At 39.3% G+C, this 72,089-nt stretch overlaps 1 protein-coding gene across 2 annotated transcripts; it reads left to right on the forward strand.

Moving 5' to 3' along the window:
• Positions 1–502: 502 nt before the first annotated feature.
• On the forward strand, positions 503–43,405 carry TDRD5 (tudor domain containing 5). Of its 2 annotated transcripts, XM_023754029.1 has the most exons (17): positions 503–732; positions 1,351–1,760; positions 3,279–3,469; positions 6,302–6,385; positions 8,603–8,659; positions 11,629–11,782; positions 15,886–16,058; positions 17,137–17,357; positions 21,374–21,586; positions 22,115–22,181; positions 28,911–29,111; positions 29,594–29,749; positions 32,107–32,268; positions 34,187–34,366; positions 35,170–35,310; positions 36,861–37,071; positions 43,158–43,405. In XM_023754029.1, exons 1-17 carry the CDS (start codon positions 503–505, stop codon positions 43,403–43,405), a joined length of 3,099 nt encoding a protein of 1,032 aa, XP_023609797.1. The 2 variants fall into 2 exon arrangements, with proteins under 2 accessions (XP_023609797.1, XP_023609798.1); XM_023754030.1 differs by lacking the exon at positions 32,107–32,268.
• Positions 43,406–72,089: the final 28,684 nt, after the last annotated feature.

Consider the following 72,089-nt stretch of genomic DNA (forward strand, 5'->3'; position numbering starts at 1 on the left):
ACCTCGCACACAAGGAGCCACTGGCAGGGATCCCTGGAGACACACGTGGCTGAAATCAACCCTGGTGGGAGGTTTATTGAGACTTTGAGTTAGAGTTGCGGGTGGGGGAGGGGGGGGTCTGGGCTTGGTGAAGCCCAAGTTTCAGAGGCGTCCCATGATGTTGCTTCTGCCTTCGACACTTTTTTAAAAAATATATATATTTTATTGATTTTTTTACAGAGAGGAAGGGAGAGGGATAGAGAGTTCGAAATATCGATGAGAGAGAAACATCGATCAGCTGCCTCCTGCACACCCCCTACTGGGGATGTGCCCGCAACCAAGGTACATGCCCTTGACCGGAATCGAACCTGGGACCCTTGAGTCCGCAGGCTGACGCTCTAGCCACCGAGCCAAACCGGTCAGGGCTGCCTTCGACACTTTTAAAACTCCCTTGTTTGTATTTCGCTTATAGGTCGTTTTAAGCTTAAGGGCCGTGTTTCTGGCTTAAATCCCGAAGGGTGCCATGTCTGAGCAGGAGCGCATCCTGGAATGCCTGAGGAAAGAGATAAGGTCGCTTCTCATTTCCACCAAAGACGGTTTGACCCCACAGCAGCTGGAAAAGGAGTACCTGCTGATGGTTGGCAACCACTTGCCCCTCCGAGTCCTTGGGTACCGGTCCACGATGGAGCTGGTGTTGGACATGCCTGATGTTGTCAGTGTCTGCCCCTGCGGGGATGGGACTGTCATACTGAAAAGGTAAACTTTGTGATCAGTAACCACGTCGTAAAGTTTTAGCCGTTATCCTGCACCTTAGGCAGGGTGTTTTCATTTGGGGGGGCGGGCAGGGAGGAGGTGATCATAGGCAGCTACCTTTGAGGTTGTGGGCTAAGTTAGAGCTTTCACAAAATTAAGAAACCTACCCCCCCCCCCAAAAAAATGTACATTGACAAAAACTGCATTTTTGCATATGATTTCAGATGATGGCACCTTTTGTTGGGAGATCATAGCAATGGGACTTTTTTATTGTTATAAAATCATATTTTTTAATTCCACATGGCACACACACACACACACACAAAGTCGAGGGGAAGTTTGTTGTTCATCTCAAGATGTTCAAACCTTTCAAGGAGTCAGTTAGCAGTAATAATGACATACTGAATTTTACCTTTCTCTCTTCATCCTCTGGTAGAGGAACTAATAAGCTGTTGTCCAAAATGCAAAAAAATAAAAGAACCAGGGGTTCATATTTATCATGGTATCCAGAGACACATCTACATGGAGAGTTTAAAAAATGACTACACAACCACAGATACAAAGGGTAACGAAGGGAGTAAGTTTTCACCTACATATGATTTCTTTGTTCATCTCTTCAGCCATTCCAGATGAATCCACCAGAGGAATCGCAAGTTTAGTTGCAAAACAGAGGAGCAATCATAAGGTCCGAAACTCCATGCAGAAGGGAAGGGCCAGCGTTTGCTCTGGGCCAAGCTTTCACCGGCGAGTGCCTTACCGAGGAAGGGTGCCCCCTATCCTTCCAGCTGTTGTGAAGAGTGAGTTGAAGGACCTCCTGGCGTTATCTCCTGTTCTCCTGTCTGATTTCGAAAAGGCATTTGCCAAGCGATTTGGACGATCATTCCAGTACATGCAATATGGGTTCCTGTCCATGTTTGAAGTGCTGAATGCGGCTTCGGATGTTATTTCTGTAGAGCAGACCAGAGCAGGTTCTTTGTTGACGTTAAAGAAGAGCATATCAGAAGAAAAGCAGAGAGGGTGGCCAGCAGGTAAGCACGTTAGCATTGGTAACTATTGTGGGTGAACAAATTTCGGAGCACTCGTGACACAAAGAGAGGCATGTAATGGCTAAGGTCCGCCAATGTGTTGAAGTTAAATGTTGGCTCTGTCATTCACTAGCTGGGTGATGTCAAGCATGTTACTTAAAACATCGAAGCATTAGTTTCCTCATCTCTAGAAGTAATAATACTTGCACCTTGGAGTTGTGCTGAGGATGAAATGAGATGATATCTGTAAAGTGCCTGGCATTTAGTAAGGTCATAAGAAGTAGTATCTATAATAATAAAAGGGTAATATGCTAATTAGACCGGACATCCTTCCGGATGAAGCCAGGGCCAGAGGAAAGCCCAGGTCCTGGGTGCCTGCAGGTGGCCAGAGGGAAGCTCGGGTCCCGGGTGCCAGAGAGAAGCCAGTGCTAGCAGCCAGGGGAAGGAAGGCCTACTCTTGCACAGATTTCATGCATTGGGCCTCTAGTCTATTTTAAAAACACAAAATTAGCTCTCTCACTGTAAATGAACATTAGTTCTATGTGTTCACGTAAAGAAGATGGAACATGGAAAATGAAGTTTTAAAAATCATACTAGTTAGTAGTATTTGCCAACTGATCTTTGCCGTCATTGATCTTTGATGTCATAGCAGGCACTGCATTAATTTATGTAGTGTAATGATAACCACCTTATTTGTATAGGATTTGACCTTGGGTTGTCATTGCCATACCATAGACAAGTAGTGTGAATATCCCTGTCTTATAGATAAGGATAACAAAGCTCAGGAAAGCCAAATGACTTTTCCAAAGTCACATGGTTGGAAAAGTGGTAGAGCCAGGTTAGACACCCAGTTCTTATTACTGCTCCTTCATTGTTTTTCCTTCCCAATCACTGTCATTCTCAAAGGCTCAGAAACCAGTATAATCATTTGTATAGTGTTTCTCTAGACCAGTGGTTCTCAACCTTCTTAATGCCGCGATCCTTTAATATAGTTCCTCATGTTGTGGTGACCCCCAACCATAAAATTATTTTTATTGCTACTTCATAACTGTAATTTTGCTACTGTTATGAATCGTAATGTAAATATCTGATATGCAGGATGTATTTTCATTGTTACAAGTTGAAAATAATTAAAGCATAGTGATTAATCACAAAACAATATGTAATTATATATGTGTTTTCCGATGGTCTTAGGCGACCCCTGTGAAAGGGTCGTTCGACCCCCAAAGGGGTCTCGACTCACAGGTTGGCAACCCACAGGTTGAGAGCCGCTGCCTTAAGTGGAGTTTTAGATGTCCCTTTTTTCAGTAACACACTTAGGATCTCTTGGATTTCTTCTATTGATGACTAATCACTTCCATTACATGTACATTTTATTGACTTAATGTTTAAATGTAAGCTTACTTGCATTAATTTTTAGTTCTAAATTGAGGCATTTAGCTCACGGTAGCCTCGTATTATACCACCAGAGATAACTAGAAATTTCTAGTGACAATTTTTCTCTCCTTTTATTCACAAAAGGTAAAATTTTTACTCAGCCTTTTAGAATGAAACAAGAAGGATCATACTCTCCAAGTTTCCCAATAGCAAAGACACGCTTTACACGACCCACTTCAAACATGGAGCCATTGAAGCAAATATGGAACATGGAAAAGACTAAGTCAAATGTAGTGGAGACTTCAAGGCTGAATCACACTGAAAAATTAAACCAGGTGAGATACTGGAGTTTGGAGATATAAATACACTGAAAATGTGTTTAAATTTAGTGGTTATTACTTATATCTGATGGAAAAGCTGGTCTTTTAAAATTCAAGTCATTCACTAATTTCAGATGTAACTTAAGCATTTTCTATGGTTCGCTGGATTATAAGAAATGAGAAGTGACAGTGAGAAAAGAGTACAATTTTGTCAACTCCAGGGTTTCTACTATTTTCTGCAGATGGTTCCCAGATCTGTATCTCTAGTTCCAGCTTTTCACCAAAGTTATAGAAGCATATTTACAACTTACCTCAGGAATATTTTCACCTGAATGGCTGGCCCCTGAGCACTACAATCCTGGTATTTTTGTGTGACTATAATGCTGAAGGACTTTGAATAAAAACTATTAAAATATAATCAACAAAGGCCTGGTTGCCAAAACCGGTTTGGCTCAGTGGATAGAGCGTCGGCCTGCGGACTCAAGGGTCCCGGGTTCGATTCCGGTCAAGGGCATGTACCTGGGTTGTGGGCACATCCCCAGTGGGAGATGTGCAGGAGGCAGCTGATCGATGTTTCTCTCTCATCGATGTTTCTAACTCTCTATCTCTCTCACTTCCTCTCTGTGAAAAATCAATAAAATATATTTTAAAAAAAAAAAAAAAAAGGCCTGGTTAAGTTAGCAAGATAACAAGTTGAGCTCAGAATAAGCACATGGAAATTAAATTTGAAACATAAAAGTGCCTTATTTCTATAACTTAAAATACTAGCTTTAGTAACATAAATAATAAAATTTACACATTTTAAATGGACAGTTTGAGTTTTGACAACGTATCTAGTCATGTAAGAACCATAAAAATCAAGAAACAGAACATTTCCATCATTCCCCCAAAGTTCCCTCATGCCACTTTGTAGTTAATCTCTTTCTCCGCCTGCAGCTACAGACAATTACTGCTTTCTATAACTGTAATTTTGACTTCCCAGGAGTTTCATATAAATGGAATTAAATAACAGCTAGCCTTTAGTGTTTATCTTCTTTAACTTAGCATGATGCTTTTGAAATTCATCCAGCATATATTAGTCGTTCCTTTCTCTTGCTGAATATCATTCCACTGTATTGATATACTTCAATTAGATGTTATTTCCTGTTTGGGGGTATTATGAATAAATCTGCTATGAACATTTACATACACTTTGTATGAATATAGACTTCATTTCTCTTGAGTAAATAACTGGGAGTAGGATTGTTGGGTCATACACTAAGTGTGTGTTTAAGAACTTTGTAAGAAATTGCCAAACTGTTTTCTAAATTGTCTGTACAATTTTACTTTCTCATGAGCTACATTGCAGCTTTGTTAACATTTGATATTGTCAGTTTTTAAAAAGCCATTTCAGTGGGTGTATGATGGGATCTCATTAGTTTTAATTGAAATTTCTCTAATGATGAATAATGTTGGGCATATTTTTATACGAGTATTTTCCATTTGTATATCCTCTTTGAAGTGTCTATTCATATTTTTGCTCATTCTTAAAAATTAAGTAGTCTTTGTATTGAGTTGGAAGAATTATTTATATAATCTAGACATAGTCCTTTATCAGAGAAATATTTTCTTTGGTCTATGCTTATCTCTTCATTTCTTTAATCTGATTTTTGTGGAAAAGTCTGTATTTTTGAAAAACTTCATTTGGCATATTCTGTAATATGACTTGAGTCTACCCTTTTCAGTTTCCTCTTCTACTATGTTCCTAATGCCTTCAGGAAAACTATTCTTTTTTCTTTGTTCATGAAGTTCCTTCTACCTTCATTGCCTTCTCTACCACTTCTCTGCAATAGTCTCTTCATTTTTTTTTACTTTATTGGGGTCTCCCTTTGCCATTGGCTTCTCTGCTAAAATCCTCAGATCCCTGCTGTCTTAACTTGGGCCGCTCCTGTCTTTACTCTCTATCTGTTGAGTTCAGATAATCATCCGTTATTTCCTTAACATTATTTTTCCACTTGCTCAACTTTGTGAACTTCCTCCCCTTTCCCTCTTTCCTTAGGGAGCCTTGCTTCTAAACTCAGGATACACTAGATAGTAACTCTATTTTCTGACCCCACATTCCCAGATCTTTCTGCATCCCTATTGGTTCTTTCCTCCTTCATTTCTATTTCAGCAGAAGAGCTTTTCCTTCTGCCCTTTATGGCCAGTCATTCCACCAGTGCCCTGGCTCACACTGAATCCTGCCTCCCAGGGACCTTTCACCATCCCATCTCTTCCCTGCATTAGGCAAACACTAAGTGTGTGTTTAATAAACATTGAATACTTTTATAAAGAGAAGAAAATTGGTAACAAAATTTTTTTCTGGATAAGAGTATGGGATTGAGTAATTGAAGACTCTACAACAGGGGTGGGCAAACTTTTTGACTCAAGGGCCACAATGGGTTCTTAAACTGGACCGGAGGGCCGGAACAAAAGCATGGATGGAGTGTTTGTGTGAACTAATATAAATTCAAAGTAAACATCATTACATAAAAGGGTACGGTCTTTTTTTTTTTTTAGTTTTATTCATTTCAAACGGGCTGGATCCGGCCCGCGGGCCATAGTTTGCCCACGGCTGCTCTAGAATCTAATTGTTATAGAGAATGTTAATTCTCTGGAAAGTTTAAGAATATTTAATTTTAATAAATATTTTACCTACTATAAATGTATTTTGTATGTATGAAATGTTACAGTGACTCTTGAGAACAGTTTTTTATCCATTTGATTGAAATACATTTCCTTTGATAGATACTTCCTTTGCATATTATTCAGATTTATCTTTGACTTTTTTTTTTTACTATAACTTGAACTTTTATTTCTTTTTCATAGTTGGAGAACACCTTCAAGTCAGTTATTGCACAGATTGGACCTGGTGGGACTATTAATCCAGAACTAAAGCATAAAATAAAATTTGTAAGTATTTTCTGTTTCTGGAAAATGGATAAGAATACTTGATTATACAATTAGATATCATTTGTGGCCAAGTTAATTTTCTTAAGAGTATTTATTAGTTTTATATTTATATTTATGCCTGATCTTTTCAAATATATTGCAAATGGAGTGGCTATTCATTTAAGGTCAGAAAAAAACTAAATAAATTACAGAGTCTTAAAATTTTTTAAAAAATTCTTTAGAAAATGTTAAGTTCCTTCATAAATGTGCTCTCTTCTCAGTTTTCTTCCCATTACCCCAATGAATCATTGTCAAGTTCTTTCCAATACCAGTTTTCTATATATTTATGTCAAATATTATTCTAAATTGTGTATGGTATCCCATCGTGTTGGTATACAATATTTCACTTAATGAGATTTATTATTGATTAACATTTGGGTTATTTCTAGCCTTGGCTATTAAAAAATGCTGTAGTTAATGTCTGAACATTTATCTAGAAGTGGAATTGACAGAGGTATTGATTAAGTTTGATAAATATTACTACTTTTCCCTCTAAAAGGTTTGAACAGATTTTCATTCCTACTGACAGTGAAATGTTACTGTCTAATTATGTTGTTATAACTTATATCTCTTGATTTTTACATTGAGCATGTTTTCATATGCTTAGTAGTCATTTATATTTCCTTTGGCCTAATTTACTGTTTCTCCTTATTAACTCGTAAAAGTTCTTTGTGCACTTAAAATTTTGGTGGTAGCTGTTAAATGTAATTTGAATAATCAGAGTGCTATTGTGACTCTTTCTGCTTTACTTTCATTTGAGCTGTGTGGTTTTACTAGGAGAAATGCAAAAACTTTCGGGCATTGAGGCCCTGTCTTCTTGTTTGGACATTTGTTCAATATGACTTTTTTATGGTAACAAAATATTAGAGAAATAGTAAGCATTCATTGATAAAGGATTGGTTAAATTATCCACCCAAACTAGGGAATATCATGTGGCTCATAAGAAAGTTTTTATGTGTATCTCAGTTAATTTACATGGAATTATCTCCTTGACATATTGTTGGACTCTAAAAACAGATTTTATAGAGTGACATGTTTAGTGTTATCCTTTAATGTAAATCATAAACAATGTGAATATGTTTTTGCATAAGTTGGTTTCTGAAATGCATCAACAACTATCTCTGAATCATAGGATTTTATAATCATTTCTCCTTTGCATTTTTCTGAAACTTGAATTAAAAATTTAAATAAAATATATAGTATCTTGAAAAATCTAGGAAAATCCAAAGCTTTAAAAAGTTTTATTGATTTTTTAAAGAGAGAGATGAAAGATATATATATATATATAGAGAGAAGCATTTATTTGCTCTTCCACTTATTTATGCATTTATTGATTGATTCTTGTATATGCCCAGACCGGGGATCAAACCTGAAATCTTGGAGTATCAGGACAACACTAACCAACTGAGCTACCTGGCCATGGCCAGTGCAAAACTTTTTATACTTTATTGGGATAGACTGAATCCATTTCTAGGAATTTATCCTAAAAAAATAACTGGACAAGTGCATAAGGTACAACTATGAGGATAATTACTTCAGTGTTTGTGGTTATGAAAAATAGGAAATAGCTCTAAGGGATTGAGCAAACAAATGTAAGTATATTGAATATTTTGAAAACTCAAGCCAGAAACATGTTGATGCATATTTACTGACATGGTAAGATGTGTTTGGTTTGATATTTAAAAACTGATTATAGAAATAATGGCCTATTTTATGTTAAATATAGGTATTTTATGTATACATAGACAATAATGGCTAACTGGATATTTTCTCTGTACTGTATTTTTCAAAGTTTGTTATAATGACCATTGTATTTCTTTTTTACCATTTAAAATGCTTGAACTTATGCTATAGAATTTTTTTTTTTAGATTTTTTTTAAAATGTGAACTAATGGTATGCTATCTAAGCTAAAGAACTGATAGGAATTTGTGGAGAGCTGTGGAATTGCAATGTTGTGCAAGAATGATTTCTCAACTCTGGAAATGTTGGAAGTCACTGCTTTTTGTTGTTATAATGTTTTTTAAAACTGGAAACTGAAAAATATTGTGACTATTTCATTCACTCAATAACATGCTGCTTTTATCTTTGTTAATATTTACATTTATACTGTCTTATATTTTATCACCCAGCACTCCAATGGTAAATACTTATATTATATTTCATTTTCTATTTATTAGGTTGTGTCCAGATTTCCAGAGGGGTTACTTATTTCTAAACTGCTTAGAGAGTTTGAGGTGAGTGTTTCCTTTTTCATCAACCATGGTTTTTTTTTTATAGCTTATGTTTTCCTGATTGATAGAAATTTTGTTGCTGCTACTTGGACCCTCCAAGTCTATGCTCTAGAGCAGCCGTGGGCAAACTGGCCTGCGGGCCGGATCCGGCCCGTTTGAAATGAATAAAACTAAAAAAAAAAAAGACCGTACCCTTTTATGTAATGATGTTTACTTTGAATTTATATTAGTTCACACAAACACTCCATCCATGCTTTTGTTCCGGCCCTCCGGTCCAGTTTAAGAACCCATTGTGGCCCTCGAGTCAAAAAGTTTGCCCACCCCTGCTCTAGAGCTTAAACATCTTGTTTTGATTTCTGATGTCCTTTTCTTTACTAAAAGAGTTAAGAATATGATTTTTAATAAATAATTCATGATGCATAGGAAGGATATTTTTACTGCTTATTGTTACAATATCATTAGAAAAGAACGTTATTTTTCATATCTGATAATACCAAGTAGCAGAGAGGTTATAGAGATACAAAATACTTCTATGCTGCTTGTGTGACAAATCCCCTTTGGAGAGCGTTTTGGCAGTACCAAATGAAGCTTAAGATACACACCCCACTGATCCAACAGCTACACTCTACACCACACGTCCTTTAGAGAAAACTCTTACACACGTGCACATGAAGACATTCGTAAGGCATGTGCACATTGCAGTATAGTAAAAAAATTGGAAACATTACATGACCATCAATAGGAGAATGGATAAATAAATTTGGATTGACATTTATACAATGCAATAATATGTAGTAGATAAAATAAATGAAGTAGATTTGTTCTGAAATTTGGAACATTTTTGTAACCATCATGTTTGCTGAAAAAAAAATCAAGTTGAATAATGATAGTTCAGATACTGCCATATAGCCAATTTTAAAAAATGGTTAAGACATATACACATGTTAGCTGTGTGCAGCACTCTGTTCTGAATGTCTTTCATTAGATTTTTACAACAAACTGAAGCATAAAGAAGTAACTTGCCTAAGGGCCAGGTAGCGAGTATAGAGGAGTCAAAATTTGAACCCCAGGCAGTCTGGTTTCAGAATCCTACCTTTTAACTACCATGCCATAAAAACTGACATATATTTATAGATATGAATACAGATATTGCGAGATACTATAGCATAATGGGTAAGATACATCGCTTTGTCCTGTTTTATGGATGATATGTAAAGTCAGGATAATATTACCTAATACTATAGTTTGGTGAAGTTTAAATGACCTAAAAATAAAGTACTTAGATCAGTGCCTGCCATATAGTAATTATTCAGTAAATGTTAAAAGAAGAAAACTTAGAAAAAATACATATCCTCCCTCAGGATAGAGATGGAGGAAATTTAAATTCATCTTCTTTTAAAGAAATGTATCTTCTAGAACCACAAAGTGTTTTTCAAGTAGGCCAATGGGAGAAGCTAAAACAAAGGCTCTGATTTGTTTTGGATTAACAAGTAAAGTCACTTATCAGTGAAATTACAGAATAAAGTCAGAGAGTAATATAAAATTTATGGGTAAAATCAACCTCCTGTGCCAGACTCACAGCTCAGAGTGAGTAGTTTTTTACCACAAACATTTTAGCAAATGTACTCTGTGTAATAAAAGTTCAGGGTGTTAAGATTACAAAAGTTAAGGAGAAATTAAAATAAGTCGTTTAATGTTTCAGGGAAGCTCTTTGCCTTTCTTAATAAATAGACTTAGGCAGAAATTCAATTTTATGATTATAAATATATAGTGAGTATAGATTTAATTTAACTTTTATTCTAAATTGTAGAAACACCTGCCAACCCTTCTCTTTATTTTATTCAACATGATATAAAAGCTACTTGTATGACTTTTTTTCTCTTGAAATACCTGGTCAACACTCTGCCATTCTTTCAACATCCCTTGTTAAATTGCTAATTGAAGAGAAGATAATATATCAGCAGTGCAGTTTTGGGATCTTCCTGCAGCTCCACATAAAGATGAAGAGAGAAACCAGATAGCAAAACCAAAAATTCACAGACAATATATATAATAAAATTGGGTAATATAAATTGCACAAGAAACTGGTGAAAAGGGTTACATCCCAGGAGGTGATCTCTTGGGTGACTGGTGCATGGGAGTGGGATGGAGACTGTTTTTTGCTCTGTACCTTTCTGAGACTTTTGAATATCATTTATTTAAAGAATTCATATTAAAAAATTCTTTGTAGCCAAACCGGTTTGGCTCAGTGGATGGAGCATCGGCCTGTGGACTGAGGGGTCCCGGGTTCGATTCTGGTCAAGGGCATGTGCCGTGGTTGCAGGCACATCCCCAGTGGGGGTGTGCAGGAGGCAGCTGGTCGATGTTTCTCTCTCATCAATGTTTCTAACTCTCTATCCCTCTCCCTTCCTCTCTGTAAAAAATCAATAAAATATATTAAAATAAATAAATAAAATAAAAAATTCTTTGTAAACTAGCCTTTTGCTTACTGAATTGCATTTTCATAGTACTAGGTACCTACAGAGAAGGTAGAGAAACCATTAAAGTAACTAATGAACATAAAAGGGAAAGAAACCATAATACATATGTAAGGTACAAAGAAGTAAAGATACTAAGTTTAATTCACCACCACCCTTCCTGTGTCCTCAACCAATTCTTTATTTCTTGGGATATTCATAATTGGCCTATAAGTTTTATAGTGAGTGTAGCCAAACCGGTTTGGCTACAAAGAATTTTTTAATATGAATTCTTTAAATAAATGATATTCAAAAGTCTCTTGGTTTGTATTAGACTTGTATGGAAGCAAGCCTTTACTGTGGTACCTGAGTTCACTGATCCTTACAGATTTAGCTTGACTAAATCCAAATTAAAGCACTGTCCAAGGTATCTGTAGATATTATATTCCTGTTATCTAACATTGCTGTTTCATGTTCCTTTTTTTTTGTATGTGTGTGTGTATGTATGTATGACAGTTAATTTTTAAAGAACAACTTTCACCAAAAAAATTGGGCTTCTTAAATGTGATAGAACTCGTTGGAGCTCTTAGTGACATTCTCCATGTGGAGTTCAGGGAAGGAGAGCAAGACTTACTGGTGTTTGATGCTGATATGAAGCCTCTACCACATGGTGAGTTTAATTACAATATGAAGCAAACCTGATTTTTAGTTGTCCCTGTAAGGACAAGGAAAAAGAAAGCATTTGTATGTGTAAGATTCTTTGTTATAACCAAGCAGATCACACATTAGCCTTGAAAATGTTTTATATATAATGACCTTATTTCTGGTGATATTTGTTATAATAGGCTAGCCTATATTACTATTCAAGATTATCTTATTTTTAAAAATTTACTTTCTTCATTGTCCAGATTTTTGGATAATTCTGAAGAAAATGGTTTTTGAAACAGTGATCTGATGGGGAAGCACTAGGTAGTTCTTAACTCTGGCTATATCAAAAGCTATTTAGAAATACATGGCCATTCAGCCCACCTGGTGTGGCTCAGTAGTTGAGCATCAGCCCCTGCTCCAAAAGGGCACCGGTTCGATATGGGGTTGCAGGCTCAATCCCCAGTAGCCGATAGATGTTGATGTTTCTCTCTCATTGATGTTTCTATCTCTCCCTCTCTCTGCTTCTACCTCTAAAATCAATTAACTTATTTTTTTTTAAAAAGAAGTACATGGAAATTCAGAATAAATGGATGTGCCTTGGCATCCAGCACTTGTGCTTTTCTAAAAATGAACATTTTATTTTGTGATAATTTTAGGTTTACAGAAAAGTTGCAAAGATAGTACAGGGTTCCCATATGCCCTTCATCCAGTGTTTCCTAATAGTAACATCTTACATTACCATGATACATTTATTAAAACTAATAAATTAGCATTGGTACATTACATTAACTGAACTTCAGAGTTTATTCTGATTTTACCAGTTTTCAAAAATTGTTCTTTTTCTATTTCTCTATCCACTTCAGGACACCACATTGCAATTAAGGCACTTGGTTTTTGTTTGTTTTATTTTTGTTTTTAATGTGGCTTAATATTTTTCTTTTGGAATTTTTATTGACATTACTGTAGATTCAGATACACTTATTAAGAACTAATACAGGCAGATCCCATGTACTCTTTCCTCAGTTCCCTCATTGGTAATGTCTTTCCAACCAATAGTAAAATATCGTACTTATATTTTTACTAGTGGCCTGATGTATGAATTCCTGCACATTGAAAGGAAATTAATTAGAAGAAATATTTTAACACATTGCGGACCAGTAGTTTTATTGCTAGCTTTACCCAGTGGCCAGATAAGTTTCTTTTGAATGAGTACAAAAAACGTTTTACATAAATGTTAAAGGCATGTTTTAAAATTAAATACCCATTGCATTTGGAAGTTATTTATTACATGTGCTTACAAGCTAATATCTTTTTAAAGAATTCTCATGATTGGTCACAAACCTCAGAACAGAAAACACGAGAATTCATGTGATCCGTCTGCAATGTATTAATATCGCTATCTGCCCTTTCTCTATAATAGTAGTGTCAACCAAATCCACAATCAACAATGACAGATGGAAACACACACGTGTGATTGGCACCAGTGAGAGCTTTATATGTATTGTGCATGCGCGTCAACTTAGCCTTTTATAGATATAGAATAAACTTGCTTAATTAGACCTGCTTTCTGACTTAGCTAAACTTTTTCCAGCCCAGTGAAGCACCCCAATTCTCTTTCAGGTAATTGTTAGCAACACAGCAGTAAATATCAACACAAAGCAGATTATTATTGTAGATCATGCAGGGAGAACAAAGGGTAAAATATTTAACTGCAGCAGTGTTTGGCTATATTCTGCACAGTGAGAAAACCTGAAGTCATTTTCAAGGTCCACCATTTCTTACTTCTTTTCAGTTGGGTCAAGTTTCTAAGCTTTCTAAATCTCTGTTTTCTGGCTAATGAAAAGAAAATAGGATTCTACCAAGTCTCCTGTCTACCTACTCTAGGACTTCTGTGAGGATCAAATGAGACGAGGCATGGGAAAATGCTTCACAGACATTTGGTTAAAGTGTAAATGTTTCCACCTGGGTATAAAGCAAGTCGTGTTCCTGGCTGAAAAAATTCCAAGGAGGCTAGTCGCTAGGGAGAGGAAGCCAGGTGTTGCTAAGTGACGTCATTACCCAGCGCCCACAGTGACTGTTTCTGGGCTGGCCATGGGATCTGGGCAGCGTTGGCTACAATTTGGTGGGCTGTCACTCTGGGATGGTGGTGGGGCCTGTGTCCCCCTTGGGGAAAGCCAAGTGTTTCTTTGTTTGCCAGGTCCTTGCTGCCGTTTCTCTGTAAATGGCAAGTGTGCATCACGGCAGCTCCTGCGTTGAGCATCTGCCCCCTGGTGGTCAGTGCACATCATAGCAACTGGTCGGACAGTGGGAAGGACACTTAGCATATTAGCCTTTTATATAGAGATAAGTTTCTGCAAATGGTTACAATGGACAGCTATTTTTTTCCAAAGTATCAATGTTTCTTTGTACATTTTTCTGATTAAAATAACCCATGTTCATTCTAAAAAATTCATATAGCACAGATGAGTAGAAAGTTGAAAGTGAACATTTCTCATCATTTTACCCCCACAAAAATGCTATTAGAATTTTTGTATAGCCTTCCAGACCTTTTTGTTGTTTTTTTATTAATCCTCATCTGAGGATATTTTTTCCATTGAATTTTAGAGTGTGGAAGGGAGGGAGGAGAGACAGAGAGAGAGAGAGGAACATCATTGTGAGAGAGAACATCAATTGCTTACCTCCCGAATGTGCCCTGACAGGCTAGGGATCAAGCCTGCAACTAAGGTATGTGCACTTCACCAGAATCGAACCCAGGAACCTTCAGTCTTCGGTCTGAAGCTCTAGCCACTGAGCCAAATCAGGTAGGACCAGACTTTTTTCAATGTATATGTAAGCATAGCTAGATTTTGAAAATATTACAAAAATAATGTTTGCTTCTTTAAACATTTCCAACAATGCAGAGGTGGTAACTAGTGTTAGTAGTTTTAGAGGGTTTACTTATGGACTTCTTCTGTATAACATCCTGTATAATAAAAGGCTAATATGCAAATTGTCCCTTCGACCAGGAGTTCAACCAGGGGGTGGGCCTCCTGGCCAACTGCCCACGGCCCCTCCACCAAGCCAGCCTGACCCGATCAGCCCTGATCGGGTTGGGCCAGCCGAACCCCACCCATGCACGAATTTGTGCACCGGGCCTCTCTATAATAATATAAGCGTATTATGCTAATTAGACCGGACGACCTTCTAAACGAAGCCCGGGCTGTGAGAGAAGCCTGGGTCCAGGGTGCCTGCCGGCAGCCGGAGGGAAGCCCGGGTGCCGGAGGGAAGCCGGTGCTGGTGGGAAGCCGGTGCCGGCACTGGGGGAAGGAAGGCCTACTCTTGCATGAATTTTGTGCATTGGGCCTCTAGTAGTTATATAATGTATGTAAACTTTTCTTACACAAGACAATATATATAAATATTGTATTAGTCCTTGTTTTTTATGTTTCATATATTGTGAATGTTTTCCCATGTCAGCACATACAGGTTGATTTCATTCTTTTTAACTACATATAATTCTTTTATGTGACTATATTATAATTCGCTTAACTAATCTCCTATTAATGGACATGTCAATTATGAAAAACTACAGTGATAAATATTGTATTTATTTGTGCACTTATTTTATTTTTTAGGAGTCACTATGGTTTTAGATGTATCTGGGGTCTGTTTTAATGTGCCAAACTCCTGAATCATCATACACATGTAGATTTCAACAAAATATGTGATTGATTTGGGAATTCCCTAAAAATTAAGGCATCATATTATGGACTATTAAGTAGTCACAGACATGCTACATGAAGCAACAATGAATGTTCACTGCTAAAGTTGAAGGAGAAATAAATTGAAATAAAAATGTTGAAAGTTAAAAAACCTTCCACCAAAGTTTAAGAAGCCTTATCAGAATTAACCTCTTTCCCCAACATAATTAAGATTTGTTCCCATCTAGAACTTCCCTTATATGTCTCCATCCTGAAAAGTTCTGCAAGGACAGGTTCATATCTCTCATTCAGCACTATCTACCCAGTGCCTGGCACATAGGATGTGCTAAATAGCAGTTATAAAAATATTTTAACAGATATACTTAAGCTACTCTATTGTTCATTTCAGATGGAGCTGTTTCATCAATAAGAAGTTCATATTTAGTTCAATCAGATAAGAAAATAGAAGCCAAAACTTATGTCTCCAGTCCTCCTACAAATGCATTGTCTACTGCTACTATTAAGGAAACCCCATGGATTTGGTCTTTTAAAAATCATAAAGAGCCAGAACAGAGAATTTACAAGAAGCCTAACCTGGTGGTGAAGCCTTTACAGCTGGTGAGTGAGATCTACAGACTTGTTCACTGGAGATTCAGCATTATGGAGGGTAACTGGATGACTGCTTCCTTAAACCAAAATTCTGTTTTAGAAAGTCTTATTTCTGGGTATTTGATTTCTTGGAAGAGACTAGAGCTTTGGTCTAAAGTCACTTTATGCAGCATTTATTCTAGTTTTCAATCTTTTTTTTTTTTTTTTTACTAGCTTTCCCTCAAGTCTCATTTTCAAGTTTTCAGATAGCTTTGAAGATATGACAGTTCTCTTAAGATGACATTGCTGATTCTCTGTCCAGGTTTTTCAAAATGTAAGCTTGAAAACCCTGGACTGCTTTAGAAGGGAAGACTTGAGGAGCTTTGTGTTAGCTGTATGCCTCAACAGCTGCTGCAGACTACCCCAACCTATACTCAGTTATAGGGAGCTTTTCTTTTTTCTCCTTCATTACATCTCCGCACAAATTTTCCCCTTTTGTGTTCTCACCTCCTATTACTTATTCTGTTGTTATTAAGGAATTAATTACTTACGCTCCTTCCTTTCTACCCTCTATCCCTGCTTCTTTCATGGAAGGAAAACATTGTTTTAGGAGAGTCTGCTGTGTTTTCTAGAGGACAATAGGAAGGCCTAAAGGAAAATAATATATTTTAGACTGAGTATTTGAGAAACCCTATTTTTTATTATAAGACTAGTTTGAAATTTAATCTATTCTTCAGGTTACCTTTGTTGGTAAGGTTGGGTAAGATGAGAATCAACCTGAATATTTGAAGTACCATGTTTAGTGTTGTATAGGGTAGTTGAGCAATACACTTTTAACTCTTTAATATCATAAGGCAGTAGGTTTTCATATTTTACCATAGGTAAGAATCACCAAGGGAATTCTTTTTAATGCATACTTGTGGGCCCACTTCCAGGTATTCTGAATTAGTAAGTGTGGACTAAAGCCCAAGAATCTTCATTTTTATAATTTCCTAGGTGATTCTGATAAAGGGATTCATGAAATATACTTGGAGAAATGTTGTCATGAAGTTTGAAATGTCACCCGAAGATTTATTGTGGCTTCTTTGATTTCTTTTTTAACTTGTAGCAAGTAGAAATTGATAAATCACAGCTCAGTCAGGCAATGGCAAATCATGATATCCCACCAGATGCTGCCTGGGACAAGAAATTATGCAGACTGCCGCCGTTAGATACCAGTACCCTCGTGGGAGTCTTTGTGGAGAATATCATCTCTCCTAGTCAATTCTACATCCAGATCTATAGCAGGGATTCATCAGAGTTACTTGAAGACATGATGATTGAAATGCGGTAGGAGTCTCTTGTTTTTAGTGTATCTCATTCTAAATCAGCACTTCTCACATCTTTTGGCTTCAGGACTCTTAAAAATTAAGGACCCATGAGAGCTTTCGTTTATTGATATTCATCATATAGAATTAAAATGACAAGATTTTAAAAATACCTTTTGTTTAAAAATTTAGTAAATCCAATTGTGTGAATATAAATAACATTTTTTGAAAATATTTTTGTAAATTAGAAGAGTGGCATGGTTTACATTTTTTTGCAGATCTCTTTAATATCTAGCTTAAGAGAAGAAACTTGGATTTTTTAATATCTGCTTCTGTTTTGAGATATGTTGTTTTGGTTGAGATATTAACACAGTGAAAAGGGAAAATAACTATTTTCATAATAATACTAAAATAGCATTGCTCTTATGTACTTCCTGAAGGATATTAACAGGATTCCAGGGGTCATGAACTATATTTCGAGAACTACTGCTCTAAGTTATCTCATCTCTCTACTGAAAAATGTTCTTTATTAATAAACATCATGTAAATGTATACATTTTCAATCACTTTAGATTTATTCATGAACAATAATGTCTAATTTTTATATTAGTGTCACATACAAGTGTTTTTTTTGTTATTTATTTTGTCTCTCTTCAAAAGCACTTAATGTTTTTTTCTAATTTTACATTGTGTACTTGTCCCACCCAAGAATACCTGTAATAATGTAAGTCACATAATAATCACTTGGTAAATATATTCTTGTATAGTCCATTTTAGTGTGCCTATATTTTATTTTATTTTATTTTTTCATATTTTATTGATTTTTTACAGAGAGGAAGGGAGAGGGATAGTGAGTTAGAAACATCGACGAGAGAGAAACATCGATCAGCTGCCTCTTGCACATCCCTCCTAGGAATGTGCCCGCAACCAAGGTACATGCCCTTGACCAGAATCGAACCTGGGACCCTTCAGTCTGCAGGCCGACGCTCTATCCACTGAGCTAAACCTGTTAGGGCTAGTGTGCCTATATTTTAAAGCACACTTACTGGCTCTGTGACTTTGAAGTTACTTTACTTCTCTGTGTCTGGTCTTCTAATCTACAAAATAGGGATAATGATAGTACTTAACTCACCAGTTGTGAATGTGGAAGTACTTAGAATAGAGTCTAGCTCAAATGTTGGCTGCTATTGTTAATACTGTATCTGCTGTTCCTTGGTGTTGGGATGTTGAGGCACTGGCTGTACAAGGAGAAGATGGTCATGGTCGTTGCCTTTGTGACACTGTGATTAGCTAGGAAAATAGATGAGGGATAAGGGGGATATTGTGTGAGGCAGAAGTTGTGCCTGGGCAAGGTGGAGGAGAGCTTCATAAGGATTCACTTGAGCTAGGCCTCAAATATAAGTAACAATTTTCCAGACAAGGAGGTGTGAGTGGATGGGTGCAGGTCCAGTCACTGGCACCAAGGCCAACATTACAAAGGAGTGAGCCCTGTGCTCTGAGAACAACAAATAGGGAATGGAAGTCACCACTGGGTGAGGGTGGGGGGACAATGACTGGATGTTAAACTGGAAGGCTAGGGAAGAGCTAGAGTATGGACACTATGGGAAGGGAATTTTATTTCTTTTGTATACAGCGAGGAACCTCTAAAGGTTTTAAGAAAGAAAGAACGTCAGGTTTGTATTTTAGAAGGCTAACGCTAGTTGCAGTGTGGAGGATGGATGGAGTGAAGGGGAGAAGATCCGTTATAGGCTAGTGTTGGTGAGAGAGTGGAAAGGAGGAGATAAATTAGGAAAATAGAATTGTCAAGTCTTGATGACAAGAATGTGGTTGAAAAGGATGAGAGAAAAGGAAAATATGAAAACTATGCTGACTTTAGAGATTAGGTAGGTTTCAGCTGGACTTGGAAGTTAGAAGTTTGCAAATAGTGAATCTAAGGTGATCATGAGATACTGAATTGGTAATGTTGAGTGGGTAATGTTGGGATTAAGGTTTAGCCAGTGTTACAAAGACCTAAGTTAGCTGTAGTAGCATGAAGATAAAAGTTTATTTCTTCTTCCCATAATAGTTTGTGTATAAGTAATACATGCCGGTAGGATAGCTCCAGGTGTTAGGGACAACAGTGTTTTCTGTCTTGCTGCCCAAGATAATAATGTATTGGCCCACCCACATGGTCCAGGATGTAGCTCACCACCAGATCCTCATTCCAGCCAGTAGGAAGGAGGAGTGGGGGAGGTAGAGGGTTGGAGACATCCCTTTTTCTTTGAAAGACACAAGGTGGATTTTCACTTTACTTTTTAAAAAATTGTGGTAAAACACACATTAATTCACAATCTCACATCCTATTGTCCAGAACTTAGTATTCACATAGACACATTTAGATGTAAGGGAGTCTGGGAAATCAATTAAAAATAGGGATTCTATTGCCTGGCCAGGTGACTCGGTTGGTTGGAATGCCATCCCATACACCAAAAAGTTATGGGTTCAATTCCCTGGAGGACACATACCTAGGCATGTATGGGAAGCAGCTGATCAGTGTTTCTCTCTCACATCAGTGTTTCTCTATCTCTCCCTCTCTCTCTAAAAATCAATGAAACAGCCCGACCGCCATGGCTCAGTGATTGAGCGTTGATTAGTGAACCAGGAGGTCATGGTTCAGTTCAATTCCCCGTCAGGGCACATGCTCAATCCCAGCGTGGGGCATGTAGGAGGCAGCCGATCAATGATTCTCTCTTATTGATGTTTCTATCTCTCTCTTCCTTTCTGAAATCAATAAAAAATTAATAATTTTTTAAAATGAAAAATAGAAATCAGTGAAACATGTCATCCAGTGAGGATAAATAATAATTTTTTTAAAAAATAGGGATGCTATTCCTACAAAAAAAAAAAAGAGGAGAATGGAAATTGGCAACAACTAGCATCTTTTTCATACAGTTGGAAGTAAAGTTTTAAAGTGCAGAAGGGCCCTAACCGATTTGGCTCAGAGGATAGAGTGTCTGCCTGTGGACTGAAGGGTCCCAGGTTTGATTCCAGTCAAGGGCATGTACCCCGGTTGCGGGCACATCTCCAGTAGGGGGCGTGCAAGAGGCAGCTGAATCGATGTTTCTAACTCTCTATCCCTCTCCCTCTCTCTTCCTCTCTGTAAAAAATCAATAAAATATATTTAAAAAAAATAAAATGCAGAAGGGATGCAGAGTCTAAACATAGAGATGGAGAATCATCAATTTATCAGTAGTAGTATAGGTATGAAAATGGATGAGGCAGTAAAAAAAAACACAAAAAATTTAAAAAATGGATGAGATGTTATACAGCAGGGGTAATAATAAATAGTTAATATTTGGATGCTACTATATTTGGATTTTGCTGAACATTCACATATTGTAAGTAAGGCTTTATTATCCCCATCCCCATCTCCAGCAAGTAAGCTGCAGCACAGGAAGATAAAATCATCACACAGCTGGTAAATGATGGGTGTGAACCCAGGTTACTGGTTTCAGAGCCTGAGCTTTTAGTATGGTACACGCCCTAAAGATAAGCCCCCAGGGGAACCCAAACTTTTAAGGCAATTACAGAGCCACTAAGGGAATAATCATGGACAAGGAAGTAGTAGGAGAAAAGAGTGTCTTGGAAACTAAGTAGGATAGAATTTGAAAGCGGAAAGGATCAGGGCCATTCTGCAGAGAGAGCAAGTATATTGACAGCTGAGGAGAAAGGCTATTGGATTTGGGAATTAACAGACCATTGATATTTTTACAATGTCCATTTTAGGAAGTTCTGGGGAATGGAGTTAGATTGCATTCTTCAGCAGAGAATGTGAGGCAAAATGAGTGTATGAGTTTCCTATTTAAAAAGATATTTGTTGAAGAAGAGAAGGGATTTAGAAAAGAAAAAGGAAAATTAAACTAATTGGTATTAATAACACATTAACAAATCAGAAAAAATGAGGGTGTTTTCCTTTGCTTTTTGCCCAGACTTCCTTGCTCTTGATACACTAATAAAAATTGTTCTCCCCCTATGTTCCCATGTTACGGAATTCCACAGGCGCTGTTATTCTAATCAACTGGTTTCTGATCGATATGCCATGCCAGAATATTTTATCCAACCAGGACATCTCTGTTGTGTAAAGATTTCTGAGGATAAGTGGTGGTATCGCGTCATTATCCATCGAGTTCTTGGGAAACAGGAAGTTGAAGTGTTCTACCCAGACTTTGGAAATATTGGAACTGTTCAGAAGTCCTCCTTGAGGTTCCTCAAGTGAGTTTAACAAATTTAAGGAGGACAACTCAATTTTTGAATCACAATGCCAAAGCTTTGTGTGGTTAGGAGACCTCTTTGTTTTCTTTTGCCTTCCTCTCTCTAGCCTTTCCTGCTTACCATCCCTCTTTCTTCTCAGTGCAGACTTGGCAAATAGTCATTTAGGTTCACAGTTGTATTATAATCTCTTGTGTCTTTTTTCACATGACTGTGAATCTGACTGGACTATGAGATTGAATTTCAACCTCCTATTAAGAAAATGTTTCTTTGTGTTATGCTAAGAGTTGCATTTATATAGCATGAAGATTTCCTCTTCCTACCGATTTGCATGGTTTTTAAAAACTATATTTAATGATTTTACTAGTATTTCTTAGAGTGCCTTAAAGTATAAGACATTAATTTAAAAATGCATGAATAAAATACTCTGAAATGGTATGAATAGCTAAAATCAAGAAATGGCTTAGAAATTCCATAGCATGCAGTATAAAAACATGATTAAATATTAATATATTTGATTATCAATTGCAGATGCTGCTACACAAAGCTTCCAGCTCAGGCTATCCCTTGTTCTTTGGCTTGGGTGAGACCGGTAGAGGTATGTTTGCTTGTTTTCCTCTTAATCAGAAAACATGTGATGCCAAGAACAGATTTAGTTTCTTAGGATAAAAAATAAAACATGGAATAAGCCCTCAAATAAATCATTGTAGAAATATAGAAGACAGATGTGTAGATAAAAATAATTGTACTGTGCCATATTTGCTATAGAGATTTCTGCTGTGTATGGTAGAGGTGTATGAGGAAGAATATACATCTCTGTTCAAGGTAATTAGGGAAGGCCCCATAATACAGGTGGTATTTGAGTGGAGTTATGAAGGAAGATTAAGACTATAACTGGACAAAAAAGAGAAGACATTCCAGGCAAAATGAGAACAGCACAAAACACCTCAAATTGGAGAAGTGTGAAGTGGTTCTGTTTGGCAACGTAATATAGGATGAGCTGGAGTTGGGGCATGGCAAATGATGGTCAGAGAAATAGACAGAAACTTAAGGGGGATCCATATTCCTGTTCAGGAATCTGGACATTGTCCTTTAGATGCTGGGGAGCAGCTAAAGGGTATCCATGGGGAACTGCCACAGTCAATCTATGTTTTTTAAAGGTTCTCTAGTAATATCTTTGTGGGAACGATTGTAGTGGGATGGAAGCAGGAGGCATTTTCACCCAGGTAGTTAAATTTGTTAACTGTTACATAGTTATATTTATGTTCCTTATATATGTTTTTCCCTCAGAACTCTTAGTTGTACATATCATACATATTATTATACTATATTTGTCTATCAGTTGCTTACATATACATGGATTTTTCCCTTTAAAATTCTTTTTAATCCAAAAAACACAGTAAAGAGGAAAGAAAAAGAAAAAAATTATGTATAATTTTACCACTAAACACATTAAATTTAGAAATTTGATGTATGTTTCTTTCAGGATAGCTTATTGGTTGTTGTGGTGAGGATTTTTGTAGTCTTGAGCGTTTCATAAAATAGTAGTCCTGTTATTTCATAATTCATGTTTTCACTCTGCATGATAGCATAAATATGTTGATGTTACCATAATTCTCAATTTTAATAGACTCACAGTAATCTGTTAGGTAAATGTGCATCATGGCCTGTGTATCCCTTTATTGTTAGACATTCAATCTGTTTCTGATATTTTAGTATTACAAATAATGTATGCAGTGTATGCTTTTTGTGCAAGTCAGTATTCAGGATTGTTTTCTAAGGGTGCATTGTAGCCCTGACTTACATCATGAAGCTCAGCACTAAATTCGTGACCCACTTGTAGCCAATGTTCATTACTCTCATATCTGCCAGATCACTACCATTACTGATTCTCTTTGCTTTGTTTTCTTATTTCTTTCCTGAACTTAGGGCTTCTGGCCTTAGGGATTTGCCCTTTCTGATCAATGGAATAGTTTATGCAAAGAATTCTCATAGTCGGCTCCTTTTTGTCATTCAGTTTTAAGCAACTTTAAAACTTTAAAGTTTAAAGCTTAAAAGTTCAGTTTTAAGCCCAAATGTTATTTCCTCATTCATGGTGACTTTATTTTATCTTCATAACACTATCTGGTATTATTTGTTCACATACAAAAGTGTGAGCTCCTGATCTGGTATTATTTGTTCTGAGGTCAGGGAAATTATCTTGTTCACTAGATCACCAGTGCATAGATCAATGCTTAAAACATGATTTGTGCTTAGTAAATCTTCTTATCTAATAATAGACAAACATGTAAATTGACCATCCCTCTGCTACGCTCACCAGCCAATCAGGAGTGTATGCAAATTAACCCAACAAAGATGGTGGTTAATTTGCATACGTAGGCACAAAGCGGCGGAGCGAAGACTGAAGGCTCCGGCCGGAGCGAAGGCCTGGGTCCTGGGTGCCGGAGGAAAACCTGTGCTGGCAGCCAGGGGAAGGGAAGGCCTATTTCATAAATCTCTTCGTGCAACTGGCCTCTAGTCTTATCTAATAAAGACTGAATATGCAAATTGACCATCATGCCATAACGGTCAAGATGGCTGTGCCCACATCAGAGGCAGGGATTCCATAACACAAGATGGCTACGCCCACAGCAGAGGTCGAGTTCCTGTAACAAGCCTTAATGAGCAATCACCAGGGACCTGAGGCTGCGTGGCGCTGGGCCGGGGCAGGGGACCTAAGTCTGTGCCCCCGGCCTGGTGGGGCTTGACAGGGGACCTCAGGCCGTGCCCCCCGCCCTGGCACCAGGCTGGGGGACCTCAGGCCACACCCCCTGCCCGACAGGGCTTGACGGGGACCTCAGGCCATGCCCCCTGCCCAGCAGGGCTTGACAGGGACCTCAAGGCATGCCCCCTGCCCCAGGCCGGGGGACCTCAGGCCACGACCCCTGCCCCAGTGCCGGGCCGGGCGACCTGAGGCTGCGCTTCCCCACCCGGCGGGGCTTGACGGGGGTGGGGCCATCCGGGTCTGGATAAAGCCAAATAGGGGTGGGGCCGGCTGGGTCTTGATCTCGCGTGATTTCAAGGCACACGTGGGTGGGTGGGGACTTGACTCTGGTTCTCATGGTGCACCCCAGACTCTGACAGGAGGAAGATTTTCATATACACTTTACCAATTTTCTTTAATCTCTGACACTTCTATTATAGAGAAAGGGCAAATAGCAATATTAAAATATTTCCTCTAATTAATTCCCTTTTAAAGTGCACTAATTTTGTGCACTGGGTCACTAGTGTCTTTAACTAAATGAATGGATTTCACTTTATTTCTATCTTTTTTATGGTTTTGATAAAAGTTAATGTAATTTATAATGACAGAGTAGCATGGTGGGACTAACTCCCAGAGACAAAATCCAAAGGGGGCAGAAAAGCAGTCTACCCTTGGAAGCCGAATCTCCAGCCTTGCTGGTTTGAAGAGTTAGAGGACATTGTTTGGGACTAGCATACAGCTGGAAGTTAAGAGGAAACACACATGAAGGGAGGGAGCCACATTGGGTGAATTCTATAATCAGTGTACACAATCTGCCCAGATTATTAGGTCACTACTAAACTTCACAAGTTCTGGGGAGAGCCCAGGCCCTGAAAAATCACTGGCTTACCTAGTCTTTCTTTTTCTCACCTTGTCTTCCCCTATTTTGAAGAGATTTAAAAATCACTCCCCTAATTAACACTATATTATTTTAGTGATTATTCTAGGAAATACAACATATATGTGTGTAACAATGCAAGGATATTAGAACACTTAAAATTCTTTAACCTAATTTTCTGGTCTATTTTTGTTGTGTAGTGAATATTATAGTTTTTGACCCCTCAAGAAATTGACTGCATAAAATAATAACATCCATGTAGATTTAGTTACATACTTCTCATTTTCTTAGCTCTTTATTCTCACCACTCATGTCCTTTATCTGGGAACAGTTCCCTTCTGTTTGAACTGGATCCTTTAGGATTTCATTTTGTGAGGGTTTGATGGTGGCAGACTTAGTTCTCTTTACTTGAAAATATAATTTTGTGTTTATTCTTGAAAGCTATATTCCCTAGGTATAGAATTTTAGGTTTGGCAGTAAATATCTTTACAGCCTTGAAGATATCATTGCTCTGGTTTCTGGTTTCCTATCATATTTGAGAAGTCAGTTGTCATTCTAATGGACGTTCTTTTGTAGCCAGTGTCCTTTTTGTAGCTGTTTTTAAGATTTCCTATTTGTTGCTTGTGTTCTTCAGTTTTAGTATGTTTATGTATAGTTTTATTCTTATTTATCCTACTTTCGTGGTTCATTGGATTTGTTTTAATCTGTGCCTTATTACTTTTCATTAAATCTGGAAAATTCCTAGCCATTTTCTTTTCAATTAGGTTTCCCCATATTCATATATATGTTAATTCATATATATGACTGTATGTACATATATTAATATAGATATATATTCCCTCTGTCTGTTTCTGCCTCTCTCTTTCTGGAGCCATAATTATTCTCAATTTATTGTCTATATCCTTTAACCTCTCATTTGTATTTTACAAATTTCTGTGCTTTGCATGTTACATTCTGGGTACTATTTTCCAAGTTACCTTCTACTTTTTGATTTAATTCTGTCTAATCTACTATTAAAATTAACCTATTAGATTTTAAATTTTATTGTATTTTTAAAGCTCTCTTAGTTCTTTAATTCTGCTAGATCGATTATTGTAGATTGACGAGAGGCCTGATGCACGAAATTCATGCGAGGGGCTCGGCCCTCGCAGCCGCAGTGGCTTGCCTCGGCCTGAGGCAATCACGGGAGCTGCCTCAGCCCTCACAGCCCTGGCTTCATCCAGAAGGTCGTTGGGTCTAATTAGCATATTATGCTTTTATTATTATTATAGATAGATAATCTCTGCAGAGTAAGTTTAGTTATTTTATAATTCATCTAGAATCTCAAATATATGAAGTTTTTTAAGGTTTGTTTCACTTGTGTTGTTTCTTGTTCTTACTTGTGATTTGTTGTTTCTTTGTATGTTTTTCATCTTTGCTTATGTACTGTTCATTGTCTTCGAAAAGTTATTCGTAAGAATGGTTGAATAATACAGGCTGAGATTGCCTACCTACAGAGAGATTTATTCACTTTGCCATGCACCTAGGAATACTACCAGTCTGGAAGCTTGTTAATTAAAATGAACAGCTTGAAGATTTGTGTACCACCCAGGTGATGTGAAAATCAAGGTGCAAATCCATGTGAAAGAGACTAGTGTATTTCTTTTCCCCCTTATCCTGAGTGTGTACTCCTACAGGAACTCAGGGGTATGAAGGAGAGTTCTCCTCTCCACTCCCTACCATGGGATTTGATTTCTGTTCCCTTTGACCTTTGAGAGCATCAGAACTAAAGTTCAAATTTGCCTGGATTAGTGGATGCCTTTAAGGCAAAAATAATTTCCATTTTCCCTTTAATTTTGGCTTGATAATTTTGTTACTTTCATACCAGTTTTTTTTTCAATTTTTGAACACATTTTTAAAGTATTTTATCTAGAATATTTAGTTATTTTTATAAGAGGACTGGTCCAGTAATCTTACTGAATCATATCTGAAAATGAAAGCTTTCACCAAATAAAAATTAAAAATTTTTTTCTTTGATCACATTTTTCATGATTTTTCCTTTATTCTGACTTTTGTGATCTACAAGTCATAAATATTCTCAAATGTGTTGTCCATTAAAATCTCTAGTTCAAGAAGAACAAAGTAGGTGGGATCTCAATACCAGATATCAAGCTGTATTACAAAGCCACTGTTCTCAAAACAGCCTCGTACTGGCACAAGAACAGACATATAGATCAATGGAATAGAATAGAAAACCCAGAAATCGACCCAAACCAATATGCTCAATTAATATTTGACAAAGGGGGCAAGAACATACAATGGAGTGAAGACAGTCTCTTCAATAAATGGTGTTGGGAATATTGGACAGATACACGCAAAAAAAGGAAACTAGACCACCAACTTACGCCATACACAAAAATAAATCAAAATGGATAAAGGACTTAAATGTAAGACGGGAAACCATAAAAATACTAGAGGAATCCAAAGGCAACAAAATCTCAGACATATGCCGAAGCAATTTCTTCACTGATACAGCTCCTAGGGCATTGGAAACTGAAGAGAAAATAAACAAATGGGACTACATCAAAATAAAAAGCTTCTGCACAGCAAAGGAAACCATCAACAAAACAACAAGAAAGCCCACTGCATGAGAGAACATATTTGCCAATGTTATCACCGATAAGGGTTTAATCTCCAACATTTATAGGGAATTCTTACAACTTAACAAAAGGAAGATAAACAATCCAATAAAAAAATGGGCAAAGGACCTAAATAGATACTTTTCAAAAGACATTCAGAAAGCCAAGAGACATATGAAAACATGCTCAAAGTCACTAATCATCCGAGAGATGCAAATCAAAACGACAATGAGGTACCATCTCACACCTGTCAGAATGGCTATCATCAACAAATCAACAAACGACAAGTGCTGGAGAGGATGTGGAGAAAAGGGAACACTCATGCACTGCTGGTGGGAATGCAGACTGGTGCAGCCACTATGGAAGACAGTATGGAGTTTCCTCAAAAAACTAAAAATGGAACTCCCATTTGACCCCGTGATCCCACTTCTAGGAATATATCCCAAGAAACCAGAAACACCAATCAGAAAGGATATATGCACCCCTATGTTCATAACAGCACAATTTACCATAGCTAAGACCTGGAAACAGCCTAAGTGCCCATCAGCAGATGAATGGATTCGAAAACGTGGTACATCTACACGGTGGAATACTATGCTGCTGTAAAGAAGGAATTCTTACCATTTGCAACAGCATGGATGGAACTGGAGAGCATTGTGCTAAGTGAAATAAGCCAGTCAATGAAAGAGAAATACCACATGATCTCACTCATTTATGGATAATAAAGAGCATTATAAACTGATGAACAAAAGTAGATACAGAGGCAGAACAGCATCGAATAGACTGTCAAACTACAGCGGGAAGGCCGGGGAGGGTTGGGGGGCGGGAGGGGGGGTTAGAAATCAACCGAAGGACTTGTATGCATGCATATAAGCATAACCAATGGACACAAGACACTGGGGAGGTAGGGGAGGCCGGGAGAATGTCAAGGGGGAAAAAAAAGGAGACATATGTAATAAGAAATAAAAACATTTCTTTTAGACAAAAAAGAAAAACTAGTTCATTGGGAATTCCCTTTTGCATATGCTTACTATATGTAATTCATGTTTGATTTTACCATGTGATTTTCATATCTTGGTTCTATTTCAGGAATGTTGGACATCCAGAGCCATTCTGCAGTTCCAGAAGTTGTGTGGTTTGAAGCCATTAGTTGGGGTAGTAGATGAATACATAGATGGGATCCTTAACATTTTTTTGTGTGATACATCCTCAAACGAAGACGTCTATTTCCATCATGTCTTGAGAACAGAGGGCCATGCTATTGTATGCCGAGAAAATGTCCCTTCTAAGGTGGAGCAGTATTTTGTAATTTGTTTTATTTAATCTCAACAGGTATGAGAGAATTTATAAGAGAATTTAATACAGAAGGTTACTTGATTTATTCGATAGTCTTAAATACCTGTGAGATTCCTGCCTTCTCAATGCAGAGCACTCTCTTCATTTTCAGATGACCACAAACAACTGCAGTTAGCTTCCTGTCCTTTAGACTATGAATACTTGTGTTTTAAATAATTGAGAATTTACCCTGAAGTATTTAATTCGCTCAGGTGTACTTAGAGAAGAACAGTACTCTCTTATCTTGCAATTATCGACAGCAATGTTTGCATTACCATTAATATTGATGTTGAGAATTTTTCTGACTAGGAAAAACTTTCATTATTTTTAACTATTAATTTTAGAAGATAATACATTTCCACAACAATTGAAAATTATTAAGTGCTAACTTTTTCACTTTTCTCTGAGTAAACACTTTCTTCTTTATTTTATCCTAGGGTTTCAGCGAACTCAATCCTTTAACTTTATACACTAAATCCAGTGAAGGGCCAGAGGATGTCTTGACAGCACTTGGTTGTCCTTCCCAGAACCACTATTTTAATGAAGACCGAGAGATAAGTCCACAGTCAAAAGAGAGTGATTTATATATCCCGGTAATAGGTTTTTGCAAATATGATTATAATTATTTTTATTGTTAACATTTAGTTAGTGCTTACTATATGCCAAACACTATATATAGAACTTGAAGTATGATATATTAATCTTCATAAAGTCCCTGTGACGTAGTTACTATAATAATTGTATTTTATAGGTAAGGAAACTGAGGGTTTCCAAACCCAGGAAATACCTAGTGAGAGACAGTTATCTATACCTCTCATAAATTTCTGGTTTCAGCCTTTGCTTCAGTAATGCTTCCTCCTGCACGAATTCTCCTGCACTCAATTCCATTGCTGCCTTGGTGCAATTGTGACTTCACCTACACCAATCCAAATGCTGACACTCCTCAGCTGCTTCTTCGGGTGTTCTTATGTTTTCATTTCTCTGTAAACCTTTGTGCAGCTCCCACCCACAGCAATACAAATATTATTATTATTCCAGTAGCAGTAATAACATAAAACAACAACGTTTATTGAACTCATACTGTGTGGCAGGTACTGTTGTAAGTACTCACATGTACTAGTTAATTTATCTTTAAAACCACTTTACCAGGTTGGTACTTCATATCTCCCCTTTACATATAAGTGAAGCACATAGTAAGAACTTAAATGATTTTCAACCAGTGAACAAATAAGACTCAAATATGTCCTTTGAGTCTTATATTCGTCCTGACAGCAAGTACTGGGCTAAGAATATAGGGTGTGTTCAAATTGGAGCGCCAAAAAAGTGGTTTTCTAGACATAATAGACTTATTTTCATTTAATAAAGTATGAAAATATTAGTATGTTTTACATCTGTGACTTTAAAATTATTAATATGATTATATTTTTTAAAATATATTTTATTGATTTTTTACAGAGAGGAAGGGATAGGGATAGACAGTTAGAAACATTGATGAGAGAGAAACATCGATTAGCTGCCTCCTGCACACCCCCTACTGGGGATGTGCCCGCAACCAAGGTACATGCCCTTGACCAGAATCGAACCTGGGACCCTTCAGTCCACAGGTTGAAGCTCTATCCACTGAGCCAAACCAGTTAGGGCTATGATTGTATTTTTTAGTAGACACTAGTTATTGCAAAAAGAGAAAGAAAAAGCAAATTTGACTACTGGGGAGATTAACTGGCTTTGAAAAATATGTGTGAAAGTTTATTGTTGCATGTTTTTTAAAATATATTTTTATTGATTTCAGACAGGAAGGGAGAGGGAAGAGAGATAGAAACATCAGTGATGAGAGAGTATCATTGATTGACTGCCTCTGCATGCCCCATACTGGGGATCAAGGCCACAACCCAGGCAGGTGCCCTTGACTGGAATTGAACCTAGGACCCTTCAGTCTACAGGCTGACACTCTATCCACTGAGCCAAACCAGCGAGGGCTATTGCTGCATGTTTAAAGCAATATAAAGTGTTTTTTTTCTTTCTAGTTTACGTTAAAATTAATTGGTCTTGTTTGACTTTTCTTAAGCCTGAAGTTTTCTTAGTCATTATTACTTGATTAGAACAATTATATTTCCTGATTCTTAAATAATGAATTGAATTCAACCTCTAATATATGTAGAATATACTATCGTCACTCTGTTTATGTCTTCAAATAATCATAGTTCAGCCCTAGAAATGAAATAAGGCCATCTTTTCTGTAAAAGAGAGAAGTCTTAAAATTCCCCTATTCCATCCAGCCTATATTTTAACATATTAATACTCTTTTATGCTACACACATACACCAAGTTCCCTGTAATTCCCTCTCTTCTTTTAAGCATTCCAACAGTTTGTGTTAAATTCTTTATTGCATCTTCTCAAAACATCCCCCTTCCCTGATAATATTTTAGTTCTAGCACTGAGAGGGATCTGCACTGTTGGTTGTACTATGATTATCCAGTTGTGTGTTTCCTGCTACATTTGAGTTCTTTTAGAGCTGGAACCTATTGCACTCATCTTTAAATTCACAGAGCTACCATGTACACATTTTATAATATGTACTAAGTAAATGTTTATTGGCGTGAACTAGTTTAGCAGGATGTCCAAGGGTCATGAATAAAGTTAGAAAACAATGTAGCATTTGTGTGAACCACAGCAAAATATTCCTCCCCTCCCCGAATAGCTTTTGGAAACAGCATTAGTTTAAAAATTAAATAAAATAACCCTGACTTGTGGCTCAGTGGTTAGAGTGTTGCTCTCTGCCCCGTCAGAGTACGTGCAGCAGGCAACCAGTCAATGTGTCTCTCTCACATTGATGTTTCTCTCTCTCCCCTCTCCCTCTCTCCCTTCCACTCTCTCCAAAAAGCAATGGGGAAAATATCCTCAGGTGTGGATTAACAAAAATAATAATAATTTATCTTTCATATCTACTAGCAAGATATTAATGATGGAAAGGCTGTCATTGACTTTGAATATGAGTCAAAGAAGCCATTAAAGGATTCTGAATTCAGCTCTTTGAAAACTCAAGATAAGAGCTATGAAGAAGATACAAAGTGTTCTATCCCTAAGCTAAAGGATCTGAAGGAAGAAAATGAGGTAGAAGGAAAGATTTTTTTAATGTAATTAATGTAATACAAATAATCCATAAGTGAAGGGGGCTGGAATGAAATAGTTCTTTAAACCTTACTGTTGCTTTCAGTGCAGTCAGAGCATCTGCCACAGATGAATTATAAATTCTCCCTTCAGCAGTCACCAAGATCAAAGTAGAAGCAACATAGTCTTGATCACAAAAAAGAAAGGGCCTTATCTGGCTTTGGTGTGTCCGTCACTACCCCGTAGCTTTGAGCAATCTTCAAGAATTATGCAGTGATTAGAAACTAGTGTTGAGAAACAGTATTAGGAAAACGCATCAGGAAAAAATGCTGGTAACTTCTTTGGAGGACATATTTATTTTAGTCAAATGTTTATGAACACACAGCTTCGAGTCCCCCATAACTCTTCCCCCTACATTTCCTGTTTCACAGAGCAATCATTTTCATCTCTTTCAGCTGCTGCTTTTGGAATTTACCTCTATTTCTTTCATTACATAACATGCTTATGTTATTTATTGATTTTTCAGTTAACTGTGTGTGTATGGACCACACACAACCATATCCTTTTTACCTCCCCCCACCATCTCACTAATACAGTTAACAAACTTTCTGTTAGCTCACCATTCATTATTTACAGTGTTATGACTCTGTAAATGCTGTTCACAGCCAAGTAGTTTGTTATGGCAACTTTTCCTTCCCTGCATAGCTTCTATTTTCTTGAGTTAATGTTTCTTTTTAACCCAACATACAATAAAATTGACTTTCTTTTGATGCCCTGTCCTGTCGATTTTAACACATGTATAGTTTTGTACTCCATCCTCAGTTTTACTCTTGAGAAGACCCTCTGGCCTTCCAGAGAGAGGAAGACTTGTAGCTTCCTGGGTCCTTGAGATGGGGGTCCTTGAATCTGGTGCTCTAACTACTACCGCTTTTTTTTTTTTTTTGCATTTTTCATTTTTTAATCACAGTTTACTTTCAGTATTGTCTTGCATTTGTTTCAGGTGTACAGCATAATGGTTAGACCAGTGGTTCTCAACCTTCCTAATGCCGCGCGACCCTTTTATATAGTTCCTCATGTTGTGACCCCCAATTTCATTGTTACAAATTGAACATAATTAAAGCACAGTGATTAAAAACAATATGTAATTATATATGTGTTTTCCGATGGTCTTAGGCGACCCCTGTGAAAGGGTCATTCAACCCCCCAAGGGGTCGCGACCCACAGGTTGAGAACCGCTGGGTTATACAGTCATATCCTTTTCAGAGTGGTACCCCTGATATTTCCAGTACCCACCTGCCACCATACATAGTTATAGCAATAATATTGACTATATTCCCTGTGCTGTACTTTATATCCCCATGACTGTTTTGTAACTACCAATTTGTAATCTTAATCCCTTCACCTTTTTCACACTCCAGTCTACCTGGCAACCACAAGTCAGATCTCTGTGTCTATGAGTCTGTTTCAGTTTTGTTTGAATCTAACTGCTTCTTACTCAGATTTTTCAACCAGTGCTTTTGTTTCTTTTCCACATTACCCCCTTACTTTAAAAAAAAACCTGTGTGCCAATTCCTGCCCTTTTGTGGTATCAGTGGCATAAATTTGGGTTTATTCTTAGTTTTTCCATTGCAAGCTCAGGGTTCTACTGTCTCAGGACTGCTGATCAGCTGTCACTTGTTTGCTTTCCTGTATCCAGACATGTAGATGGTATTTTCTGTTCTTTTGTTCCCTTTGACCATGAGTTTATACCTTAAATTTCTTTATTTTATTTTGGTGATATTTCAGGAGGGAGAGAGTAATAAATTGTGTATTCAAACTGCCATCTTTACCTGGAATCAGAAAAAATTATAAACCTAAATTTTAAAATGTGCTCATATAGGAATTATAAATTAAAGCTTTTCTGTCTTCCGATACTTTCTAGGATGAGATCCCCACTGGAATGCCATGCCTGGAGTCAGTGACCATAGGTGATGATATTTGGGATGAAAACTGGTTACCTTTGCGAGCTAAAATGGGAAAAGAGGGTGATGCCTCCCACTTATTTACCTCCAGCCATGGTGGAAAGAAGCCATACCTGTCATGTAAAGAAATGCCAGAGAAGGTTAGATCCTTGAGAAAACAAAGTGAATCATATTGAAAAAGCACATGTAAACTCAACTGTTCACACCTCAAGAAAGCCATACATTCTTCAATTCAAAATGATTTATCAGAAGATAATTTAAAAAAATACAGTTTCTTTTACACAGTTTCTTTTTTAACCCTGCATACAATAAAATTGACTTTCTTTTGATGCCCTGTCCTGGTAGTTAGTCATGGTAGGAAGGGGGATAGAATGAAGTAGGGACGAATAAACCATGGGCTTGTTGTGCCTATCTGCCCTTTCAGTCATGATTTTTGTTTCATCATTGGCATCTGGTCAGGGCCTTAGGGTCTATAAGTAAACTGTTTTCCTTAATTTTGTTTTTGCTGAACTAGTCTTAACTTCTGGATGTCAGCAGTGAGAGAACATTTGCTAATATTGGTCCTAACTAGAAATAAATTTTCATTTATTTCCCACCGGTTATGAAAAAGAATATCTGCAGTTAAGGTGCTCCTTCTAATTTATGCCATTTCATCAATATATGATCATGAAAAATCATCTAGCCATGAAAACAGTATTAAGGAAAATACTGCAAATAACTCATTTGTGTTAATGAGATCTGTGTATTCAGAGGAATTCAGGATAACTGGGTATGAATCAATCAATAATGAAAGGAGGAAAAGTCATACTGATACAGAAAATTAATAAGTACCTTTTCTTGTTTAATATACATTGACTCCTTGTCTTTACTTTGCCCAAGTTATCCTCTGTTTGGGCCATGTGTCACTATTTCTCAGTTTATTGTTGCAATTTTTTCTCTGTAGGATTGGTGTTTTTCTACACAAGACACATGGGATGATTCATGTCAGCCTTTAGGCCTTGTGAATGGAATGCAAGTAGAAGCTCAAAAACAAGAAGGACTGGGTGCTCAGGAAAAAAATACTGGGACAACCAGCACACAAAAGGTAAATGTCTAATGAATGTTATTTTCACAGGTTTGCATGAGGAAAGTGCTTTCATTTTTAGAAAGTAAAATTCTGGTTAATGATCTCTCCCTTAGCATTTTATAGAATACATATACATACAATGTATGTTGATTTTAAAAGTTCAGTGAACTTAATACTTAAGAAGAAAATCCTGAGCCTAAAATTAAGATTGATTAAGCATCTATGTTAGGGATACATAAACAGGTATTTTTTTATAACTTAGCTGTAAATTTTAAGCTCTATATCTGTCCTGTTATTTAGGCCTGTTTTCTTTCATGTTGTTTGGCAGGCGCACTAACCCTGGAACAAAATACATTTGTTTCTCAACTATGTTTTGAGCTTCCTGAAAACAGCAGGACAATTTGTGGTTTTGTATGTGAAAATTTGGTACTCCATTCACTTAGCCCAAATTCAGTCTCTCTTTGGGACATTCGTCTTTTTCTCTTAAGACATGGTTTGTTTTTTTTCTAAAGTTTTACATATGTCTCCTTCCCCCCCATTGACCTCCCCCTCCCTCCCACCCCCAAGGGCAAGCCCCCACTGCCGCAATGTCTGTGTCCATTGGTTATGCTAATATGCATGCGTACAAGTCCTTTGGTTGATCTCTAACCTTCACCCCCCACCCCTGCCATTTGTCTCTGGATCTATTTTTGTTCATCAGTTTATGTTGATCATTATATCCCACATATGGGTGAGATCATGTGATATTTATCTTTCTCTGACTGGCTTATTTCGCTTAGCATAATGCTCGGCAGGTCCATCCATGATGTTGCAAATGGTAAAAGTTTCTTCTTTTTTATAGCGGCATAGTATTCCATTGTGTAGATGTACTGCAGTTTTTTAATCCACTCATCTGCTGATGGGCACTTAGGCTATTTCCAAATCTTAGCTATGGTAAATTGTGCTGCTATGAACATAGGGGCTTATATATCCTTTCTGATTGGTGTTTCTGGAAGCCATGGTTTCTTTAACTGCTTTGTGTTGCAGTTAATGCATCTTCATGGCTAGCTGCAGCACACACCGTTTCCCTAACAGGACTGTGAGCTCCTTAGGATTACATCTTCCTGGAAAGTGATGTGATTGAGCACAGAGAGCACACACTGGACTGAGTTCAAATCTCTGTCTTGTCATTTATTGATTGACATTGGATAACTTACTCTAGCTCTCTGTAATACAAACACATAACACCTAACAAAAAAGTGGTCATTGCGATGTTGAAATGAAGAAACATTTGCAAATAACCTAGCACTGTCTCTCGTTTCCTGCCATTCTTCCTTAGCTGTGTATGGCAGTGCTTGGTAGGTGCCATGTTTGCTCAGAATATGTGTTCAGTGAATGTTTTGATGGTCACTAAGTTAGTGGACTTGTTTTTTCCAGAAAGTATCTAGATTCTTAAAAATGATTTTTAAAATTTACGATATAAAAATATTTATTTTTTATTTATAAGTAAGGAAACAAAACAGGCTTAATCCTTCCATTATATTAACAGTTACTTTCCATGGTTTTGCCTCCTTTTTCCCATTCTCCAGCAACCAAATTCAGAAGGTTCTTCTTCTTCTTCCCCATTGCCCAAGTTGGAAGAGTTCTACATCTCTCTTATCCAGTCCCAGCAGTCAGCAGAAGGGAGCCCGGGCGAGCTGCACAGCATCCAGACGCAGCCTCAGCAGGCTCAGCTCTCCGCAGCAGCACTCGACTCCCCCCCGACCATGGTGGATTCCCCAGAAAAACACTCTGGTTCAGGTAGGTTTACATAAAACTGACAAATGTGACTCACCACGTTGCTAAAAAAAAAAAAGGTATCTTTCCCAGAACATGAATTGGAAAATGCTGACTTTAGCATTTGTCTCAAGTCCTGGGCTCAGTTGTTCCCTTTCACTTTGCCACTCTTCTTTTCTTCCTGCAGTTCGGGAGGTGTCAGGTTTACGTACAGTAAAATTTTCCGGTTTATACAATTCTGTGAATTTTGACAAATGTATACAGTCTCATAACTGCCACCACAGTTGTGATATGGGATGTTTACATCAATGCGAAAGTTTTGTCGTGTTTCTGTGCAGTCATTCCCGCCCCCTGCTTGCTGGCTTCTGGCATGTTACTTTTCCTTTTCTAGAATTTCATCAAGTTTATAATTTTTGTGTGTGAAGAAGAAGAAAGTGACTTCTGTCATTTAGCAAAATGTTTTAGAGCAGTGGTTCTCAACCTTGGCTGCACATTAGAATCACCTGGGAATCTTTTTAAAATCCTGATGTCTGGGCCTCATCCTCCAGAAATTCTGTTTCTTTGTTACTAATGTTGTGGCCTTACCCCATAACAAAGAAACAGAATTTCTGGAGGATGAGGCCCAGACATCAGGATTTTAAAAAGATTCCCAGTAATTCTAATGTGCAGCCACAGTTGAGACCCACTGTTTTAGAGATTCATTCAAGTTGTTACTAGTGTCAAAAGTGTGTTTCTGTTTATCGCTGAGTAGTAACCAAGTATGTTGGATATACTACAAGTTGTTTCAGGGTTTGTGCCATTATGAATAAAGCAGCTGTGAAATTCACATACAGCTCTTTGTGTAGATATAATGTTTTTTATTTCTTTTTAGTACATATTTCAGAGTGGTCACGCTGTGCCATTCCACTACATATGGTCACTGCATTCTTTTTAAAAACTGCCAAATGTTTTCCAAAGTGGCTGTACCTTTTGTATTTATACCAGCCACGTATGAAAGTTGTGATTGCTCCACATCCTTGCCAACACATGATATCATCAATCTTTTTAAATGTTGCCATTTTAGTAGGTGTGTAGTGGTATCTTATTGTGGTTTTAATATACATTTCCCTATTTGCCAATGATTTTGACAATTTTTTCATGTGCTTATGTGCCATCTGTATATCTCCTTCAGTGGATTACCTGTTCAAGTATTGGCTAATTTTTTTTGTTGTTAATCCTCACATGAGGATATTTTTCCATTGCTTTTCAGAGAGAGTGGAAGGGAGGGAGGGACGGAGTGAAGAAAAGGAAGGGAGACTGGAGGAAGGGGAAAGAGAAGGAGAAACATGGATGTGAGAGAGACACATCAACTGGTTGCCTCCCACATGCACCCTGATCGGGGCAGGGAGCAAACCCGCAACCCAGGCATGTGCCTTTGACTGGGAATCGAACCCAAAACATTTTGGTGTGCTGTCCAACACTCCAACCACTGAGCAACACCAGCCAGGGCTTGGCTAATTTTTATTGGACTATCTCCTTTTTTTTGATTTGTAAAATATTCTTTATTGTAGACATAAATCCTTTGTCAAATATAATATGGGAAATATTGTCTCCCAGTTTGTGGCTTGCCTTTTAATTTCCTTATTAGCATCTTGGGAAGAACAAAAGCTTTCATTTTGGTGAAGTCAGATTTGTTGATTTATTTTTCTTTAAAGTTTTGAGTTGTTTTTTTCATTCTATGTAGAAATCTTTGCTAACCCAAGTAAGGTTTTCTCTTATATTTTCTTAGAAAAGTTCTATAATTTTAGACCTTACATTTAGGTCTGTGATCCAATTCATTGACTTTTTGCAAATGGTGTGATATAAGGATCAGTGTCTATTATCATGTGAATAGTATGAAAACATTATAATAGCATACTTCCATTTTTCCCATCCCAGCCTTTGAGCTATTGTTATATATTTTACTTCTTCATATATTGTAAGTCTCAAACTCCATTCTTACTGTTTTTGCTACAATTTTCTTTTTTAAAAAATTAAAAATGAGAAAATTCTTTTTTGTTCATTCATTTGTCTGTTATATCTAGTGTTCTCTATTTTATTGTGTAAATTAGGAAATTTGATTTTTACAGCAACCCTATTCTGTAAAGAGCCAGAAAGTAAATAGACCATATTTACATAGACCATATGGACTATGTTGCAAATACTCACCTCTGTAATATAGCCCCAAAGAAGCCATAGATAATATGCAAATAAATGAGCATAGCTGTGTTCCAATAAAACTTTATTAAAAAAAACAAGTGATAGGCTGGTGTTGGCCCACCGGCTGTAGTTTGCCAATGCTTGTTGTAAATCCAACTTTCCATCCGTTTTTGTTTTTCTTTTTCTTTTGCTTGAAGAACTTTAAATTTTCTTGTAGTACAGGCCTGCTACTGGTGTATTCTCTCAGCTTTCATACATTACAAAAAGTCTTTATTTTCCCTTAATTTCTTTAAGATTATTTTTCTGGATATAAAGTTATAGTTGGACAAATTTTCAGTGCATTAAAAGATGTCACTCTGCTTGTCACTGTTTCTAACAAGAAGTCTGTTGTTCTTATTTTTGTTCCTCTGTATAATAGTCCTCCCTTATTCGTGGTTTTGCTTTCTATGATTTCAGTTATCCAGAGATAATTCATAAGTTTTAAATTGCATGTTGTTCTGAGTAGCATGATGAAATCCTATGCCATCCTGGTTCTTCATGCCCAAGATATGAATCATCTCTTTTCCAGCACAGTCACACTATATGCATTAACCACCCTTTAATCACTTAGTAGCCATCTGGGTTATCAGATCCGTTATGAGATAGAGGAAGACACACACACACCACATTCATATAACATTTATTATAGTCTGTTGTTAGTATAGTATGTTGTTAGTATTATTCTATTTTATTATTTCTTGTTGTTGATCTCTTAATGTGCCTAATTTATAAATCACATATATATAGTACCGAACACTATATATATATAGTGTTCGGTACTATTCGTGGTTTCAGGTATCTACTGGAGTTCTTGGGACATATCCTTCATGGTTAAGGGGGACACTACTGTAATGTGGTATTTTCTCTGGATGCTTTGAGATTTTCCTCTCATTATTGCAGCAATCTGATTATGAGGTGCCTTGGTGTGGTTCTCTTCCTATTTCTTCTGCCTGGGGTTCATTGAGCTTCTTGGTCTGTAAGTTTATAGTTTCCATTAAATTTGGAAGAATTTAAATCATTACTACTTTAAATGTTTTTTCAATCACCCTCCCCCCTTCTTTTACTCCGTTTTCACATTACACATGTGATAGACCACTTGATGTTGTTCCACAGCTCACTAATACACTTTCTTTTTCCCCAGTCTTTCCTTCCTGTGTTTCATTTTGGATAGATTGTATTACTATGTCTTCAAGTGTACTAACTTTTTCTTGTTCCACGTGTTATATGTTCTTTTCCCATTCAATATATTTTTCATCTGAGAAACTATGTTTTTCATCCCTAGAGGTTTGGTTTGGATCTTTTTTATATCTTCCATTTTTCTCCTCATCATAGTCATATTTTTCCTCTGCCTTCTTGAAAACTTGGCATTTCCATATAACAGCTATTGTCATACCCTGGTCTTGCGATTCTAGCATATATATCATTTCTGTATTCTGGCATCTCTGTCATTTTTTTAATCAGCCTCTATTGGTTGATTTTTCTCCTGATACCAGGTCATTTTTTCTGTTTCTTTGCATAATTGGTAATTTTTTATTGGATGGTAGACACTATTAATTTTACATTGTGGCCAGATCACTGCTTGGCCTAAGACTCTAAGGAACCTCTCGCAGACTGCCAGCTGCTTCTCTCTCCATCTCTGATACTTTCCTCCCAAATTCCAGACTCGGTCTTCTGAGCCCAGTAAGACCTCCAGCCTCAGTTTGGATTCTTCCTCCTGTACTGCAGCCTGGAAGCCATCTCCAGTGAGCTGAGGCACTTATTGGGCTCACTTTGTTTTTTCACCTCCTCTTCAGGAGGATCTCTGTCCTGCACATTTGTTGTTCAGGTTTGAAAGCTGTTTTTTCCTATATTTTGTTCAGTTCTCCAGTTGTTTAAAGCAGGAAGTTTGTTTTTCAATCCTTGTTAAATTAACATCATGTCTGGAAACAGAAGTTTTGCTGCTCTTTTAAATTTTTGATCACGTGACCCTGCTTTGATATTTTTATACTTTTGGAAACCTGAGCTCACCGAAGACCTCCTGTCAAGCCACATTATTGCTTTAGAACACACCATCTTTTTCCTCTCTTGTGGGCGTCAATTATAGTTTTAATGATAGCAGTTTTACTTTTTAGAATAACATGTCAAATCTTGAATATAATTAATTAATCAGAAATGTATGGAGCATATACCACATGCTACTACTGTAGCTAGTGCTAAAGATGCAGAAGTGAATAAAATACTGGATTATACCTGCTATTTTCTCTGATTTTTTAAATTATTATTTTTAAAAATATATCTTTATTGATTTCAGTGAGGAAGGGAGAGGGAGAGAGAGATAGAAACATCAATGATGAGAGAGAATCATTGATTGGCTGCCTTCTGCATGCCCCCACCAGGGATCAAGCCCGCAACCCGGGCATATGCCTGTGGCCGGAATCAAACCTGGGACCCTTCAGTCCACAGGCTGACACTTTGTCCACTGAGTAAACAGGGCTTCTCTGATTTTTTTTTAAAAATCTCTGTTTTTAAGGCATAGAGCAGTGCTTTCAAAATGTAGTCAGCATACTGATGCCAGTGTGTGAAATGTTTAGATAGTGGACTGCACAATAGAGCATTGTCTAGCTCACGTAGATTTTTATTTTTCTAAAGCAGGACTTTCTTAAAGGAAGCAGAATGCTGGAAAAGGCTACTTCTGTCATGGTAGGCAAGTGATAAGTACTTCATAGAGCAGCTACTTTTAGTAGAACTGTCTAGAGTACACATGTGGGAATGCCCAGCATTCCCTGTTTTGGATATTGGAACTCTGAAAAATATGAGTTCCCAGCAATTTATTTCATTCAAAAGGTCCTTCCTTCCTTCCTTCCTTCCTTCCTTCCTTCCTTCCTTCCTTCCTTGGATTCGTGCACCTGTGGGGTCCCTCGGCCTGGCCTGCGCCCTCTTGCAATTCGGGACCCCTCGGGGGATGTCGGAGGTCCGGTGCACAGACCGAAACCAGCAGTCTGACATCCCCTGAGGGGTCCAGGAGTGTGAGAGGGCATTCTGCAAAGTTGCTGTTGCTCAGCAGCTCCTGCATTGAGCGTCTACCCCCTGGTGGTCAGTGCATGTCATAGCTACCGGATGGTCAGCTGGTCGGCCAGTTGCTTAGGCTTTTATATATATAGATATATATAATTTTCAACCACAGTTTACATTCAGTACCATTTCACACCAGTGTCAGATGTACCACAAAGTGGCCAGAACACCATGCACTCTACAGAGTGGTCCCTGCTGCCCTAAGTACCTGCCTGGCCCCACACCTCATTATCTCACCATCATTGATATGTTCTCCATGCTGCAATCCACATCTGTGTGATTAGTCTACAACTACCAATTTTTACTGCTTAATCCCTTCACCAAAAAGGTTCTTTCTTTTTAATTGATACTAATTCCTAAAGAATTCATGTTACAGCTAATAACTAGTTTTTAGAACTTCATAGTTTTTAGAACCACAGTCTTGATCAGTTTTATTTTTACACTGCCACAGACTTGGAATTGGGACCGCTTTGGCAATAGACAATGCCCAGGGAAGGAAATAGGAGCACTTCAGGACTCTTCCCTGGAATTGGAATTATATCCAATCTGTTTCATGTGAGATGCCCTAGAAAGAAAATTTCCTTTCCTTGTTCAGGGTGCATTTTTTCTCTCTCTCTTTTTGCCCTCATCCAGACAGGAGTTTATTTGATCTCAAAGCGTGATTCCTCATCCTCATTTCCTTTCCATTTGTTGATTAGTTTCTATTTCTCATCCTCATTTGCCTTTGGTTCTTATCACCACCTAACAGGAGATGTTTGTAACACACAGTAGAGATCTAGAATAGGAGAGAGAAGGTAGTATGAGAATCCCTTGAAAAGACTTGTGCTTTCTTTCTTTTTCAGTGGAAAGCTCTCCAGAGAGCCTAAAGAATGAAGATTTTTCTAGTAGCCATGCTATCACAGTGTTCAAAGATAAGAGCTATGGAGCCATGGACCAGCTCTCTTTGATTTTGTCTCCTGAGCACCAGATTTCTCAGAAATTCTACATTCCTCGAAGTACAGCCACTGCTGCCTTAGGAGCTGCTGCCCGGTTAGCCACATCCAGGAGCTTCCTGCACTGGTACCCCAGTGTGAAAAGGATGGAAGCGTGAGGGAGGGGAGGATGAAGGGAGGGAGGGAGGGAGAAGGGGAGAAAATAAACCCACTGCTTAGGGTTTGGTGATTTCCCAGGCCAAAAATAGGATATATTGAGACAAAATAGTATTTTGGTAGTTGAGGCCTTTGTCTCTCTGTGTGACTGTGTGTTATCTTTATTGTGCTAATAGTCCATTTTGTTGTGTAAGTATTGGTATTTATTGTTAAGTTATTCATTGATGTTGTTTTTTATTCTGTATAGTTTTGTTCACCTTTGTTTAATGTAGTAGTTTAATGGAGTTTTTATATTTGTTGTTTCTTTATGTTGCTACATATAAATGTTTTTCTTATACATATCATGACTGATAAATGAAAACTGAAAAACTGTTTTGTGATCCATATTTAGTAAGATAAAAATTATCTCACATCTCTTTCTCCAGAAAAAGGATGTCTGAATCTTAAAGCTGCTTTTTCTATTCATTTGCAATCTTCTATATCAGAGAAAGAATTCAGGGCTTGAATTCTTACCATCTGTATTTCTTTGAAATACTAGGATCAGTAAGAAAATCCACATCTGAAGCTTTGGTCATGGAGATACTTTTACATTAAAAAAATTAAGCTGTCTCTCAGTATAGGCAATTCTTTGGAGACAAATGACTAAATTAGAGGCTGACTGTTGAAACTGAGCTGAGCCATTTCTGTAGTCATCACAGTTCCCAGGAGCCTTAATGTCACAGTAGTTCAACCGTGGTATTTAAGCATTTATATAACGTAATGTTCTCTGAAGTCCAATTGTGTGAAATATTATATGACCTATTAAGCTCATAGTATAAACCATCAAGAGGAAAGAAAAGCTTTACAAAGGTGAAATTAAAGAATCTGAATGATACTCATTTTTTGTGTGGTAAAATACCAGACTTATCCCCAAAATATAAAAACCCTATACAGAAGCATTTCTTAGACATAAAGTCAGAGAAAGAAGTGTGAGTTACTGGCATGCTGCATGTAACTAGGTTCTCACCTTCTTAGCCCCTCTCCTACAGCCTCCTGTTTTAACATTAAACAGCAGAGCTGCCCCCTAGTTCCTTTCTCTCTTCCTACAATAAGGAATCTCTCCTCTTTCCTTCTCGGCTACTTAATCAGCACAGTGTCCACTGAGGAAGGGAGTGAGATGACAATGGATACGGAAATGCACTTAAATTTATAATCTTATTGGCTGAAACTTATTTCTTAGAAGTAAGTAATCATACAACAAAGTTAAACCCAGAGTTGCTAACTGCTGATAGTTTTTGGTTTAACGACCTTAGAAAAAACATGTGTACTGCAATAAAATTTAAAAATCTAGATTCACCTTTAATTCCAGTTATCTCAAAGAATGATGATATGACAATTGACCCAAAAAATAGTAATCTGGAAACATCATTGACCCACCGGAAAGAACAGTTACTCATTTGGATTTTTGTGATTTTATATCAAGACATTTTTTATAGCCGAAACTGGTTTGGCTCAGTGGATAGAGCGTCGGCCTGCGGACTGAAGGGTCCCAGGTTCGATTCTGGTCAAGGGCATGTACCTGGGTTGCGGGCACATCCCCAGTGGGAGATGTGCAGGAGGCAGCTGATCGATGTTTCTCTCTCATCGATGTTTCTAACTCTCTATCACTCTCCTTTCCTCTCTGTAGAAAATCAATAAAATATATTTTTTAAAAAAAGACATTGTTTATTGGAGAAGACATTTGAAGAGTTACATGGAGGGTCAATAAACGTTCAATATGGCAGTTAAATAGCATATGTGATATTGTCATATGGACTGGAAAAGCTTTGTTTTTCCTGTAAGTTTAGGTAATTATTCACAAATTTGTTTCTAAAGAAGAAAATTTATCTTAGAATTCTTTCTTTAAAGAAGACACCAAGTTTGAGTAACATACTTCACTTCTCCAGATGGGCAGTCATTGGGTTTGTGGCCAGGTAAATTTGGTAGACGCAATATTTACATTTTGAGTAATATTTGCATTTTCCTCTGAAAATCATTCAGCTACCAGCAGGAACTCTGCCAATGCTGAGTAACCTGGCAGTGACTAATGTTACACTTTGCCAGTTAGATAGGGATTAGGGAATCCCTGTGTGAAGGCTCTTTGAGAATCCTATCCAATTGCAAATGCCCTGATAGAGAAGAACCATTTAGACAGTGCCATCTCACACTGTCTGTCAACACACTTAGAAACCCATTTAATAATAGTTAACATCCTGCTTGAGTTAGCAGAGTGAAGAACGTACCTTTGAGTGGCTTTATATTTTCACCACTTAGCTTTGACTAGGACAGTCAATCTGCCTATCTGTTTAACCTGTCTTCTCCCAAAAGGTGGGCTTTGTTTGGTAGTTAAAGCATGAAACAAATTTAATAGGTCATTTGAAGATGAGTAAATAGGTCTCTGTTTAACTGAAACAGCACAAAGAACTGTTCAGAAGATAGGTAGATGCTCCGTGGTTTAGGGTTAAATTATATTTTATTGTTGAAAGATGGGTTGACATTTACTGTACTTAGAATAGCCCCCCTTCCCACATATTTGGTGTTAAGGATCTATTCGAAATAATGGAGGTCCCCAAGAAATGTTGGCTGGGAAGTAGGAGCCGGAGGTGTGTGAGAGGGAATGGGGGTGAGAACGTACAGGAAATTCCTGGTTATAAACTCTTTAGGAATGGAAGAGGGAGTGGCTTTACTGATAGACCTCAGATTTTGACTCTAGTGGCTTGTCGCCAATACCCCTCTTCCTTCTAAAAACACATGGGGTATCAAAAAAAGGGGTCATTCCAGCTACTGCCAGCCATGCCTCTTCCCTCTGAGTCTCACACATTGAGGTGCCAGTTGTCCGTTTCAAGGGGGGTAACTAGAGGCTTCAGCCTGCAGTCAGACTATGTCTGAGAGATTTAGGATTATAGAAATTTGATCTAGAAGGGATCTTAGATGAGGAAATTTGAAGCCTAGAAAGACTGGCCTCCAGTCACACTGCTTAAATTCTCATGTCTACTGACTCCTAGCTCAGTGCCCTCAACACAGGAAAATAGTGTAACTCTCTCGTGAAGTTGAAATGATTTGGTGCTAGAAGACAGTGTATCATAGGTACATCCAGAAGAAAGGTGGTCCTGGTAGCTGAAGAAACACCCCTGGTTTTGGAAGGGAGGGCAGGGTGGATTTGCTGAGAGCTCATTCTTGAACATGGATAGCTTAAATAGCAGTGGGCCAGTTCTACTGAAGAACCTGGAAGGGGCCCGGCTGGCATGGCTCAGTGGTTGAGTGTTGACCTATGAACCAGGAGGTCACTGTCGATTCCTGGTCAGGGCACGTGCCTGGATTGTGGGTCTCATCCCCAGTAGGGGGCGTACAGGAGGCAGCTGATAGATGATTCTCATCATTGATGTTTCTATTTCTCTCTTCCTCTCCCTTCTCTGAAATCAATAAAAATGTATTTTTTTAAAAAGAACCTGGCAGGGGGCATTGTAAGGGATGAGAAACCAACATCTTATAAAGCCATCTTACTGAAGCTTCCTATTAATGTTTATACTGTGTGGCAAGGCTTTTCTAACAAACTTCTGATGTCTTTTCAGACTTAAATTCGTCATGTTTATATATACAGTGCCACAGACAGTATTATTCATAATTTTGCAGGAGTCATCACTAACCAGTGGTTCTCAACCTGTGGGTCGCGACCCCTTTGACAGTCGAACGGCCCTTTGACAGAGGTCGCCTGAGACCATCCTGGATATCAGATATTTACATTACGATTCATAACAGTAGCAAAATTACAGTTATGAAGTAGCAACGAAAATAATTTTATGGTTTGGTCACAACATGAGGAACTGTATTTAAAGGGCCAGAAGGTTGAGAACCACTGACTAAGACATTTAAACATTTCATTTCCAATAGCCCATTCAGATCTTGATGTGTTCCAAGGCGCATATCAACTAAATCTGTTTACTTTGAACTTAGCCCTATTCATTTGTCTCATACAATTAGTCACCAGTCAGCCTACTAAGTTTTTGGAGTCATCCAATTGGAACCAGAATGTGTAAACTCTGCTATTTGAACCACGTACACAGAAACTGTTTTAACTTCGCAGTCAAGGACTGCTCTGATATTTAGAACCATGACTGATTGGTGTGCCACTTTTCACATGAAATTCCTTGATCTGCCCCAAAACTGAGTAGAGAATTTATACACAGCTAAATTTTCTTGGTTATAAACATAGTTTTCAGGAAATGCTTTTAGCTTTCTGTTTTATTTTAAATTTTGTTTTATATTATTGTTAAAAAATTTTTTAAAAATATTTTCCTGTGGAGAAGGCACTGAGCTGGGAGTCAGCAGATATGGGAATTTAAGCAGTGTGACTGGAGGCAAGTCAGTCTTTAAAAATATTTTTTAATTTATGGAAAAATGGTCATACAACAATGTGTTTAATATTCTTGATGCAATTTAGATAAATTGGTGAGGAAACCAAATTCATGAATCTCTGCTCTCTAAACTTTTGTTATAGAACAAACAGATAGTTATTGGGATTAAGGAATTATTATTAACCTAATCTTTGGCGTTTGTAATAGCATTTTGCTTGCTTTATTTAAGTATTTATGAAGTTGGAATTTGTTTCGTCAAAAGTGTCTAGGCTGTTTGTTTTTTAATTAGCTTTTTGTTGTGATGATTCTGCAGAAATGAAAACTTCATTTAAATATGTGACTGAAAGAACTTGAGTAAAATACAAAATTTCCTTGTGTAGTTGTGAAAACAGAGATTTGATATTCTTCTTGACTAAAATATTTGTCTTCATTTTTGGCACGACCTCTTTATTCTTACTTTAGCCTTTGTAAACTTTTGCTATATTGTAAATAAATACCTTTATTCCATGAAGCTCGAAATTAACTCGCACTGGAGCCACTTCTTAAATATCTGACAGTCACCTTTCTAAGACTTGTTTTCTTATGTTTATAGGAACATATCAAACCCTTATAAGCCATCTTCTGGTTTCTTAAATTCTTAAATCACTGAATACCAGTCCTCATCGCATCTTGTGGCTGCGTTGCCTTGATTTCCTGAAGCCACATTTAGAGCCTTTGCTGCAATAATTCTTCTGCCTAAAGCAGATTATTTACTGGTGGTCCTCAGACTCCTCAGGTGACATTTCCTACAAACTTTTCTTTCATCTGTCATCCCACTGTACTCTTAGGTAGAAACCAAAGACAGCTAAGTTCATAACTTACTAGAAAAATTACTTCTTGACAAAGCATACTATTAGTGTAGTGTTGATATTCATGGAAAGCCTCCTCTTATACCACACATGAAAATATCTGTCAGTTAAATAAAACTTTATTATTTAGGATACTATTAGGCAAAGCATATTCCTGAGGGATTTTCCGTATTTCCTCCTCACGATATGTTTCCCCTTTGCTTAGCAGAATGAAATTTAAGCAAAGATACATGATATGGGCTAGAAGAGCCAAAGGTTTATTCTTTTGTGAATTTTAAAAGTAACAGTGTTCCTGTACTGATCTGGAGTAGGGCAGTTAAACAAATTGAGAGTAGAGGGGTGGAACATTTGGTTGTAACATCTCACATTTTAGGCAGTGGAACATCTATTATGATCAAGTAGACAGAATGGCTTTTTCAGCAATCTTTTCTTCAATTGATGCAGATTTATATTTGCTAAACCTTTTAGATTCAAAAACATAACTCCACCAAAACCTTTTGGCCCTTATCTAGTTTCTACTTGGAATTGGTCCAATTGTTGACTTTACCAGAATTCATGAGACTCAGTGAAGTTGCCTCAAAAACTTGATTTAAGAGAAAAATGGGTGAGTTTAACAATAATAGTCAAATCAGTTGTAGAAAACACCATGTAATTATCAGTACTGGCTTTACTTAGGATCTTTTCAGATTTACAGTCATTCAACATATTGTAGAAATCAATTTGTGGTATCAAACCTAGAGTTCTATGGAATTTTTGTCAAGTCTCTCAGCTAAGTTGAAGGAAATTCATGCTCACAGGTCCTGCTTTGTCCTTGGACCAGATCATAAACATGGGATACTCCTGAGATAGAGTCCTGTTAAAGACCATGTGCTTGAGCAACTTGGTAGAGCCCTCTATTTGTCATGAATTTAATATTTAAGAATTTCCAAGTTCTGTATGCTATGGGGAGTGATCCCTAACCTTTTGTGGGGTCATTCACTTTATTTGAAATAAATGTCAGACACTGAGGACTGTCTCCCCAGAAAGCACGCGTTCATACACATTGTTCCCTAATTTTAGGAGTCCATGACTCCGGAAACCCTCCTTACACTTTCTTGAACAGAAAAAAGTGAGAAAAATCTTCTTCCTCCCCTGTCCCATCTCTACCCCTGTATCCCCTGCCACCACCCACCAGTTGCCTCGGATACAAACCCAGGAGTGGAATCATCCGTGACTGCTCCCTGCCCTGCATTGCCACGTTCCAAGCAGATTCTACCTCCTGAGTACCTCACAGTCCACCTGTTTTCCTACAGACCTGCTGCCACTAACGTAGGCCAAGCCACCTTCGTGTCTTTTCTGGCACATAGTAGAATTTCAGTCAGTCTTAGTGAGTGAATGAATAAGTAAACAGGACAAAGAATAAGATACAAATAAGGTCCATTGAAACCTTGATCTCTTTTCTACATTGCTATGTTCTGGATATAAAACAGGCTTCGTTGGGAAGAGTTAATCACACACGAGCAAACAGCATCCCATTTAAACTTTGCATTTAGAATTAAAGAGCGTGCCCCCCCCCCCCAGATAAGAACTGAGTAGGAAGACTGGAAATATTTTGCCTGGGTTATTCTTTTGCACAAACCATATTTGATTATTTTTCTAGTTTGGTTTGTAAAAAAAAAGTATTAAAGAAAAAAAGCAGTTTGACATTTGCAGGTTCTCAACAATCAGGCTCTCACCCTCCTTTTGAAAAGTTTGATTTACCAAATTGGCGTCTTTTAGTTTATCAACTTTCATTTTTAAAATTTTGTTTTGTTCTAAAAGTCAAGTGAATAGCTTTTCTTTGGAGATTAGGTTTTTCTCTCTCCTCACTGCTAGGTGGCGCTCTAGGATGAATTCTGGTGCCAAGCCCTGTGCTCAAATAAAATTCCTTTCCTTGAAATACTTGGTTTCATGGCCCTGTAGTTTCAGAGTTGGAAATTGAACTTGGAATTCACTTCATCTAACCTCTCTTTACTTGAAAAACAAGTGACATTAGTGAATCCTTTGGGAAGTAAGGGTCTTAGAGTAATTTGAAGTTTCTCCTAATTTAACCCTACTGGAAGCTGCCACAAAGCTTTCTGTGTTTACAGAACTTAAACACTGGCTGGCTGTCTGTCTTTATTACATAAGGTGGTGGGGAAACACCCACCAGCCCCTCATCATATTCGGAAGCTACAGCGACTAATTCTATCTTGCGCCACTGAGGAAGTTCAAAGGGGAGAAGTCACCTTTCCATCGTTCTTTTGGACTTTCCAAGTTGATATTTTTACCTCCTTTATAAGTTTCTGTTGTAGAGAAATGCAAAATTCTTACAATTTAAACACATTTTGAGTCTTTAGAAGGAATTTTTTTTTTAATCTCTGGGTGTTAAATTTTGGGTGGTTGTATATTTTCTGGAGGAAAGTTCTTAGTCTTCTCAGATTCTCAAAAATGATTAAGAATGCGTGCAGGAATTCTGCACCCTGAGTTAATAAACCTCTATGCTTTCTGGGTTCTCTGGGAAGATGGAAAACTACTACTAACCTTTCTGACTCACTTTCAAGTGAAGACAAGCAACTTCTGTGGTTCAGAGAGTGGGCTCAACTCCCAACAAGATCTTGAGTCAGTTATGACCATCACTTGTGCACAGGTTCACACATCACAAAGCAGCAGAGGCACTGCCATCACAAGGGACTGAGTTTAGGTCACATTAACACAAGGATAGTATCTAAGAGGGGAAGTTGTAAGTGCAGCACCCTGTTCACTTCTGGGTAGCAGTGCATTTACAAAAGAGGTAGACCAGCATGTATGAGAGAATTGGTTGGATATTAACAGCTTTATTGAGTTCAGATAACGTGCCGCATGTGGCTTGTTCCAAGTGCTTTATGTAGATTATCTCACTTAATCTTTCAACAACACCACGGGGTGGGTACTGTTATTACTCCCATTTTACAGAAAAGGAAATGGGAGCACAGAAAGGTTAAGTGTCTTGCCCACACTATGACAAATTCATATTGTGTCATAATATTGTTAACAGTATATGCCATACCCGTTACATATTTTATTTAATTCTCACAGTGTCCCAGTTGCTATTCCTTTTTTACAAGAGGAGAAACTTAAGGCTGAGAAAATTCAGTAATTTACCCAAAGTCACATCTTTGGCAAAGTCACATAAAAGGCAGGAACTAAATACGTCTGATTCCTCCAAAGGGTTGCCTATATTGTCTCCCATTATGCTTCTTCTTTTCCCTCGTAAGCCCCCTCCAATTTCACCAACTCCACTCTGCCAAACGTGCTCCTGTTGAGGTCTCCGGTGACCTCCTGTTGCTGACTCCAAGAGGAAGCCCTCAGTCCTCGTCTCGCGTGACCTGTCAGTAGTCTGACATATCTCCCCTTCAGGGACATCACATTCTCCAGGGTTCCCTCCTGCTTGTTGGTCAGTCCTTCGCATCTCCTTTTCCGGCTCCTCCTCTTAGTGCAGGAGGGCAGCAGGGCTCGTTTATCGAGTTTCTCCAATCTCGTGGCTTTAATTGCCGTCTGCTGAAGATTCCATTTGTATCGCCAGCATGGACCTCTCTCCTGAACTCCATAGTAAAATGCTTATTTGACCTCTTCACTCTGATGTCAAACTTAGCAGGTTCAACATGGGAGCTCCATATCCTCGTCCCATCTGCATCAGACCACACCACCTACAGTCTTCACTAACCCAGTTGATTGCAACTCCCTCCATCTAACTACACAGCCAGAATCCTCAGAGTTATCACTGACTCTTCCCTTTCTCTCCTACTCCACACCCAATCAGACAGGATATCCTGTTAGCTGTACCTTCAAAATGTATCTGGAATCTGGCCCCTTCTCTCCACTGCACTCCTGCCACCTGGTCTGAATCAACACCATCATCTGGTGTCCCTGCTTCCTACATTGCTCTTTCACTTTTCCACAAAGCACCCCAGGAATCCAGCCTCTGCTCAGACCCTCCAAGGACTCCCGGTTTTACAATGGCCTTCACGTGGCGTTGCCAGATAAAATGCAAGATGGCCAGTTAAATTTGGGTTTCAGATAAACAGCAAATAGTTTTTTAGTATCTCTCATGCAATATTTGGGACACAGTTATACTTTTAAAATAGTCATTATCTGAAATTCACATTTAACTGGGAATTCATATTTTTATTTGCTAAATCTGCCAACCCTACCGATAGGCCCAACATGATGTGTGCCCCCCATTATCTTTCTGACCTCACCTTCCACAATCTCCTCCTTACTCCCTTCCCTGCCCACACCGACCTTGCTTTCCTGGAGTCCAAACAGGCAGCTCCCACCCCTGGGCTTTGCCTTGGCTCTTCTCCCTCCAGTATCTGCATCTTCTCAGAGATGTCATTTTGGAAATTACTACTCATCCTGATCCCTCTTACTCTCCTCTACTTTTTTCCCATAGCACCTACTTTTAAGATACAATATAAATGTTTACTGTATCTCCAACAACCACGTTATAAATTCCACAAGGCATGTGTTTTGTTCATTTTGTTCATTATTGTATCCTAACAGACTAAAACAATAACACGTAGGTACATGAGTAGTTGTTGAATGAATGAGTGATTTCAAAAGCCTATGCTCCTTTCCACTGCATTATATCCCCTCAGTTTCAACTTGTCTTATGACAAATATTTGAAGAACCTTAGCGAGCCTAATTCGGAGAGGAGATATTGGCCATAGTTGGGAGTGCACTTACCTCACAGTTGTTATGGTCCTTCTGCCGGAACATTCTGGGTCAAGGCACGGGATTGACAACGCCTCTCTGCCCAGGCAATTACCATGTTCCCAGACTCTCAGCGTTACCTCCTAACATAAAACTTGTTTATTTTCTGTATGCCAGGTCCTATGCAAAACTCCAAGGGTATGAGAATAAACAAGATCAGTCTTACCTAGAAAGACCTTACCGTGAGGTTGAGGCTCCTGCCTGTCTGATACAGTGAAAGGGAATTAATTGGACCTCTCTAGTCACATTTGCCCCTTTCCAAAGAAAGCACTACAGCTTCCGATTCCCTTTGTATCTTGTCATCTCCCAGCTTCCCAGTCCCCTTTGTATCTTGTATCTCCCCGAGGATTTTTTTTTACTCTGGTGAACCCCAAGAGAAAAGCAAAGTGAATATTAAGCAGGGGCGGTGAGAAGAGCATCAGCTCTAACCTCCCTGTGACCCCAATGCAGGAGCTCCGCAGAGATAAATTAAAGCAAGCGCAGGAAGCCTGCTGGCGTCCGTCTCGAATGACGCCAACAGGAAGGTGGAACGGGAGAGGGAGGATGTGTGAGTGTGCCTATGGGCACAGAGAAGCAGATTTGCTGCTGAAAATCATTTCCCCCTACAACGTCTTAGGGTGGGGTGGGGGGAACAAAATATGTTATGCCTGAGATGATAATGTTTACTCAATAGCCTTGTATAAATTTTCAACCCACCTGATTTCTGCACTACTATGTTCCTGAATTATTGATTTGAGAAATTACCACCTTCATAGGCAATTGCTAAGTAGAAAAATCTAGGGCAGTTTACAGGCGTGTAGTAGTAACATGGCTACAATGCAGAAACTGGAAAATGGAGAGAGAAGCATCTTTGGCGGCAGATGGCTTTCTCTTCTTCCTTCCCCTGTCACTCTAAATGCACCTTGACATGTACTCGTCGCTAAATGAGAGGGCTGTCATCTTCTAACTCAATGAACATTTACTGTGGGCCTATGTGACGCAGGCTGTGCAGCTTCCTGTTTCCATGGTAAAAAGAGCTCATCCTTTACTAAAAGAAGACAGCGCCTGTTGCAGCTGACCAGCCATAGAGGGGATAAACAGTAGCCCTGGGGATCAACTAGATGCCGGTAATGCCAGTAGCAAGAATTTGTTCTCTTGTAAAAATGACCAGATGTCTCAGGACACCTTTGGTGACAACCTGGGTTCTACAGGGAAATCCTATCCCTGGAAGATCTTATAAAGCAGGATCGTCCCAGCAAAATTGGGAGGGAGCCATATTCATCCTCAGCATTCTCTGATTTTCATTTTCAGCTCTTTTCCCGCTGACCTTGGTTCACTGTAGCCCATGACAAAGTTCCCCTGCCCTGTATCCATAGTTTAAGAGTTTTATTTGTACATTTGTTACTTTTTTATTTTATATTCCATGAGTGGAATCATGTGGTTTTTGTCCTTTTCCGTTTGACTTATTCCACTTAGTATACTAGTAATACCCTTGAGATCCATCCATGTTGTCACAAATGACAATATTGCATCTTTTTTATGGCTGAGTAGTATTCCATTGTATATAAGTACCTCATCTTCTTTATTCATTGATCTGTTGATGAACACTTAGGTTGTTTCTATATTTTGGCCATAGTAAATAATGCTGCTCTTAAAGAACATAGGCGTACATGAGAGCTTTTCAATTTACTGTTATCGTATTCTCTAAATTAATACCCAGAGAGGAATTACTGGATAATATAGTAGCTCTAAATCTTTGGAGGAATCTCCATACTGTTTTTCATAGTGGCTGTTCCAATTTATAGTCCCACCAATTAGGGTTCCCTTTTCTCCTCATCCTCTCTAACACTTGTTATTTCTTACTTGTTTTTATATTAGCCATTCTAACAGGTGTGAGGTGATAGCTTATTGTGGTATTGATTTCATTCCCCTAATAATTAGTGATATTGAACGTCTTTTCATGTGCCTGTTTGCCATCTATATGCCTTCCATGGAAAATTTTTTATTCTGATCCTCTGACAATTTTTCAATTGTGTTGTTTGTTTTTTATTGTTGAGTTGTATAAGTTCTCTATATATATTTTGGTTATTAAGCCTCTTATTGGAAATATCTTATGCAAATATATTTTCCCATTCAGTAGGTTGCCTTTTTGTTTTGTTGATGGTTTCCTTTGCTGTGTAAAACTTTTAGTTTGATATAGTCCCATTTGTTTATTTATTTTTGTTTAACTTGCCTTTGGAGTCAAGTTCACAAAAACCCCACTAAGACCAATGTCAAAGGACACATTTTAACTTGAGGAATAGGCTGTAAGAGAAATATTTGTAGAAATAATGGCCAAAAACTTCCCAAATTTGATACAAAATAAAAACCAAATGGACTCTAATCAAATAAGCTCAAACACATCTACACCTAGACACATCATAATCAAGCTATCCAAAGATAAATAATATTGAAAGCAACAAGAGAGAAGTAATTTATCACATACGAGGAATCCTCAAACAGCTTGTTTCTCATCAGAAACTATTGGGCAATGAGATGACCTATTCAAAATGCTGAAAGAAAAAGACTGTCAATAAAAAATTCTATAGCCAGCAAAAATATCCTTCAAAAATGAGTGAGAAATTATGACATTCCAAAATAAGTTAAAACCTGAATTTGTTATTAGCAGGCTTGCTCTGTAAGAAATAATATAATGAGCCCTTTCATGCTGAAATGACATTATACATGAAGAAATAAAGAGCACCAGTAATGGTAACTACATAGGTAAATATATAAAATGGTAAAATATATTTTTTTAACTGTTTTTCTTCTGATTTAAAATACAAATGTGCAAGGTAATAATTATAAATTTATATTGATGGATATGTAATGTATAAAAATGTAATTTGTATGAAAACAGTAACATGAAGAAGGAGGGGAATGGCACCATATACAGTAGGAGAAACAGAACCAGTAGGACATTCATTCATTCATTCATTCTGAGTTGATTTATGTGATCATGGAGTCTGACAGATCCCAAGATCTGCAGGGTTAGTCAACAAGCTGAAGACCCAGGAGAGCCAATGGTATAGTTCATGTCCGAAGGCCAGCAGACTCAAGACCCAGGAAGAGCTAGTGTTTCAGCTCAAGCCTGAAGGTAAGAAAAAGCCAATGTCCCAGGTTAAAGACAGTCAGGTAGGAGAATTCCCTGTTACTCAACAGAGAATCACTCCTTTTGTTCAGGTCAGGCCTTCTACTGATTAAATGAGGTCCACCTACCCCTGGGAGGGTAATCTGCTTTATGCAGTCCATGAAATTTAAATGTTAATCTTGTCCCAAAAAAACCCTTAAAGAGATACCCACCCAGAATAATGTTTGACCTAATACCAAAAAACATGACCCAGTCAAGTTTTTACATAAAATTGCCATCACACTATTGAAATTGAAAGTTGGTATTAATCTGAAGTATTTGCTATAATTTAGGACAGCGGTCGCCAACCGGTGGTCCATGGACCCCTGGTGGTCCGTGGGGTCCGAAAGGATGGCGACCGCTGATTTAGGATGTTAATTGTAATCCCTATAGCAACCACTAAAACGTGAACTAAAAATATATACAGAAACCACATGATTATCTCAATAGATACAGAAAAGCATTTGCCATAATCCAACACCCTTTTATTATTAAAACAAACTAGGAATAGAAGGGAACTTCCTCAACTGATAAGGGCCTTGATGAAAACCTACTGGTAACATTGTACATAGTGCTGAAAGACTGAAAGCTTTCCCCAAAAGATCAGGAACCAGACAACATGTGTACTTGTGTGACTTCTATTCAACATTACACTGGAGGTTCAAGTTTGGACAATCAGATAACTAAAACAAATAAAAGGCATTCAGATCGGAAAAGAGGAAGAAAATCTATCTCAATTTGTATATAACATGATCTCATGTAAATGAAAACCCTAATAAACACACACAAAACCCATTAGAGCTAAGAAACAAATTCAGCAAGGTTTCAGATATAAGATCCATATACAAAAATCAATTGTTTTCCTTTACACTAGCAATGAACAATCTGAAAATGAAATTAAGAAAACAATTCAATTTACAATAGCATTAAAAAGAATAAAACACGTAGGAATAAATTTAACAGAAGTCCAAGACCTGTACATTAAAAGTACAAAATGTTACTGAAAGAAAGAAAACCTAAATAAATGAAAAGACATTCCATGTTCATGTATTGGAAAACTTAATATAGTTAAGATGTCAATATTCCTAAACTGATCAACCCTTATCAAAATCCCAGCTGGCTTTCTGTAGAAATTGATAAGCTGGTCCTAAAATTTATATGTTAATTCAGGGGACTCAGAATAGCCAAAACAACTTTGGGTGGGGGAAAAAAGAGAACCAAGTTAAAGGATTTACACTTTCAGATTTCAAAACTTACTATTAAAACTATAGTAATCAAAACTGTGTGGTACTTGCATAAGTATAGACATGTGAATCAATGGGACAGAACTGATAGGTAATAAACCCATACATTTGTGGTCAATTGATTTTTGACAAGGGTGCCAAGGATAGCACCCTTGGGAAAAGGATTGTCTTTTCAACAAATGGTGCTGGGATAAATGAATAGCCACATGAAAAAGAATTAAGTTGGACCCTACCTTGCATCATATACAAAATTAACAGAAAATGGATCAAAGACCTAATTTAAGAACTGCAATTGTAAAACTCTTATGGGAAATTATAGGCATAAATCTTAGTGATCTTGGATTTAGCAATGATTTTTGTCCTACCCCTCATGTTTCATGAAGAATATTTACAGAGTATATTAGTCACTGATACTTCTTTTCCAAATTTCAATGCTGTCATGTTAGAGGTACTCAGGTGATATTTATTTTCCCTTATGGCAATTTATGTCTGAACCCCTAGATCTTTAGGAATGAACAGCTTTCCCTAGTGGGATTTGGAATAGTAGCTTCTGTAATAATACTTGCAATGCCTTTGGAATAAAAAGAATTAGCATAAGGATTAACTTTGTTTAAAAGTCTATGTGAATTCTAGTGAAAACTAGAAACCTCCATCACTGAATGGCATTGTGTATGTAAGCCTGTTGCTCACAACCTCAGTCTTGGCAAGTGTTAGAACACAAACTCTCGAGGATTGTTCCAAACAAATTGGGTCCCAAAAAAAGAAGAATGACTCATGGCAAGAACCCTGCAGAGCGCCTTCGTCTGTTTTTATGATTTATGATCCCCAGCCTCAGTGGTGGCTCCCACGATGTGGTCCGGACCCGCAGAGGCCGTGTCTGACGTTTTGGCAGAGAGAGGGGCATATACCATCTTGAATCTGTCTTGGGCTCACGAATCACCTTTCTTCCCTGCAAAGTTATCGTCTGCTTAATTATAGATGAGAAGTTTGCATCTGTGGCCTGAAACCTGGGCCAGGTTTAATAAAACCTGAACTGGCTCCCAGTTTCCAAGGACAGTCAACATCCAAGGAATCCCACTGCAAACTTTCCCAGGATTATGGGGTTGATGAAAAATGCCAATCTTCCCCAAGTATAACGTTTTCTAAGATTCATGAGTGGCCACCAATAATAATATATAACAAAAGTAACTGCTAATATAGCAGGGTTTGAGTGAGATGACAAGAAAACCAAAATTAACTATCAAGATGACATACAAAAATCATTTCCCATCTGTGTTCTTTCCTCTTCCTCTAAAACAAAATGTAGGGCAGTTTGGTATGGCCCTGTAAAAGAGGGATGAAGGACTTCTCAAGATTCCTTAACTACCCGTAGTGTAAAATCCAATGTTTGGGAAATTTTGTGCAATTACTATTTTTATAGCTACTAACATACAAATTGTATAAAACTTAGAAGATTCAAAAGTATCTACAGAGAAAGATCTCCCTCCCATCCATTTCCCTTAATCCTCCGGTGTTTATCCCAGGGGCAGTATGCCAAGTACTATTCTAGGTCCGGTGGATAGAGCAGCGAACAAAACAGAGCCCCTATCCTCAGTGAGCTTACATTCTAGTCTAGAGAGACACGAAAGAGCTTTAGGAATTGATAAATCCTATGAGAAAAATAAAATAGCCTGAGGAGGACCAGCCTTTGAGATTCCCAAGGAGATCATGGTCAGCTCTGGTAAATGTTGTCAAAAGGTTAAGTATGGAGTAAGACGTAGTGGTATGTCTGTAAGATTTCCCAACATGAAGATGGTTGGTGACCTTGGCAGGGGAGCGTAGGGAAAGGAGCTGGGTTATAATGGGCAAAAGAATGAGTAGAAAGTGAGACAGTGTTCGCCTGTAACAGTGGAGACCATGTTAGACACTCACTCTAGAGATCTGTGTGAGTGGGCAGAGAGATGGGGCAGTAGCTGGGCTGTTGTGCAGGCTAAATAAAGTAGTGCATATAAAGTGCTGAGCCCAGTGCTTGGCACAGAGTGGGCACATAGCTATTCTTAGTATTATATTTCCTATCCCTAGTCCTTTCTATGTCTATTCCAAGTTCATTTTTTTCCTTAAAATGTTTTCCATCTATGATTGTCTTATTTGAGTCCTGGGAATGTACAGGACTCAAAGAGTTACCTGGAGTTATGAATGATGGTATATCTCTGGCCACTGTTGGACAAAAGCTACTCTTTGAGAAATTGTAATGGAAGGGCTTTGCGTTTTAAGTGGCCTGTCAGAGTGCATTTGGTGCTGATAGGATGAACTTAGATGACAGCTCATTTCAGCTTGAAATCATGCGCTGGAAGGTGCTGCGCAGTACCCAATCTCAGACAGTAAGTGATCTTTCTCCTTTTTTTCTCTGCTGCTCTGTCAGACCTTCAGCTTGGTCATAGGGCAGAGGAGAGAGCACCCAGGGAATTTGTTGTCTCTAGACAGGTTTTCTGGCATTTTCGTATTTTCCTGACAAATCAAGAGGGGTGGTGTTGGTATGTTTGTGGTTTATTTGGTCTTTTGTTTGCTAAATGTCTGCCAAATAGACACATTTCTCTAGTTGTCATCACTTAAATGTCCACAGTCTATCCACGGGGATAAAAAGACAAAAGCAACTTGCAGAAGGGAAAGTGGGCTGATGATGTTCCTCCTGAAGTCACTGCAGTGCTGTTCTGCAGGGCACCAACTCACTTCCCAGAGCTGGAGGTCCTGTGCTGAGGACGTCAGGGGAGAGAAAGTCACGAGGCTGGGCCAGTCTGAGAAGGCTCATACTTTGCCTGTAACAGTCCTCACTGTGTCCTGAGAGGAGAAGTCGGTAGTTGCCTTCAGAGTTGGCCTGGTTTGACAAATGAATCTCGCTAGCATGACAATATTACCGCAACTGTCATTCTGTCCTTTGCACACTGATCTCTGCTTCCCAAAAGGGATTTGTTCTGCAGACCATCCCAGCTCCTGGCCCTGGGAAATCTCACAGCAAACTCTACTTCTGCCCTCTTTTCCCACTCACTATCCAAAAGCTCTTTCATCACTATTACTTTTTTTAAACCTCTGTTTCTATGAAAAGATTTATCTTATGGTTCAGCTCTCTAAAAGAAAGCGCCAATAGCAGGAGGATGGGCGTAGAAAGGGTGCATATGTTTTCCTGCGCTGCTTTCTGGGTGCTGCATTTGTGCTTTTAATCTTGCTGCTGTCAAACTTCATTAGGAGATTTGAGCATCAGCCTACTACCTCTGGGGCCTGCCTCCCATCAGCCCTGGCAGAAATGAGGATGGTGTTTGAGATTGGAAGAAAGATAGGTTGGGTATTGCAGAGAGCCCTTACCCACCAACCTTCCAGCCTACTCACCTTTCATATTGCACGGGGGCATTTATCCTCCCACTTGCAAGCACTGGCTGCATTAGGGAAGCCATCAGAAGGCCATGCGCTGGCATCCATAAAGTGGTTTGAAAACAGTAGTGGAAAATCAAGGCTAAGCCTCTGTAACCTTTGTACACCTTTGAAAGGGAATGGATTTCCTCTTTGGGGGGATATGGAGTAGTGCTGGAGGAGACCCCCACTCCCATCAAAGTAGGCAAAGTCATTCCAAACAGTCCTGGCGGTCACGGTGACAGATGTTACAGCCAGACAGCCTTCACATCTGCTCTCTGATGTGACTTTGCTGGGTTCAAGCAGCACGTGGACTCTTGCCTCAGAGGACTGGCAGTGAGTTTCTGGGAAGGAAGAGGCCCCCTGGTAACATTCCCTTTCTTCTCATTTGATATAAAGTAGAAACCAATGCCATAGAAAGAAACTAACTTGTGGACATTTTTAAATTTCAAATTGTGGATAAAAAATTATAGACTTGTATAAGAGAAAACCCATTGATCTAGGCTTCATAATCTGGTCCCTCTCTAGAGAAATCTGTGGTCTTAATTACTGATTAAGCAGTACATGGCATCTTTAAAAAGCAAACTTAAATCCTGACGCTGATTTAATACATGGCGTGAATGTCAGATGGCAGAGTTGGCCATGTGGAAGAAATTAAACTAACTCTCCTTTTTGATATCTCAGGAAGCTTGCAACAGAAGAACCTATTTTTAGATTTTAAAAAATATTTTCCCCCAGTTATACCAACACCACCAAACTGCTTTGGAAAATGAAGAACAGCCCCCTCAGATAAGGGAGGAGGAAATGTTTCCACTGGCCAAGGAGACTAGATTGATGCCTGAGTATCATCACACTTCTGTTAAGTGATGTGGCCCCTGTCTGAATGTTACTTTGCTTTTTTAAAAATCTTCACCTGAGGACATTTTTCATTGATTTTTAGAGATAAGAGAAAGGGGGAGAGAGAAACATTGATATGTAAGAGAAACATCGATTGATTGCCTCTGGCATGTTCCTCGATCAGGGACTGAACCTGCAGCCTAGGGATGTGCCCTGCCCGGGAGTGGAACCTGTGATCTTTCTGTGTGCAGGTCAACACCCCTACCAGCTGAGCCACAATGGCCAGGCAGAGGGTCCTTTGATTTTATAATGAAAGTCAATAGATAAATATTATTGACTTTGCAAGCTACTATCTTTAGCAGAAAGGCCGTTTTCAGCCTAAATAAGTCCCCGCAGATTAAAACAACAGCACATGAACACATGCTATGGCTTCCGATAGTGGCAGATTAAGTACTTCAGACCCACCCTCACCTGCCATGGCTTCCGATAGTGGCAGATTAAGTACTTCAGACCCACCCTCCTGAAGTATAAGCTGAAGATAAATAAAAGGTTGGTTAAAGGTTTATTTTCTAAATTAAAATATGTTTTAAATCTTCTTAAAAACACCAAGAGCTAACAAGTTAATGAAGGATTACTGGCTTTAAGCCCCAAGAGAAGATAGAAGTACAAAGAAATGAGCTTTACAGTTGGGGCCACTGGGGGGCATTTGGGGATTCTGGTTAGAGGTCCAAAGTTGGAGTCCATGGTTCACCCAAGGTGTGGCTGCTGCCCCACCCCCTGCTGATGGTTGGGATCATATACTCCAGGGCAGTGGTTCTCAACCTTCTGGCCCTTTAAATACAGTTCCTCATGTTGTGACCCAACCATAAAATTATTTTCGTTGCTACTTCATAACTGTAATGTTGCTACTGTTATGAATCGTAATGTAAATATCTGATATGCAGGATGGTCTTAGGCGACCCCTGTGAAAGGGTCGTTCGACCGCCAAAGGGGTCGCGACCCACAGGTTGAGAACCGCTGCTCTAGGGTAAGGTGAATGGGAAGGGGTACAGTACTTGTTCTTGGGTGTGGGCTGGATTTAGTGATTTACTCCTAATGAACAGTATATGGCAAAAGTGGTGGATACTCTCTCTACATGGTCTTTCATCCTTGGTTTCTTTACACCATGGTGGTCTCGGGGCTCTAAGATGACAAGGGAAGATGTTACAGGGCTTCTTTCTTAAGCTTTAGACTTTGGAACTCATTCAGTATTACTTGCACCATATTCCACCGTTTTCTGTTAGTAAGTCCCAAGGACAGCCAGAGTCTAGGAGGTGAAGAAAGAGACCCCACCTCTTCAGGGGAGAAGTACAAAGTCATACTGCAAAATGCCATGGCCACTGGAATGAGAGAAGTTTCCTTCTGTATAAAGAGCATCTACAAAGACCTGCAAATGTTATACTTAATGGTGAAACTTTAAAAGTTGTGCTTGCATATTCAGATCTGAAAAATGGCATTATAGCTCAAAAATAAATAAAACAAAAAGTGATAGAATTGAAGAGAGAGACAGTTCAACAAACAAAAGTTGGAAACTTCCAAAATTCCACTTTCAATCATAGATAGAAAACTAGACAGAAGATCAATGATGATATAGAAGACTTGAACAACACTATAAAACAACTAGATATACATCTATAGTGCACTCCACCCAACAACAGCACATGAAACATTCTCTAAGACAGACCATATGTTAGGCCATAAAATAAGCCTCAATAACTTCTAAAGGTCTGATATCATAGGAAGCATGTTCTCTTGCCAGAATGGAATAAAATTAGATAATACTAACATACATTTGAGAATTTCAGAAATATGAATAAATTAATACACTCCCAAATAACCAATAGGTCAAGGAAGAAATCACATGGGAAATTAGAAAATTTGAGATGAATGAAAATAGAAACAATACACCAAAACTTATGTAGCAAAAGCAGTGCTAAGAGAAAAATTTATACCTGTAAACAGCAATATTAAAAAATAAGAAAGCTCTCAAATTCATTACCTAAACTTCCACTGTAGAAAACTAGAAAAAAATAACAAACTAAACCCAAAGCAAGAAGGAAGGAAGGAAATAATAAAAAGATTAAGGTGGAAATAAGTACAATAGAAAATAAATATAAAATTAATGAAACCAAAACTAGTTATTGGAAAAAATCTACAAAATTGACAAACCTTTAGCTAGACTGACATAAATAAATAAATAAATAAATAAATCAAATTACTAAGCTTAAGAATGAAAGGGAGGTAATCTCCTACCTCCTACCAACTGTACAGAAATAAAATGGATGATGAAGGAATGCTATAAACAATTGTACACCAATAAATTAGAAAACCTAAATAAAATGGACAAATTCCTACAAAGATGCAAACTATGACACTGACTCAAGAAGAAATAGAAAAATCTGAATACCTATAGCAAGTAGATATTGATTGATAATTTAAAAACTCACAAAGAAAAACCCAGTCCCAGATAGCTGATGAATTACACTGTTTAAAGGTGAATTAACGCCAATCCCTCACAAACTCTTCCATTAATAGAAGAGGAGGGAACACTTCCCAATTCATTTTATGACATTAGTGTTACCCTGGTACCAAAACCAAAAATAAAACTACTGACCAATGTCTTTCATGAATATCAATGCAAAATGCTTTAAAATATATTAGTAAATATTGTTTCAAGCAATATAAAAAAATGATATACTAACCCATGCGGGCTTTATTCCAGGAATGCAAGGCTGGTTGTTTTCAATCAATGTAATCTACCATGTTAACAGGCTAAAAAAGGAACAAAAATCACATGATTATATAACCCGATGTAAAAGCACTCAACAAAATTCAACACTCATTTATAGCAAAAACTTTCACAAAAATAGGAATAGAAGGAAAATTTGTCAACTTGATACCGACAGCTAAATCTTTGATATCTAGGGCTAGAGTAAGAGTTCTTAGATAGATTTACACCAATAGCATGCCTCATTCTATGAAAAAGTGAAAATTTGGACCTTATTAAAATTAAAAACTTTCTCTCTAAAATACCATGTAAAAGGGGTAAAAAGACAAGCTACAGACTGGGAGAAAATATTTTCAAACCACATATCTGCCAAAGGACTAGGATCTAGACCAGCCGTGGGCAAACTACGGCCCACGGGCCAGATCCGGCCCGTTTGAAATGAATAAAACTAAAAAAAAAAAAAGACCGTACCCTTTTATGTAATGATGTTTACTTTGAATTTATATTAGTTCACACAAACACTCCATCCATGCTTTTGTTCCGGCCCTCCGGTCCAGTTTAAGAACCCATGTGGCCCTCGAGTCAAAAAGTTTGCCCACCCCTGCTTTAGGGGGAAGGGAAGGAAAGGGATGGGAAGGGAAGGGAAGAGCTATGAATGGAAATTGGTGGGCAGGGGAGGTTCTGGGGTGATGGCAATGACCTGGGTGCTGATTGCACAGCTTTGGTTTATGGTGACTCATGAGGCTATACATGTATCTTGTCTTCACTTTCTGTCTAATTGTTTATAACCCAGTAACACATCTCTTCATATTTCAGTTTTGCCTTTGAGAAGAAATGAGATGGAGGAATGTAGGTGTGAAGTTTGTGTAAGAAAAGGCAGCACGTGAAAATCTGAGGTCAAAATTAAAAACCTGTGATAAGAGAGAGGAAATAAGTGGAGTGCTGAAGCCACTGGTAAACCTGCTGGAAGGATCAGGTGGGTAGCTTGCCTTTGGATGTTTGTTTGTTTGTTTGTTTGTTTGTTTAGAACAGTGATTTAGGAATAATACAGGTTGCTCCAAGTGCTAAATTTCTTACTCCCTCTACTTTACAAGTTGGGCCTGGGCTGAGGGACCAAGCTTTTTATTTTATTATATGTTATTTTATTTTTTATTGATGCATTATTCACCATTGACTTGAATCATCCAGACTACCCAGGGTATGCGGAGGAACACATTTGATTTGAGGAGAACACTCCCTGTTTGAGCCCCTGTTAACCTGGATGGCCCCATCCCTCCCTCCTCCCGGTCTTCAGTCCAACCAGGATTGGAGAGCAGAGTGAGGAGAAAGATGAGCAGGACAGGGCAGGGAAGAGTTCCACGTTGCGATGCTTTGGACGTGCTAAAAAGTGACAGTTCCCTTCCATCTCCTCCGGTCATGTTCTCAGAGCAGACTGATGTCAGAAATTGCCGTTAGGGGTACAGCGCAGAAGCAGCCGGTAGACTTTTAAACATTCACTGTGGATGGAGTGGCGGTCGGCTTTGCTTCTTTCCTGCCAGATCTCCCCATCACAACTATGATTACACACTGTCTGCTCCGCCGGGAGTCCTGTGGGCAGCGACTCACCCTGGTCCTAAGACTTGTTCTCGCAGGGTTTCCCGTGCTGGACCTGTCTGTGCATAGCACGCCAAGCTCCGAGTTTGCATTTCTTAGGCACAGGACAGTGGAACTAGAGGAAGGCACCAGCCCGCGCTGTTCTATCCCCCTCCCTTCGCTCTCCTGTAAACAGGCTCTGGGGTGGGGGCTCTCCCAGGGGTGGGGCCAGCACCAATCAGGTCGCTCGGTACCTGCCCCCAGCCCTGGCCACCTGGAGGGGCCGTGAGGTTCTCGGCTGGCTCGGTGCAGGGCCAGTACTCAGAGCGCCACCCCAGCCCCGCCACCCCAGCCCCGGTGCCCGGAAGGACGAGCGCAGACCCCGCGGGAGTTGCCTCAGGCACGGAGCTGGCTCAGCCTCGGTAACGGTAACGGGTTGGGGCGCTCCTGGGCACCTGGTTCCTCCAAGGAAGGAAGAGGAGGGAGGAGATGGGGCCGGGCGAGTGGAGGACCCCGCAGGACACTTGGTCCGCGCGCGTGGATGTCCCTCGAAAGTGCGCCTCTGCACCGGGATAGCGCGCCCGGGCTGCCTCCCACTGTCCATCTCCAGCTTGACCTTGGCGCTGTCGGGCTGGGCTGGGGTGGGTCCGCAGTTGGCTCTCCCTCTCGGCACAGTAAGCTGTTCACTCTGAAGGGCGCGGATGTGCTGGGGGAGGCGGGCGGCTCCGGCTCCGGCCTGGTAGCCCGGCTGCAGGTCGAGCGCCCCCGCCTCCTGGCAGGACTCCGGAGTCCCTGCCCCAGAGTGCAGCCTAGCGCTCGCCTGCGCTCGCTTCCGCCCGCCTCGCCGATCTCCTCCGCGGCCCCTTCCTCCTGCAGCCGGACCCCACAGGACGCGCTGCTGCTCCTCCGTGCCGCGACCACCCGAGGACCATGCGATGGCCTGAGCGCTGGGCGCGCGTGAGTGAGAGGCGCGGGGACCGAGTGGGGGGAGCAGCCCAGTCCGTCTGCGCGGCCAGGTGGGTCCGAGAGCGCAGGCACCTCTGGGCCCGCCTGGCCACCAGGCTAGGTTTGCTGGAGATTTTCCTGGAGTTGTATAGAATGAGGAGGGAGGCGGTGCATTAGCGGCGCGCCTCCACCTCTCTGCCTGTGCATTCGGGTCCAAAACAGGGTGGAGACACCGGACCCTCGCCTGGGCCACCAGGCAAGTCTTCCGAAGGCCCCAGAGCCGGTGGCCCGCACCCCTATCCCTTGGGGCTGGTGTGGCGTTCTGGGCTCCAGACTCCAACCACAGCGAAGCCACCTCCCTCCCCCTCGCTCAGTGGCCTTGGAGGAGGATTTGGCCCAAGTAGAGAGACCAAGGGGCGAGCAAAAAGCCTCGGGTCAGAAAGAAAGCCTAGTTCTGCTCCTTCATTCCGAGTCTCTGGCCAGGCTGGGGTGAACCAAGTGCGGGGCTCCAGCAGGTTGGTGACACTGGGTCCCCCAGTGTCCTGGGTCCCCCAGGCAGTGAAGGAGACAGCGGGGGAGATCTGCCTTCTCCATCAGCACTCTGGGGCTCCACACACCACCCATATTTTTCAGCCACATTCCTTTTCTCTGAGTGGGTTTGTGTGGAGACCTGGAAGTTTGCCCTTCTAACAACTTTGGGGGGTAGGTATCCAGCCAGGAGCCCTAACCCTAACCCCAGCTCGCACTCATGGCCTGGCTGGAGGACAGGGTTTGGGAGGAGGGGAGCCTCATGGGCTGGGCTAGGGGCTTCTGAAGAGGCAGCAGTGTAACTGGCAGGGGTGGACATCTGTGCAGTTGGATCCCAATGCCCACATCCTCCAGTGTCTGAGCCAGACCCACGTTTTATGTCGCGTAAGAGGCAAACAGTGATGCAGGGACTTTAGATCCCGTGTGTCCACTCTGCTTCAGAATCGGGAGATTCGGAGACCTCAGGGGAAAGGCAGTTTCCTGTGTGTGCTAGTGCAGTGCTCCTAAGTACATTCAGGTCCTGCCCCTTCCCTTCTAGGGGAAAACAGAGCAAAGGAATGTTCTCTGAAAGCAGTTGTAACTTCTCAGTTCTCTCTCAGGAGGTCTCAGCTCCATGCCCGAGGGGACCTAAACCAGCGTATAGAGATAGGGGGTCATGGTGGGCACCCAGACAGGAACTAAAATGTGCTCCCCAAGGTTTAGCTGTGGCATTAGCTGAGTCAATAGCATCGTTTCCCCTCTCACATAAGGGGAATGGCTATAGTTTCTACAGTCTTGGGGGGGGGGGGTGAAATGAGATAGGACATGTGGGAATGGGAAAAGCCTCTGAAGTCCTTTGGGGTGGGGGTGGGGTGGGGGTGGGGTGGGGGTCCCATGTGTACATAGAAACCTTGTTTGGAGCATCACTGGCAGTTCTGCCAGAACTAGAAATCTGCATTTTGTGGCCTCATCAAAAACCGTGCTCGGGAAAGGCTCCGATGCTGATGAGGGCAAATCCCTCATGTTTTGCCCAAGGATCTCTGTTTTGTCTCTAGCTTGCCCGTCTGTAATTGGAAATGAGCTCTGCTCAGTCCAGAGAGTGCCTCTGTCTGAATGCAAACATCATCTGGTAACAGGGAAGCCTGGCACAGAAACAGCCCCTCTCCCCTCCAGGCACAGCGAGGGGTTTTAGGGATATCTCCTGCTAACTGTGGAAGGAGACTGGGTGGGTCAGAGGAGGCGCTGGGAATCCCCCCCGCCCCTCCCCCCAGTAGCTATTTAACAAAAGAGCTGTTTGGCCCTAGCGGGGCTGTTCCAGGTTCTGTCAGTTGTGAAAAGGGCCCTGAGGTCTAGGATCTGGCCTGATGGAAAGTTGCTGCCATTTGTTAAGTACCGTCTATGTGCCATGCACAAGGCTTTGTGAAGTCAGTATTATTATCCCCATATTTCATGTGAGGGGACTGAGTTTGGAAGAGGTTAAATGATTTGCTAAGATCTTTAAGCTGGTAAGTGGCAGAGCTGTGCTTGGAATGAGGGTCTCTCTGGTTCCAAAGTCCCTGCTCCTTCCACGGGCCACTCTCCTCCCACGAAGAACTGACACACATGCGGTAACTGAAAACCCAGAGCCACTGTGAACAAGAGATGTTTGTGACCCCGTTAGGCTTCCCGGATAGTGTTGGCCTGGTAAATGCATGCTCTTCACTCCACGTAGGACTCAGGGATTTAATTAATACACAGAGCTTAATTCTTTAACATGTAAAATGCAAACTACAATGACATACTTATTTATCATTCAGTTAGCAAACTTCATAAAGACTGATAAGCTACCGATGAGGTTCTGGTAAAACAGGCACTTTCATATGTTGCTGGTAGGAGAATAAATTGGTACAACTTCTTTGGAAGGCATTTTAGAAGCATCTCCCAAAATTTGAAATGCCCATGCCATTGACACAGTGGTTCCGTTTTTTTAGACATTTATCTTGCTGTTATACTTGCCTATGGGCACAAAGAAACATATGTATATTGTAGCATTATTTGAGCTGTGAAAGAACAACCTATATACTCATCACAGGGGGGTAGTTAAATACTTTGTGGTACTTCCAGATAGTCAAATACTGGCCTCTTCATCCATAAAAAAAGAAGTAGGAGAAGCTTACTCTAAAACTGACATGGAACAATTTGCAAGATACATGGCTAAGTGGAAAACATGCATAGAGTGTTTATAATATGCTACTGTTCATGTTATAAAAGAGGAGGAAGAGGGAGAGTTCCAAGATATTTGCTTGTCAGTGCATAACAATATACACAAAACCTAATATCCGTTGCCTCCAGGGAGAGAGGACCTGTAAACCCTTTGTATCTTTTCAATTTTGAACCATGTGATTACATTAACTATTTTAAAAATTATTCTCCTTGCTCTGTGCCTGACATTTTTTCAAGCTCTTTTCTAGCTGAATGGTGTGGGACTACACCCCCCACCCCCCACACACACACACCCTCAGGTTGCTTAAGAGGTTCCCACTGTAATAAAAGCCAACAGGCTGTGAGACCACACAGAGCCCACAGTATCTGGTCATCCAAAATCCCTTTCACTGTGCAGGTTGTGCTTGGAAAACTGGAATTGTGTGTGTGTGTGTGTGTGTGTGTGTGTGTGTGTGTGTGTGTTTAGACCTCTCTGAGCTGGATAGGCAAGATCTTATCCTCCAACTTTGAAAGTAAAATGGAGAAATAGAAACTACCCCTCTTTTTATTGCCCTAATGTTCCCCTATACAGGATGAAGCATCAGCATTTGGATGGCATTAATAAGGGCACAGGAGGAGCACTGTGGTTGGGTATCTGAGGGGCAGAGGGTATGTCAGTTTATTTATGATGTTGTATTTGGAGAGGAAGAGAGATCCGCTTGAAAGAAAAGGGTTGGAAATTATTCTGAGACCCGGGGCTCTATTGCCCCAGAGGAGGAGGGAAGGTTGTTTGAGTTTCACACTATCAGTCAATGTGTCCCTGGATGCCCCTTTGGGTGCTTTTTATCAGCACAGATGCCCAGCTCAGTTGTGTCCCATCTCCCCCAAGAATTGCCTTCTTGATCACCCAGGCTTGAGGCCAGCGGATGCACGAAGGGGATGGAGGCAGGTATCACAGGCACTGCCTCCATCCCTTCAGGTAGGACAGGCTGTTGAGCAGCAGGAGCAATGGAAGGAAGGCTCGCTTCCAGCCACACCAGACGGGGCTCCCCTGCACTGTTGGGTGGTTAGGCTTCATTTCAGTTAGTCTGCTAAGCACTCTGCCCACACTATGTCATTTAATCTCTTGATCAGGTGTGTGTGAGAGCCCAGGCTCATTGCCATCAAGCAAACAACACCTTTCTGCTCCCCCTTCAATGACTTTTCTGTTCTCTGCACACAGGTGCTCACAAACTCAGTTTGGGTATTAACAGCATGTGGTTGAGCATTTCCTGCCTTGATAGATGATCTGGAATCTTTGCAGTCTGGATAGGTTTGGACAAGGCACAGTTCAGGGTCAAAGCAGTCAGCGTTCTTGGTTTGGATTTCCATCTGTCTTGCTTCTATCTCTGTGTGTGCATTAGGGTTGGGCTGAGTGGGCTGTGTGTGATGTTCCCCAGGGACAGAGGAAGGAGAAGGAGCGATTGCCTCTGCTTTGGTCCAGATGTAGTGCTGAGAAGGGCGGTGAGGATGGGCTTATGAGGCCCTGTGTCTGCACCCAAGAAGGAAGGTGAACGGGGTGGTCTCTGAGCCGCAGGTCTGTGCTGGGAGTCTATTTGGAAAAAAATAGCCTGAGAACTCAGAGCCCTGCTCATTGCAAACCTTTCTCCTCCCACGCAGCTCACAGGCCTGGACTCACCTCTGACTCACATTCCACTTCAGAGAGAAACAGCTTGAATTTTCCCCCAAATAAATTCTGGGGCACACTGGGCAGCTGCTGCTTCTGTGTGCTGCTGCTGCCCGCAGGGTGAGAGCAAGAAGCTGGAACGGGCTCTCGGCCACGGCTGCCAGAACCTAGCCAGGAGGGTGCCCCAACTATTTTCTTTCAAGTCACCTTATATCGCACACAAAAAAGTGTTGTTTGCATAGCATACTGTAATGAATGATCTGTTTAACCACTTCAATTTAGAAAATACCTATTGTTCAAGGCCCTGGGAAGACAGAAAGATGTTGGTGGCATGGTCCCTGGGCTTGAGTTGCCCACAAGGCAGAGTTGGGAGAGGAGCATTCACATCACCAAGAGGGCCCTGCAGACTAAAGTTCACCCTCAGGGGAGATACAAGCAATACGCTGTCCTGTGCAGAGGAG

The sequence above is a fragment of the Myotis lucifugus genome, unplaced genomic scaffold (genome assembly GCF_000147115.1).
Source record: "Myotis lucifugus unplaced genomic scaffold, Myoluc2.0 scaffold_54, whole genome shotgun sequence".
NCBI classification, from domain to species: Eukaryota; Metazoa; Chordata; class Mammalia; order Chiroptera; family Vespertilionidae; genus Myotis; species Myotis lucifugus.

What these genes read in the sequence shown, in the direction of transcription:
- TDRD5 (XM_023754029.1), top strand. Translation starts at nt 503, where the DNA reads ATGTCTGAGCAGGAGCGCATCCTGGAATGCCTGAGGAAAGAGATAAGG. An exon ending in AACTGCTTAGAGAGTTTGAG is followed by an intron (nt 8,660 to 11,628) that starts GTGAGTGTTTCC and finishes TATGTATGACAG; the next exon opens with TTAATTTTTAAAGAACAACT. An exon ending in AGAGTGATTTATATATCCCG is followed by an intron (nt 29,750 to 32,106) that starts GTAATAGGTTTT and finishes CATATCTACTAG; the next exon opens with CAAGATATTAATGATGGAAA.